Below are 59327 nucleotides of genomic sequence, written 5' to 3' on the forward strand. Positions count from 1 at the left end.
CTAAATAGTTTAAACAAATACTATTTTTTGTTTGTTTAAAAAACTCTTTTGAAAATATATATTTACTATTCCAATACAATAGTTAAACAAAAAAAAGTGTTTTCAAAAAGGAAATTCTTCTCTCTACGTAGATCCTACAGAACACATAAACATCTGAAATTTTGAGTAGTGAGTTTAGCTAGAAACTCCTACAATGTATTAAAAAATATACTCACAGAGAAAAAATATAAAGAAATATAATTTCACATTTCCAATGAAATATCTGTACAGAATGCTTTGTTAATTATATTCTTAACTCTCAGGTTTCTCTTGAAATAAACTAAATTTCAGGTTATCGTTTGTTAACTTACTTACATTGGTTCCCACTCTGAATTGCAGTTTTGTGTAAGATTTCAACATTGCTACCCATTTTGTTTAATTAATATGGACATTTAAAAGTAATAAAATGCACTCAAATGTTCTCTTCTCACATTATGATTTTTAAAAAAACACCACCCGGAATATAAGTAAAATAAATTAAGCAACTATAATGTTTGGGTTATGAAAATCTTTTTAAAGAATACGTTTTAAATATAAACTTTTTGTAGCATTACATTTGGTTTCTTGTTATTCTAAAGGGTTAATTTTTTTTTTTCACATATGACTAAATAAAACCCACTGTGGTAAAGTACCAAAACCAAGTATAGAAGAGAAGTTAAGAAATACATGCTTATTAAAAAATTAATGTTCTCTTACTTAAATGGCTTTAATTATATACCTGATGACTACAAAATAGTAAACTAGTTGACCAAAAACAAACAAACAAAAAAAATGAGTTAATTTTTCTAAAGGAAATAATAGAATTTTAAACAAAAGTGTGATTAATGAACAAAACTGCTTTATAATTTAAAATACTCACAGTTTTTGCTTTGTCTACGTAATATGTTTCAGTCAAACAGTGTAGCATCAATGTGAAATTTTTTACACAGCCAATAGCTGCTGCTGCAAGTAGCTCAAAACCAGAGTTTATGGTAATGGGTGACTTACAGACTAGAACAGCCTTCTCTGTTAGCAGTTCTTTGCTTGTCATATATTGCAGGTGAACTTTAGGTGCAGGGAAGATGAAAAAAATTAATTTCTCATATGTTAGAAAAAATAATCACATATTATTAGTAGAAAAGTTAGGTTATAAAAACTTCCTTTTCAAAGAAAATACCTTTAAGTTCATTTCACATAATTGAACATCTCAATGTATCTTGAAGCGATTTTGAGTTTTCTTACAAAAGAAAATCCTGGAGGGCAGCCAAGATGGCTGAAAAGGAACAGCTCCGGTCTACAGCTCCCAGCATGAGTCATGGAGAAGACGGGTGATTTCTGCATTTCCATCTGAGGTACCCAGTTCATCTCACTAGGGAGTGCCAGATAGTGGGCGCACGTCAGTGGGTACAGTGCACCATGAACGAGCTGAAGCAGGGCGAGGCATTGCCTCACTCAGGAATTGCAAGGGGTCAGGGAGTTCCCTTTCCTAGTCAAAGAAAGGGGTGACAGACGGCACCTGGAAAATCGGGTTACTGCCACCCTAATACTGCACTTTTCCAGTGGGCTTAAAAAATGGCACACCAGGAGATTATATCCCACACCTGGCTCAGAGGATCCTACGCCCACAGAGTCTCGCTGATTGCTAGCACAGCAGTCTGAGATCAAACTGCAAGGCTGCAGCAAGCCTGGTGGAGGGGCGCCCGCCATTGCTGAAGCTTGCTTAGGTAAACAAAGCAGCTGGGAAGCTCAAACTGGTTGGAGCCCACCACAGCTCAAGGAGGCCTGCCTGCCTCTGTACGCTCCACCTCTGGGGGCAGCGCACAGACAAACATAAAGACAGCAGTAATCTCTGCAGACTTAAATGTCCCTTTCTGAGAGCTTTGAAGAGAGCAATGGTTCTCCCAGCACGCAGCTGGAGATCTGAGAATGGGCAGACTGCCTCCTCAAGTGGGTCTCTGACCCCTGATCCCCAAGCAGCCTAACTGGGAGGCACCCCTCAGTAGGGGCAGACTGACACCTCACATGGCCAGGTACTCCTCTGAGAAAAAACTTCTAGAGGAACGATCAGACAGCAGCATTCGCGGTTCACGAAAATCTGCTGTTCTGCAGCCACCGCTGCTGATACCCAGGCAAACAGGGTCTGGAGTGAACCTCTAGCAAATTCCAACAGACCTGCAGCTGAGGGTCCTGTCTGTTAGAAGGAAAACTAACAAACAGAAAGGATATCCACATCAAAAACCCATCTGCACATCACCATCATCAAAGACCAAAGGTAGATAAAACCACAAACATGGGGAAAAAACAGAGCAGAAAAACTGGAAACTCTAAAAAGCAGAGCACCTCTCCTCCTCCAAAGGAATGCAGTTCCTCACCAGCAATGGAACAAAGCTGGATGGAGAATGACTTTGACGAGTTGAGAGAAGAAGGCTTCAGACAATCAAACTACTCCAAGCTACAGGAGGAAATTCAAACCAAAGGCAAAGAAGTTAAAAACTTTGAAAAAAATTTAGACGAATCTATAACTAGAATAACCAACATGGAGAAGTGCTTAAAGGAGCTGATGAAGCTGAAAGCCAAGGCTTGAGAACTACATGAAGAATGCAGAAGCCTCAGGAGCCAATGTGATCAACTGGAAGAAAGGGTATCAGTGATGGAAGATGAAATGAATGAAATGAAGGGAGAAGGGAAGTTTAGAGAAAAAATAATAAAAAGAAATGAACAAAGCCTCCAAGAAATATGGGACTACGTGAAAAGACCAAATCTACAACTGATTGGTGTACCTGAAAATGACAGGGAGAATGGAACCAAGTTGGAAAACACTATGCAGGATATTATCCAGGAGAACTTCCCCAATCTAGCAAGGCAGGCCAACATTCAGATTCAGGAAATACAGAGAACACCACAAAGATACTCCTCGAGAAGAGCAACTCCAAGACACATAATTGTCAGATTCATCAAAGTTGAAATGAAGGAAAAAATATTAAGGGCAGCCAGAGAGAAAGGTCAGATTACCCACAAAGGGAAGCTCATCAGACTAACAGCGGATCTCTCGGCAGAAACTCTACAAGCCAGAAGAGGGTGGGGGCCAATATTCAACATTCTTAAAGAAAAGAATTTTCAACCCAGAATTTCATAACCAGACAAACTAAGTTTCATAAGTGAAGGAGAAATAAAATACTTTACAGACAAGCAAATGCTGAGAGATTTTGTCACCACAAGGCCTGCCTTGTAGGGCTCCTGAAGGAAGCACTAAACATGGAAAGGAACAACCGGTACCAGCCACAGCAAAATCATGCCAAATTGTAAAGACCATTAGGCTAGGAAGAAACTGCATCAACTAATGAGCAACACAACCAGCTCACATCATAATGACAGGATCAAATTCACACATAACAATATTAACTTTAAACATAAGTGGACGAAATGATCCAATTAAAAGACACAGACTGGCAAATTGGATAAAGAGTCAAAACCCATCAGTGTGCTGTATTCAGGAAACCCATCTCACGTGCAGAGATACACATAGGCTCAAAATAAAAGGATGGAGGAAGATCTATCAAGCAAATGGAAAACAAAACAAGGCAGGGGTTGCAATCCTAGTCTCTGATAAAACAGACTTTAAACCAACAAAGATCAAAAGAGACAAAGAACACCATTACATAATGGTAAAGAGATCAATTCAACAAGAAGAGCTGCCTATCCTAAATATATATGCTCCCAATACAGGAGCACCAAGATTCATAAAGCAAGTCCTCAGTGACCTACAAAGAGACTGAGACCCCCACACAATAATAATGGGAGACTTTAACACCCCACTGTCAACATTAGACAGATCAATGAGACAGAAAGTTAACAAGGATATCCAGGAATTGAACTCAGCTCTGCACCAAGTGGACCTAATAGATATCGACAGAAGTCTCCACCCCAAGTCAACAGAATATACATTTTTTCAGCACCACACCACACCTATTCCAAAATTGAATAGTTGGAAGTAGACCTCTCCTCAGCAAATGTAAAAGAACAAAAATTATAACGAACTGTCTCTCAGACCACAGTGCAATCAAACTAGAACTCAGGATTAAGAAACTCACTGAAAACGGCTCAACTACATGGAAATAGAACAACCTGCTTCTGAATGACTACTGGGTACATAATGAAATGAAGGCAGAAATAAAGATGTTCTTTGAAACTAACGAGAACAAAGACACAAAATACCAGAATCTCTGGGACACATTCAAAGCAGAGTGTAGAGGGAAATTTATAGCACTAAATGCCCACAAGAGAAAGCAGGAAAGATCCAAAATTGACACCCTAACATCACAATTAAAAGAACTAGAAAAGCAAGAGCAAACACATTCAAAAGCTAGCAGAAGGCAAGAAATAACTAAGATCAGAGCAGAACTGAAGGAAATAGAGACACAAAAAACCCTTCAAAAAATTAATGAATCCAGGAGCTGGTTTTTTGAAAAGATCAACAAAATTGATAGACCATTAGCAAGACTAATAAAGAAGAAAAGACAGAAGAATCAAATAGACACAATAAAAAATGATAAAGGCTATATCACCACTGATCCCATAGAAATACAAACTACCATCAGAGAATACTACAAACACCTCTATGCAAATAAACTAGAAAATCTAGAAGAAATGGATAAATTCCTTGACACATACACCCTCACAAGACTAAACCAGGAAGAAGTTGAATCTCTGAATAGACCAACAACAGGCTCTGAAATTGTGGCAATAATCAATAGCTTACCAACCATAAAGAGTCCAGGACTAGATGGATTCACAGTCGAATTCTACTAGAGGTACAAGGAGGAACTGGTATCATTCCTTCTGAAAATATTCCAACCAATAGAAAAAGAGGGAATCCTCCCTAACTCATTTTATGAGGCCAGCATCATCCTGGTACCAAAGCCAGGCAGAGACACAACCAAAAAAGAGAATTTTAGACCAATATCCTTGATGAACATTGATGCAAAAATCCTCAATAAAATACTGGCAAAGTGAATCCAGCAGCACGTCAAAAAGCTTATCCATCATGATCAAGTGGGCTTCATCCCTGGGATGCAAGACTGGTTCAATATACACAAATCAATAAATGTAATCCAGATATAATCAGAACCAAAGACAAAAACCACATGATTATCTCAATAGTTGCAGAAAAGGCCTTTGAAAAAATTCAACAATGTTTCATGCTAAAAACTCTCAATAAATTAGGTATTGATGTGACATATTTCAAAATAATAAGAGCTATCTATGACAAACCCACAGCCAGTATCATACTGAATGGGCAAAAACTGGAAGCATTCCCTTTGAAAACTGGCACAAGACAGGAATGCCCTCTCTCACCACTCCTATTCAACATAGCGTTGGAAGTTCTGGCCAGGGCAATTAGGCAGGAGAAGGAAGTAAAGGGTATTCAATTAGGAAAAGAGGTAGTCAAATTGTCCCTGTTTGCACATGACATGATTGTATATCTAGAAAACCCCATTGTCTCAGCCCAAAATTTCCTTAATCAGATAAACAACTTCAGCAAAGTCCCAGGATACAAAATCAATGTACAAAAATCACAAGCATTCTTATACACCAATAACAGACAAACAGAGAGCCAAATCATGAATGAACTCCCATTCACAATTGCTTCAAAGAGATTAAAATACCTAGGAATCCAACTTACAAGGGATGTGAAGGACCTCTTCAAGGAGAACTACAAACCATTGCTCAATGAAATAATAGAATACAAAGAAATGGAAAAACATTCCATAGTCACGGGTAGGAAGAATCAATATCGTGAAAATGGCCATACTGCCCAAGGTAATTTATTGATTCAATGCCATTCCCATTGAACTACCAATGACTTTCTTCACAGAGTTGGAAAAAACTACTTTAAAGTTCATTTGGAAGCAAAGAAGAGCCTGCATCGCCAAGTCAATCATAAGCCAAAAGAACAAAGCTGGAGGCATCACGCTACCTGACTTCGAACTATACGACAAAGCTACAGTAACCAAAAGAGCACGGTACTGGTACCAAAACAGAGATATAGATCAATGGAACAGAACAAAGCCCTCAGATATAATGCCGCATATCTACAACTATCTGATCTTTGACAAACCTGAGAAAAACAAGCAATGGGGAGAGGATTCCCTAGTAATAAATGGTGCTGGGAAAACTGGCTATCATATGTAGAAAACTGAAATTGGATCCCTTCCTTACACCTTATACAAAAATTAATTCAAAATGGAATAAAGACTTAAACATTACACCTAAAACCATAAAAACCCTAGAAGAAAACCTAGGCATTACCATTCAGGACATAGGCATGAGCAAGGACTTCATGTCTAAAACACCAAAAGCAATGGCAACAAAAGCCAAAACTGACAAATGGGATCTAATTAAACTAAATAGCTTCTGCACAGCAAAAGAAACTACCATCAGAGTGAACAGGCAACCTACAAAATGAGAGAAAATTTTCACAACCTATTCATCTGACAAATGGCTAATATCCAGAATCTACAATGAACTCAAACAAATTTACAAGAAAAAAACAAACAACCCCATCAAAAAGTGGGCGAAGGACATGAACAGACACTTCTCAAAACAAGACATTTATGCAGCCAAAAATCACATGAGAAAATGCTCACCATCACTGGCCATCAGAGAAATGCACATCAAAACCACCATGAGATACCATCTCATACCAGTTAGAATGGCAATCATTAAAAAGTCAGGAAACAACAGGTGCTGGAGAGGATGTGGAGAAATATGAAAACTTTTACACTGTTGGTGGGACTGTAAACTAGTTCAACCATTGTGGAAGTCAGTGTGGCGATTCCTCATGGATCTAGATCTAGAAATACCATTTGACCCAGCCATCCCATTACTGGGTATATACCCAAAGGAATATAAATCATGCTGCTATAAAGACACATGCACATGTATGTTTATTGTGGCACTATTCACAATAGCAAAGACTTGGAACCAACCCAAATGTCCAACAACGATAGACTGGATTAAGAAAATGTGGCACATATACACCATGGAATACTATGCAGTCATAAAAAATAATGAGTTCATGTCCTTTGTAGGGACATGAATGAAATGGGAAATCAGCATTCTCAGTAAACTATCGCAAGGACAAAAAAGCAAACACTGCATGTTCTCACTCATAGGTTGGAATTGAACAATGAGAACACATGGACACAGGAAGGAGAACATCACACTCTGGGGAATGTTGTGGGGTGGGGGCAGTGGGGAGGGATAGCATTAGGAGATATATCTAATGTTAAATGACGAGTTAATAGGTGCAGCATACCAGCATGGCACATGTATATATATGTAACTAACCTGCACAATGTGCACATGTACCCTAAAGCTTAAATTATAATAATAATAAAAGAAAAGAAAAGAAAATCCTGAGGAAAATAACACAAGTACAATCAACTAATGTAATTAATTATCCAAATTAGTTTTTTAAAGAAATTTCTAATCATGTTTACACACAGCAAATTAACATTCTAAATATACCTACTATTTTAATTACAGATTAATAAAAATAAATTCATTTTCAAGTATAAGAAAATACATTAAAATGATACCATTTGCTTTAATTATGAGACATATAAAGAAACTCATCAAAAATATAATATAGAAAATAAGGTTTTGCAAGAGGGATTTTTTTGAATTAGAATTTCAATCAGGGGCCAAGCATGGTGATTCACACATGTAATTCCAGTACTTTTGGAGGCCAAGGCAGGCAGAGTACTTGAGGTCTGGAGCTTGAGACAAGTGTGGCCAATATGCTAAAAATCCATCAGGTGTGGTGGTGTGCATCTGTATTCTCAGCTATTCAAGAAGCTGAGGAAGAATAAATACTTGAACCTGGGAGGCAGGGGGTTGCAGTGTCCTACGATTGCACCACTGCACTCCAGCCAAAGAGATAGTGTGAGATTTCATTCTAAAAATAAAAGAAAAGAAATTCAATCAGCTAAAAATTGAGATATACTATTTATTTGCTTTTCAATGCAGTTTGTGACGGTGCTGATTTGTAATTACAAAATGTTTTAAATAATGTGTGGCACACGTTTTAAAGCTACTATAACCTCACATCTGGAAAAAAAAAAGCTTTTTATTTATATTTAATTAATTTAATATTGTTTTATATTAAGTTCCACGGTACCTGCAGGACACCCTGGTATATTTCACAAATGACAGAATGTTAGGATAGCAGCAAGTTAGAGAAAATATCAGGATTTTAGAATAGTCAAAAATTAGAGAAAAATGACATCTCATATAAAATTTATGCAAAATTTTTTTAAGACGGAGGTTTGCTCTTGTCATACAGGCTGGAGTGCAATGGTGTGATCTCAGCTCACTGCAACTTCCACCTCCCAGATTTAAGTGATTTTCCTGCCTCAGTCTCCTGAGTAGTTGGGATTACAGCTGTCCACCACCACACCCAGCTGATTTTTCTTTGTGTGTGTGTGTGTGTGTGTGTAATTTTAGTGAAGACGAGGTTTTACCCTATTGACCAGGTTGGTCTAAAACTCCTAAACTCAGGTGATCCTCCTACCTCAGTCTCCAAAGTTTCTGGGATTACAGGTGTGAACCACCTCTCCTGGCCTCTGCAAAATTTTAAAAAGTGGCTTTTAATTTCTTCTTCAGAACTCTCTAGAATAGTAAATGCCAACAATTTAGATTCCATGAGACACAAATATGTTAGGGTATTTCAACCACAGAAAATGGTTTTTAGTATTGCATGTAGCAGAAAATGCCAGAAATGCTGCTCATCATATTACAATCCCGAGCAAAAGTGAGTCTCAAACAGAAATTATATTAAGTACACAACATCAAAGCCCAGGAATTAGAAATACTCTTTCATAAGTAAGCTTCATAATCTACTAGGAGAATGCTGATCTGAACTCCAATGCCATGCTGCACATCATGGTGGGTTCCTGTAATTCCAGCTCTGTGGGAAGCAGAGGCAGGAGGTACAATGAGCTGAGAAAATGCCATTGCACTCCAGCTTGGATGACAAAAGTGAAACTCCATCCTAAAATAATGCAGTGTACATAAGACCAATCACGTTGTTCAATACAAATAATAATTTTTCAAATTTGATTCTGTAAAAATTTTGAAAGATAATCATTTGCAAATGAGGTTAAAAAATACCAAAATATAGGACGCTGAATAATCATTATTTCATGAACCGAAAAAAGTAAGCCATTTAAACATAACCAGCTATGCTTCTATTGCTATGGGATTTTACGGGAGTCACTTTGCCAGATGAAAACCTCTGTGACCAGTGGTGCCTTTCCCTGAGCTTTAATCAGGCCTGCAAAGTTGTTCTACCCACACTACCTGACATGCTGCACTCAGCTGGTGTTAACAGCCAGGAGTTATCACCTGCCAAGGGCAAACATGGATGAGTGGTGAGTGGTGTATGAGCAAGTGTGGACTCCAGCTGCTAAACATGATCAGTCATGCCAGCTGTATCAGACCAGGAAGTTTTAGGTGCCAAGATAACTGCTAGATCATTGAAAAACTGCAGCTGGACCAGGCCTACTGCAAGCAGCTTCCACAGCTGATACTGGGGAATGTAGTGATACCCAGAATCTTGCAGATGCCGGAAAAAGTAAAGCCCCAAAGGGTGTGATGGCTCTCCCTGGCTTTGAGAGCTCCTAGGTCTGTGAACACTGAAAGGCCACAGCTCTTGTTTTATTTTTGTCTTACCACAATGTGATAAGCAAGGGGAAACTTTTATCCCTGTTTGTGTTCCAGGTCATTCAGCTCTGCCATTCAGATAATCTCAAATTATGTTTCTGCTTCCAGGAAGAATGTGGTTCATGCTGCCATCAGCCCTTTCACTTGTTTCTGTAGAGATAATCCCTGTGCTGGTTATGGCAACAGTCATGACCTCTCCTAGAAGATGCTTGAGTTTTCATTCTACTCATCACGTAGAATTCTCTGACCCTGGCTATAATCCTTGAAATCTTGGTTTCCATTTGGCTTGGTTATTGTAAAATCTTAGCAAAGTTTATGTCATAAGACATTTAATATTTGTCTTATGACAATCATTATGCCTAGTGTGTATGCATAATGAATTGCACTAATGCACGTATATGTATCTGTATTCTGTATGACTTCCAGTTGTATTCAAGATTAGTTCTGTCCCAAAAGCCTTTGAGTGTTCTCCATGATATCCCAAAAACAGAGTGTGCCTAGGGTTTTATTTGGCTATATTAGTGTTTTACAGAAATATTTAAAATTAATGGGAAAGAAAGGTGGAGAAAAAAGGAAATAGATAGTTTACTTTCTTTTTTTTTTTTTTTTTTTTTTTTTTTGGAGATGGAGTCTCACTCTCTCACCCAGGCTGGAGCGCTGTGGCACCACCTCCTGGATTCATGCCATTCTCCTGCCTCAGCCTCCTGAGTAGCTGGGATTACAGGCACCCGCCACCATGCCCAGCTAATTTTTTTTTTTTGTATTTTTAGTAGAGATGGGGTTTCACCGTGTTAGCCAGGATGGTCTTGATGTCCTGACCTTGTGATCGGTCCACCTTGGCTTCCTAAAGTGCTGGGATTATAGCCACCGCACCTGACCTACAGTTTACTTTCTAATTCTTGATTAACTGAACTGACTTCACTTTACTAACAGTTACCCTAACTTGAATCAAATGAACTTTACAAGAGCTTCTTAAAATCCTTCTGATTTACAGAAACCAAAGATTGAGTTAAGTAACCTTGAAAATATAAAATCAATGTTTTCTAAAAAGTGTGCTTCTTTTTACAATTTTCTGGAGAGATAGTTCAATACTGTTAATTGCTGAAAGGTGCCTGAGACTAGATTTTAAGATATTCAACAGCATTTCTAGCCTCTTGGCACTAGAGGCTAGTAATAATCTTACCAATTCCACTTCCAGTCATGAACTTGGCTTAGAGTAAAACTAATGTAAAATCTACTGACCTATGGAAATCCTAGACAATCACATCGACTGTGTGTTTCCCCTATAATCTCATTGTCTACAGTCATTTTCCTTCCATAGTCTGTTCCATCCACAGTGACCTGGTTGTTTTTCAAACAATTTATGCAGGCTTCTGCCAGAGATCATCACACTTGTAAATCTTGCTGCATGCCTACATAATTATTCCCTTATTGTTTTATTTAGATAGGTACTTGAAAGTCACTTTGTAAACAAATAATTGTATACATGTTTTACATAAAACCAAGTTGTAATTCATAATACTGAATATTGTCCTTGCCTTTTATATGAAATTGATAACATCAATTAATAAAAAGCAAACAACAAACTTCATACTGTAACCACTAAAACAAAAACCTAACAATTAGAAACACCAATTAGAAGTGTAAAATTCAATTTAAGCATTTTAAACAATATTTTCATGGGACAAATAATAGATCTCCTAAATAAAAATAAACTCTGACATTACAAAACAATCAGTGCTTCCCACATAAAAATGAGGGCAAAACTGCAGGGCTGGCAGCAGATTCAAACCATTCAAAGAAACATCAAACCAATCAAAAACTGTCTGAACCCTGTAAATCAGTGGTTTGTATCAATCAAGAAACCATCAAAAGAGACAATTTTAAAGTAGTAAATATTTTTTTGGATTGCCATACTACCTCCCAGGCACAGATGAAGGCTTCGAAATTGAAATCTGCATTTTCCATTTCAGGCCCTGGTTCCTAATTCTGGGAGGAGTGAAGAAGCACTTGTGTGCTAATTTATTGCGTTTGTTGTAGTCTTTCTAGAAGAAAAATAAAGAATTGATGAAACGTATTTATTTCTGTTTTGTCAAACTCAGAAGTCACTCTTGGTTGAAAATACCAGGAATTGGTCACAAACAAAATGTTAAGTTGTTGAAAGCAATAATACAGTTATTTCATACAATAGACAATACAACAGATTTGTTAATACAGATCAAGTTTTTAAAAAAATAATAGTTTTTATATTGCTGTTATTCGTAATGCTAATGGAATGCATTCTAAGCTATCAATAACTAAAAAAAAACACCTTAGAGAAATCAAGAAAATCTATATCTTGTAAAAATAATACTCAAGCAAAAAATGTCTAGATATAGAAAATCTAAAAGAATGTGTGATTAACCATTCCCTAAAAAAAAATGCTATTACTATTGCAATCCTGGCAAAGTTAGCTATTACTATTACAGATCTCATAAGCAGCTATTACATAAAAATTTACAAATTTACATTAATGGACACTCAGGGTGTACAGATATAATCTGACTCAATTTATATTGAGAAAGATAGAAAAGTACAGGAGCAGCATATATTTATAGTGTTGAAATTAAAATTTTGATTATTCAAACAAGTTAATATTATTCAAAGAAGATTATATTATGTTTAGAATATAATTAAAATCCCAAATATAACTAATAATGACATGAAAATAATAAAAAAGGTTTAAAAAGTTAACTTTTTTTAATGGACAAAGGATTAATTGAGGATCAAATAAGAAAAATAACATAAAAAAAGTAAATAAATGTCACAGTAAGTAATTTTTTTGCTTGTAATAACTGTAAATGTGAGCTCTTACATAAAAACACACAGACCGGCACAAATGCACCTTTAAAAGAAAAATTCACAAACGTGATGTCTATGCACGTCTTACTTTAGGTTCAAAGAAACAGAGATTGAAACTAAAATAATACAGGTTCTTGGGAAAGCATGACAAATTATTTTCAAACTTAGAAAAAAAATTCTGAGCCAGGTTCAGTGTCTCTCAGGAAAAAAAAAAATTTGGAGATGAAAATAAAACAACTGACATTAAAATTCATGGCCGGGCATGGTGCCTCACTCCTGTAATCCCAGCACTTTGGAGGCTGAGTTGGGTGAATCAAGAGGTCAGGAGATTGAAACCATCCTGGCTAACATGGTGAAACCCCAACTCTACTAAACACACACACACACACACACAAATTCACTAGAGGCCTGCAATCCCAGCACTTCGGGAGGCCTAGGTGGCAGATCATAAGGTCAAGAAGTCATGACTATGCTGAGGAACATGATGAAACCCCATCTGTACTAAAAATACACAAATTAGCTGGGCGTGGTGACACATATCTGTAGTCCCAGCTACTCAAGAGGCTGAGGCAGGAGAATCATTTGAACCCAGGATGCAGAGGTTGGAGTGAGCCAAGTTTGTGCCACTGCACTCCAGCCTGATGACAGAGCAAGACTCCATCCCAAATAAATAAATAAATAAATAATTACTACAGACATTTAAAAGGAGACTTGAGCATATAGAACAAAATGTCAGCAAATTGAATAAAAGAGGCAATTGAAATTATTAAGTCAAGAGGAGAAAAAAATAAAGAAATATGAAAACATCTAGAAACCAGTGTGACACCATCAAGCAGACCTACTTATGCCTCTTAGAAATTCAAGGAGAAGAGACAAAGAAATAGGGAGACTAAAAAAAAGTGGTCAAAAATGTTACAAATTTAAGGTAATAAATATCTAAGAAACTCCACAAACTCCAAGTAAAATAAACTCAAAGAAACACACTCAAACATACATGATAGTTAAACGGTCTAAAACAAAGACAAAGAGAATCTTGAAAGCAGCGAGAGAAATCTTGACTAGTATTGTACAAAAAACCCTCATAAATAATAGGGGAATGTCTAAAAATTCAGAGTAGCCTCATATATTCCAAGTGCAGTAAGAAAAAACTTTCAAAGAGAAATGTTATGTTTAAACAAAGTGTCCATCAAAAGTGAGTGAGAAGTTATGAAATTCCCAAATAAAAGCCACATTCTTTTGCCAGTAGACAACCATTTAAGAAATGCCTTATGGATTATTCCGGGGTAAAATGAAAGGACACTGAACAGAAATATTAATAAACAAAGAATAAAGTACAGATAAATATATGAACAACTACAAAAGATAAAAAAAAATGTGTACCTTCACAATATGTTCTCCACATAATTTAATACACTATTTTATTTTAAAAAACTCACTAGCTTGTGTTTTTGAGATAGAATGCATATTGTTATCATTTTGAGAACTCAGTAATTGAAATAAAGCAGGCCATGCTATAAAGGAGTAAGAGTTTTTTATGTTAACTGAGAATAAACTAATGTGATTTCAGTGTTTTACTTTTAGAATGTTCAATATAATCACTGGAGCAACTACAAAGCAAAGAGTTATAGCCAGGTAGAAAGCTCTCTGCACTACACCAGAAAGTAGGAGTACCTGAGGCTACCTTGTCAGACACCTTGGCATGATAAACAGAACCCTGAGCTGTCCCAACATGGAATAAGTGAGGAGATACTAAGGCAAATAGCATAGCTGCTTCTTCACACAACTTTTACTACACCAGTGGCCACAAAGCGGAACAGGCTCATCCATACCCAGGGCTGGTGCAGAAATGGAGGCAGAAAGCAGTGACTATGTGGAGACTCAACAGAAAGAAAAATGACACAATAATGGCTCCAATTCTATCTCTTCCTTCATGGCATCCCAGGAGTTTGAGATTGAAACTGTTGTTGACGAAAGACAAGACAAAAATGGGAAGGCAGAGTATTTCATTCAGTGGAAAGGCTGTGACAAACAGGATAACACTTGGGGAGTGGAGCAGCACTTCATAAACTGTGAAAAATGTATTTATGACTTTAACAGATGACAGATTAAAAAACAGAAAAAGAAGGACACGGACTGGAAACAAGCAGAACATTGTCAAGCAAGGCCATAAAAGGAACTTCCAGATCTACCAACTCCAACTTTTTTAAGAACCTTCCTAAAACGCTAGTGACTTGCAAACACACATCCAAAAACTGCCAGTTGTTTGCTACCAACCACAACGCTAGGAGAAACACAGCTTCACCTCTCTTCGACCCAAGGAATATGGAGCTAAGAAATTAAACTATCAAGACACTTGCACTTTTAACAGCAAGAACACAGTGGATTTCAATAACTCGGGAAACTGGATCCTATTTTGCTGGATCAGCAGGACACCATGGTGCTCAAGGTGGCAGCTGAGAACCCCTTCAGGGCTGTATTATGTCCTGGTGCAGAACAGACTGGAGGAGAAAACAGGTGCAAGATACACCCACTAATGTCTCAGGGGTCTGGCTTGGTTACTGCTTCCATGGTTACAGGCCTAGCCAGCAAAGAAGGTACATTGGTATAAGCAATTCCACGAACAGCCAACAGAACAAAAAACTTGCATATATTTGTTCCAAGTGTGAGAGGGGGGCAAAGAAAGATTATTGATGATGAAAAAGACCAGCCTTTTGTCAAAAGCATGTATTTTACCATAAGGCTAACAGAAAATGCCAGTAGACTCGGAGACATTTCGGTGAGGGAAAATGATGGCTTTACCCAGAAACTATCAACAAGATTGACAGAGAATAACTCACTAAATATAGAAGTAATGAAAAAAATCAAGAATGTTCTGCATAGGGCTGCTGCAGATGACAGGAAGTTTATGCTGCCCACTCCAGCTGGTTGTGTCCTTTGCTGAGGTCTTGATTTTGTGTGTATTTAAGAAATGACAGAAACAGAGCAAGCATTGAAATAGTGGATACCATAAAGAACACTGTGAATAATTTCATTCAGTTTGAGAAGCCAATTGTATCAGCCAATAGCCCAGCCATTTGACTAGCTGCATCCATACTGCCTCTTTGTGATTTGGTTAAAAGGCTTGGTTTTAAACCCCTTCTGTGACTTTTGGACCGACCCCAGGTGGCTTGTTTACCATTAAATTTCACAAGATGATGGATGAAGCATCGGCCAAGGTAATGTTGATTGGTGGGAGAAAGCTGAAAGCATGGGAGGCATGTGCCACAGACCTGGTCTCTCAGGTGTCTTGAACTGTAACTTTTCCCCCAAGTGGTTATGATACAAATTAAGGGATTTGCTTCATATAATTCAGTTGTGCTAGAGAAAAATAATGCCCTTATTTACTGTAACATTAAGATGAAGTTGAAAGAGGCCAATGAGAGAGAGTGATGTGCCAAAAAAATCTGAATCTGAGCACAAGGAATAGAATCTATGTTCAAGTATATGCAAAGGAAAATTGATAAGTTTTAATAGTCAGTCTGTCTGCTCAGGACACAAAAACTGAGCTGAGCAAAATACATCATTAGCTGCAAGATTGATTAATTTATTTTAATAGCCCTAAACAATATCACGCATTCCTGCTATGGGTGAGCCAGGCACAGAGTAGAGAGAGATCTTTGAATGAGCAACTGTTGAGTCCAGCCACTTGCCACCTCCAAGCATGTCAGCTGTGATAAGGTGAGAAGTTCCAGGTACCAGATCAGGAGCCAGGTCCCTACTTATTTTTGGCTGGATCAGGCATACCATAACCTGTTTCCTCCAGAGGCACTCAGGAATGCCATGGCATCCAGAAGCTTAGAAATTCCAGAAACTGCAAAGACCCAAAGATTGTGTTACAGACCTGGCTTAGAAAAGGTTTCAGCCTGGGTTCTTTAAGGGCTGAACCTCTTCTATCTTTTTTTTTCCTGTAATCAACAATATTGTAAGTGTGGGTTTCTGTGTTTCAGCCTTGTGCACCATTAAGTGGGTCGTGAGTTCTTGATGCATATCCAGGGAGAATGAGGTATTTGGACAACAGGAGAATAATCAAGGTAAATAGATGCTTTATTGGATGAAGGTACAGCTCTCAAGAGAGAAAATGGGTAACTGCATTTCAAAAACAGGACATATCTACATCTGTGCAAGACTCAGTGAAGACAGGAGCGAGAGTGAACAGTTTCAGTGGAAAAGCAGGTTTTTAAAACATCTCTGAAGGCCTCAGTGGAGAGAAGCTTCAGAGTGGGTAGCTTCTATCTGCAGGAAGTTTGTTGAGATGTATCTGCAGCTTTAAGTTTGGAGGAGACTTATCTATTTGCAGCCATGCAATCCCAAGAAGTGTACAACCCACAGCAGAGAAGTGGCATATAGTTGGTAGCTCCACTTTAAGTCAAGTTATTTCAAAATCTGATGCTGGGCATGGTGGCTCACTTGTGTGTTCCCAGCACTTCGGGAGGCCAAGGCCGATGAATCACTTGAGGTTCAAATTCAAGGCCAGCCTGACAAACATAGAGAAACCCCATCTCTAATAAAAATACAAAATTAGTTAAGTGTGATGGTGTATGCCTTTAATCCCAGCTACTCAGGAGCTGAGGCAAGACAATCACTTGAAAGTGGGAAGTGGAGGTTGTGGTAAGGCGAGTTCACACCATAGTACTCCAGTCATGGCAACAAGAGCGAAACGCTGTCTCCAAAAACAAATAAATAAATAAATAAATACATAAAATGAATAAACAAATAAATAAATAAATAATCTAAATTCGTATGGAGTACATATGAGCTTCAGAAGGCAGAAAGAGTGTGCTGATTCTTCCATGGGTTGAGATGGGTGAAAAAGACATCTAACCCTAAATATATCCCCTAATACTAATGCTGAAACACTAACAATAACCCTGAAGCCCTAACCCTAATCCTCATATAAACCCAACCTGAACCATTAACAAAACATATCGCTAGCCATAAATGTAACCCTACCCCAACCCATAACGCTGTACATATCCCTACACCAACCCCTAACCCTAAACCTACCCCTAACCCTAAATCTACCCTAAACCCTAACACTCACCAAAACCCTAACCTAAATACTAAACCAAACCTAACTCTAACACTAATTTTAGACAATGAACCCTAACCCCTAACTCTAACTCTAATCCCTAAAGCTAACTTCGTACCTCATCCTAAATGCAACCTTGACTGTAACCATAATACTAAAATGTGAACCTTAAAAATGTAAGCTAACACCTAACCAATATCCCTAATCAAATCTACCCTAACCCTAATTCTAACCATACATTGACCATACCCCTAATCTTAAAACCCTGACACTAACACTACTCCTAACTCTAACCCACAACCTCAAATGCAACTGCAACCATAGCTCTAACACTGAAACCTAAACTCTAACTATAATCCTATACAATAAGCCCAATCCCAAATTTAACCCTAAACCTAACCCCACTGTAACACTAAATCTAAACCCTGACACCAGGCCAAACCCTAACCCCTTCTCCTAACCCTAAGCTGACCCTAAGCCTAATTGCTAAACAATAACCCTAAAAATAAAACTGAACCTTAAACACTAACTGTAAGGCTAAACTGAAACCCTAACCAGGACATGAACCCTAAATGCTAAACCAAATCTTTATTCTTATCCTAACACTAACCCTAAACCCAAACCCTAACACTAATGCACTAACCCTCTTACCTTAACCCTCACTGTCACCTCAACTTTCACCTTTGGCACTAATCCTAATCCTCACCATGATGTTAACCCAGAACCTAACCCTACACTAACCCCAATCTCTAACTGTAAGCCTATTTCTTACTCTAAACCTAAACATAACCTGATCTTAAAATTAACAGCTAATTCTGATTCTAACCCTAGCCTTAAACATAACACCAACTACCCCTGTCCCTAATCCTAATCCTAACCATAACCCTAATCCTACCACAACACTAACCTCTAATCCAACCCCAGACCTAACCCTCAATCTAAACTTATTTCTGCAATTGTAAACCCCTATCCCTAATCCCAAACTTCTATCCCATTCTTAATGTCATCCTATCACCCTTCAAAAGAATTTTAAATATATTGTCTGTGACTCTCATCTCTAACCCCTAATGCCCATAAGAGTATACTAAACCTTAACTATTATTAACTCCAATTGAAAATTGAATTAAGCAGATGATACAACTGGGACAAAACTCTAAATGTTAATAAATATGATAATTAGATACATTATAATGTTTAACAAAATAATAGTACATGAAATTTGCTACATGGGGAAGACATTATGCACCTCAATAATTATGTTCATTTTTTAGAAAATTTAGGGTTTGTTTGTTTGTCTTTAACATTCTGAAGCCATCGTTTTTCAATGTACCATGTAAACTAAATGATGGGAAAACAGTACATGTTTATCTCAACTGTTACAGAAAATACTTAAAGTTAGTCAACATATTTAATGTTAACAACATCCAATAAACTGTGTTTCAAATTTCTTTCATATGATAAAACATCTTTATGCAAAACCTGTAACAATCAGCATCTGAATTGTTGGGAACAAAAACTTTAAGATGAGGAGCACAGCACTGATGCACACTTTCATCATTGTATTTGATACAGTACTAGAAGTTCCATCCAAAATAATTGGAAGAGAAAAATATATACGAAGCTATTGATATGTGGAAAAATAAAAGTAAAACTATCTACTCATGGATCTCATGATCTCATATACAGAAAATAAGAAAACAACAAGAAATAATAAAATCTAGTAAACAAATTAAACAAACATACAGTATAAAATATCGATACACTAAAATCTATTTCTACACACTAGCAATAAACCATATGAAAATGAAATTAACACAATAATTTTGTTTGTAAAAACAACAAGCTGTGTGTCATCCAACTTCCCTGGAATGCACAGCATCATGCAGCTAGGGGTGAAGGGTGGCCTTGGGGTGGAGTCTGCATTGCTATATTGGGACCTGTGCTGCACTCTCCGTGGGGCTAACCAGAAACTACTCATGTTCTGGGGGAGTCGAAGTAGAAACATGTAAGTACCTAATGGATGGCGAGTAGAAAATCTAGTCATTTTGAAAGCCCTAATGCCACCATGTCAAATGGATATCTTCAGAGTCATAAATTTATGGTAAAAAGAGAACATGCATGAACATCAGCAACAAAGAAAGTCATACTGAGTGGCCCAGGTCATTTTGCTGAGAAGAAAAGCATTGAGGTTAATTTGGAGGCATCCCTTCACAAGTGCTGCCAAAAGCACGGACATATTTTAACAAAATGTTTCACTACGCCTACAGCTCCATAGAAATTTCTAAATTCCCATTTCACCTGAAACTGCAGTAGAACTGTTGATGACTGTAAACTTTCAAGATTGTATATAAATACAATTAATTGATAGGATAAAATAAATTATAATAAACTGTTAATTTTTTTCAGTGTTTAAGATCTGTAGTTCAGTTTTTTTTTTTTTTTATAAATAGCACATTCCCTGTGTGAAGGGGCCTATAAAATTAATTGCAAAGAAGATTCTCTTCTGTTTTTTGCATAACAGAATTGAAATTTTTTTGCATCGTGAAAAAACTAAGGACATTTTCCCAAACAGAGAAATAAACAAATATGCCAATTCACAGGTGATTTTGCCTTATCCCTTGAATGTGACTTTAAAATGAGTAATGTCAACACAGAAAATGATGAAAATTAGGCACAAATAAAAAATTGCATTATATACATGTTCATAACTTAGCCTAAAGATTGATTTTTATCTAACCCTAACATAAATGTTTTATTGATGCCTATAATCTCAGCACTTCTTGAGGCCAAGGCAGGCAGACCACTTGAGTTCAGACATTTGAGACATGTCCAGGCAACATGGCAAACCTTTGTCTCTACCAAAAAATACAAAAAGTTAGCCAGAGATGATAGCTGAGTCTAAGGTGGAGGATCAGTTCAGCTTGGCAGTTAGAGGCTGCAGCGAGCCAGGATGGCAATTCCGCACTTCAGGCTGGGAAAAAGAATGAGACCCTGTCTCCAGAAAAAAAAAAAAAAAAAAAAAAAAAAGAAGAAGAAGAAGAAAAGGAATAAGAGTTGAAATTTTTTATGTCCTGTGATAAACCTCAGTATTGTGTAACATTGTCTTTTCATTTTGTTTACTGCTACAATTTAAGAACTTTACTTAAAAACAATTTGGGAAGGTTACTAGGTACAATATTTGAAGAAGCAACAGAACTATACCCCGATGGTCAATGAGTCAACTATATGACTTACAAGCAAAGCATCCCTGACAACTTTAAAAAGAGAAAGAATAAAAGATCTGGCAAAGTGTGGTGGCTTAGGATTTTTAGTGTTCGATTTTTTTTTTAATTTAAGAAATCCCTTTTTACTCTTAGATTAATTATAATTTATAACAATTTAATAGGTTATAGTTTTTTAAATAGAAGTGAAACACTTGTAAAAAAAAATAACTCTCACGTCCCCCCACCCACCACAGTCATCTGAATGGACCCCTCCTTTTGACCAAAGGCATTCCAAAAGTGGTTCAGTTCCCGACAAGAAAGAGGGACACACATGATTCATTACACGCTCCTCCCTTTTGAACTTTAGAAAAAGTTGACCATCATTAACAGCAATGCATACCTTAAGTCTGATAAGGAATATTTACCTTCTATTCTCTCAAGCCTGCTACATGGAGGCTTCATCATCATGATAAAACTTTGGTCTCTACAGTCCTTACTATTTATTGTAACCCAGTCATCCCTATCTGTTGATTTTATGTTTTTAGATAATAACTTAACTCTTTCAGCCAACTGCCAATGAAAACATATTTAAATCTACCTGTAACTTGAAAGTGCAGCCCCATCGCTATTTTCAAGTTGTCCATCCTTTCTTGACCAAACTAATGTACATCTTACATGTGTTTGACTGATGTCTCATGTCTCCTGAAAATGCATAAATATAGACTGTGCACACACCACCTGGGGCACATGTTCTCAAGATCTCCTGAGTATGGCTGTGTCATGGACCATTTGTCACTGATATTTGGCTCAGAATTCTTCAATTAATTTTATGTTTTAATATCAAAGGTTGATACTGTTAGTATATCTCAGCTAATGTAGGATGTCAACCTTTATAAAGTAGACATTTTCATCACCATTACAAATCCACTCTCAATTAAACTGTGATTGTCTCAGGAAAAGAAAAAATGTTGTTAACCGGGCATATACCATATATTTAAACTTAAATAATAATTCAGCTTCTAATATGCCTACTTAAAATTTTTTCTATATTGTTTCAACTACTTTAGTTCTCTAAGAAAAATGAGTCATTAAAGCATGAAAAAAGTGTTGTTGGAGGTTGTGATGTCTCCCCTGACCTCAGCCTGTCATAGTAGTTCCACTCAGCACCTCTCCTTTCTCTGTAACAGAATCTCCGCCAGAAACAAGCTCAGATCATCTGCAAACCACACTTTGGTAGCTGTGACAATGCGTGGTCACTGCCTCGCTCAAGGGACACTTTCGTAAAGTCAGAATTGGAGGCCAGGGCTGGGAAGTAAGGCTCAGAGCAGTGACCCTCCTCAGTTCTGGGTGCTGCAGACAGGGGGTCTTTTCCTCACCTGTCCACCAGATGTCTGAATGCCATGTCCTCTCCTGGGAGGGTCCTGAGGAGACGTCTTTATTCTCACCTGGTCGTAGCACCAGATGTCTTGTAGCAACGGCCACTCCTGGACATGTCCAGAAGAGAAAGAGACTTCATCTTCATGGTGGACGCGACCCCAGGTGGGCCAAAGCTGCGGCCACTCTTGGGCGGGTCCTGAGATGAAGGAGGCTTAGTCTTCACTACGAACGTGCCTCAGGTGTCCCCAGGTACCCTGAAACCACGGCCTCTCTCCGGTGTGTCTTGAGGAGAAGGAAGTGCTATCCGAGGCACTGTGAGGACACCCTGCTCCTCAGAGAGTTTGTTTGCGGGCTCTGCATGCTCAGTGCGTAGGCTCCGTGCACCCTCTGGTGGTAGCCTGGGAAAATTTCTGAAATTCGGGGTGGGTTAATCCAGGCGACAGTCTCAGGAAGTGGAAGTGAAATAGAGCCAACCTTCCCAAACCTTGAATGGGGATTAAAAAGAAGCAAAGGAGACGATCAATAGATAAAACTCAACTGATTTTTTGTCTATCAGCAATCATGAATAGAAATCATTGGAATTTGAAATATTAAAACACCACTTACAATACTACCCAAAAAATTGAGTCCTTTAAGTATAAATGTAACAAAATATGCAGAATTCATTCAGTAAACAATAAGTCACCTTTGAGAGAAATCAACAGAAATATTAGTAAATGCAGAGAGTCCTGGCATGTTGGCAGACGCCTGTAATCCCAGCACTTTGGGAGGCTGCCACAGGCAGATCACTTGAGCCAATGAGTCGGAGACCAGCCTGGGGAACAGGGTGAAACTCCAACGCTACCAAAAATACAAAAAAAAATAAGCTGAGCTTGGTGGGCACGCCTGTGTTCCCAGCTACTTGGGTCATTGAAGTGGGAGAATCTCAGTGAGTTGAGATGGTGCTACTGCACTCCAACATGGGTGACACAACTCTTTTTCAATAAATAAATAAATAAATAAATAAATAAAGAGACGTTTCTTGTTCTGGAGAAGTACATTTATGGTTATTTCAGACATATCCCAATCAAATTCCAGGTAAATATATCAACAAACTCTTCCTAAACCTAGAATAGATGAAATAAGACTAAAGAAGAACAAAGCTAAAGGAATTACACATCTGGATATGAATATTTACACTAAAGCTAATGTAATAAAGAAGAGTGTGGCATTCATAATTTAACAGACCAGCAGATAAGTGGAAGAGAATAGCCCCCAAACTGTCCCAAGTCAACTGATTTTGTCAAAAATGCGAAGAATATTCTTTGGAAAAGATAAAGCTGTTTCACAAGTGTCAAGAAAACTGCTGGAAACTATATGGAAACAAATGAACATAGACAAAAATTTTATAGTTAAAAAATTAGTCAAAAATACCCATACTTTAAATCTTTTCACTGCAAAGTTGTAATTGGAAAGTATCTTCATGGGCCTGGTTTTGGTAATTATTTATTAGCAAGTCCATGAAAGAAAAAAATGGATAATATGAACTTTATTAAAAGATGAAATGTCTTATCTGTAAAACACCCTGTTACTTTTGAAGGTCAAAGCGGACAGATCACCTGAGGACAGGAGTTGCAGGTCAGCATCGTATACATGGTGAAGTCACGTCTGTACTAAAAATAAAAAAATTTAACTGGGATTTCTGGTGTATGCCGGTAATCCTAGATGCTTAGGAGTCTGAGCAAGGAGAATCCTTTGAACTTGGGAGGTGGGGATTGCGGTGAGGCTGGTTCGGGTCATTGCACTCCAGGCTGGGTGACAAAATGAGACATCACCTCAAAAAAAAATAAGTGAAATCCGGTAAAGAGAACCAAAAAGCCAGCCACAGATAGAAAAATTTAGCAAACTAATCTGAAAAGCGACTTGTATGTACAATATACGAGGATACCCTAAAACTCAAAAAGATAAGCAACCCAATTTCAAGGTAAAACCTGAGTAGATACATCACTAAGGAAGATACAGAGATGGAAAACAGGCAGGCACACCAAACACTGTTTGCGGAAAGCCTGCTGATTCTGCTGAAGGCTGAGACTCCAAGCCATCCATGGGGAGCAGCAGTGGCTGCCAGAGGGGCAGTGGCTCCAAATACCGCCCCCACCTACCCCACTTCCGCCCTTCTTCCAGGGTCCAAGGGTCCCCAAGGCCTTGGGCATGCTCTCCTAGAAAGAGCCTGAAGCTGGATACTTTGTTTCTCGGCTTTTCTTAAAGTTCTGGAGGCTGCCAGATATCCTTAGGTTGGAAGTTTTATTTTGATCCTGAGCACCTTGCGGTACTGACAAGCATTAGGAGAGTTGGTTTTTAATCTACACTTGTCTTCATCAACAGATAAAAAAATTGGCTCCAATTGCTTTCTAGTAAATTCTTTTAAAATGTTTGGTACAACATATTTTTATTTTGCTTTCCTAGAGACACAAAGCACAAAGTATTAAGTAAAAGCCATATATGGAATAATCATAAATTCATGGATACTATTTAGTTGGTCATTTAACTTGACTATTTTTTATTATAATTTAACTTCTAGGATACATGTGCAGAACAGGCAGATTTGTTACATTGGTGTACATGTGCCACCGTGGTTTGCTGCACCCATCAACCCATCATCTAAGTTTTAAGCCCTGCATGCATTAGGTATTTGTCCTGATGATCTCCTTCCGCTTACCCCCTACTCCCTGACAGGCCCCATTGTGTCCTCATTGTTCCATTCCCACTTATGCATGAGAATAGGTAGTGTTTGCTTTTCTGTTCCTGTGTTAGCTTGCTGAGAATAATTGTTTCCAGCTCCATTCATGTCCCTGAAAAGGACATGAACTTATTCTTTTTCATGGCTGCATAGTATCCCATGGTATATATGTTCCACATTTTCTTTATCCAATCCATAATTGATGGGTATTTGGGTTTGTTCCATGTCTTTTTTGTGTCTGAATAGTGCTGCAGTAAATGTAAATGTGCATGTTTCCTTATGTAGAATGATTTATAATCCTCTGGAGGCACACCACATAATGGGATTGCTGGGTCAAATGGTATTTCTGGTTACAGATCTTTGAAGAATCACCATACTGTCTTCCACAATGATTTAACTAATTTGTACTAACACCAGCAGTATAGAGCATTCCTCTTTCTCCACATCTTCACCAGAACCTGTTGTTTCCTGACTTTTTAATGGTCACCATTCTGACCGGTGTGAGATTGTATCTCATTGTGGTTTTGATGTGCATTTCTCTAATGACCAGTGATGCTAAGCTTTTTTTTATATATGTTTGTTTGCTGATTAAATATCTTCCTTTGGGAAATGTCTGTTCATATCCTTTGCCCACTTTTTGATGGGATTTGTTTTTTATTTTGTTGTAAGTTTTTTTAAATTTCTTGTAGGTTTTTGATATTAGACTTTTTTCAGATAGATAGGTTGAAAAAATGTTCTCACATTTTGTATGTTGCCTGTTCACTCTGATGATATTTTCTTTTGCTGTGGGGAGCTCTTTAGATTAATTAGGTCCCATTTGTCAATTTTGGACGGTGTTGCAATTGTTTTTTGGTCTTTTTGCCATGAAGTTTTTGTCCATGCCTATATCCTGAATGGTATTGTGTAGATTTTCTTCTAGGGTGTTTAGGGTTTTAGGTTTTACGTTTAAGTCTTTTAGTCATCTTGAGTTAATTATGTGGTGTGAGAAAGGGATCTAGTTTCAGGTTTCTCCATATGGCTAGCCAGTTTTCCCATACCAGGGAATTCTTCCCCAGTTGCTTGTTTATTCAGGCTTGTCAAAGATCAGATCATTGTAGATGTGTGAATTACTTTAAGCAGCATGGTCACTTTCATGATATTGATTCTTCTTATTCATGAACATGATATTTTTGTGTCCTCTCTTTGAGCACTGGTTTGTAGTTCTCCATAAAGAAGTCCTTCATATTTCTTGTAATTTTTATTCTTAGTTATTTTTTTCTTTGGAGAAATTGTGAATTTGAGGTCAGTCATGATTTGATTCTCTGTTTTTCTATTATTGGTGTATAGAAATACTTGTGATTTTTGCACATTGATTTTGTAGCCTGAGATTGCTGGAGTTGCTTATAAGCTTAAGCAAACTCATACAAAAGACAAGTTTCTTGTCTACTGCTAAGTAGTTTTAGAGGTGAGATACTGGGGTATTCTAAATATACAACTATGTCCTCTAAAAACAGGGAAAATTTGATTTCCTTTATTTTTATTTGAATACCCTTTATTTGCTTCTCTTGTCTGATTGCCCTGGGTGGAACTTTCCACTCTATGTTGAATACGAGTGGTGAGAGAAGCCATCCTTGTCTTGTGCCTTGTGTTCTGTGTTTTCAAAGAAAATGTTTCCAGCTTTTGCCCATTCAGTATAATATTGCCTATGGGTTTGTCACAAATAATTCTCGTTAGTTTCTGATACATTCCATCGATACCTGGTATATTGAGTGTTTTTAGTGGGAAGGGATGTTGAATTTTATCTAAGGCCTTTTCTGCAACGAGAGAGAAAATTATGTGGTTTTTGTCTTTGGTTCTCTTTATGTGATGAATTACGTTTGTTGATTTGTATATGTTAAAACCAGCCTTGCTCGTTGGAGCTGATCTGATCGTGATGGATAAGCTTTTTGATGTGTTGCTGGATTCAGTTTGCCAGTATTTTATTGTGAATATTCACATTGATGGTCATCGGGAATACTGGCCTATTTTTTTTTTTTTTTTTTTTTTTGGTTTCTGACAGGTTTTGGTATTAAGATGATGCTGGCCTCATAAAATAAGTTCAGGAGGAGTCCCTCTCTTTCTATTGTTTGGAATAGTTTCAGAAGTAAATGACACCAGCTTTTCTTTGTACCTCTGGTAGAAGTAGTCTGTGAATCTGTCTGGTCTGGGCATTTTTTGGTTGGTAGGCTATTACTGCCTCAACTTTAGAATCTGTTGGTCTCTTCAGGGATTCTACTTTTTCCTGGTTTAGTCTTGCAGAAGTGTATGTGTCCAGGAATTTACTTATTTCTTATAGATTTTTTGCTTTATTTACATAGAGGTGTTTACAGTATTCTCTGATGGTAGTTTGTATTTATGTGGGATCAGTTTTTACATCCCCATTATCCTTTTTTAATATGTCTAATTGATTCTTTTCTTTTTTTTCTTTATTAGTCTGGCTAGCAGTGTATCTATTTTGTTAATCTTTACAAAAAACAAACAAACAAACAAAAATGCTCCTGGATTCATGAGGGATTTTCCTGACTCTATCACCTTCAGTTACGTTCTTATCTCAGTTATTTCTTTTTTTGTCTCAGTTTTTGGATATGTTTGTTCTTGCTTCTCCAGCTCTTTTGCTTTCTTTCTTCCTTTTTTTAATTTTTTTTTTTTTTTTTGAGAAGGTGTCTTGCTCTGTCATGCACACTGGAGTGGAGTGGTGCTACCTCAGCTCACTGTGGTTTTTATCTTTTCTGTTCAAGAGATTATCTCAACTCAGCTTCCTACGTATCCTGGATTACAGGTGTGAGCCCCCATGCCAGGCTTTCTTTTTCTTTGTATTTTCTGTGGAGATGGAGTTTCATCATGTTTGTTGGCTAGGCTAGTCTTGAACTCTTGAACTCAGGTGACCTGCCTGGCACAACTTCCCAAAGTGCTGAAATATCAGGCATGAGCCACTATGTCTGTCCCTCTAGTTTTTTTCATTGTGATTTTATGGTGTTGATTTTAGATCTTTCCCACTTTTGATGTGGGCATTTAGTGCTATAAATTTCTCTCTTAACACTGCGTTAGCTGTGTCCTAGAGATTGTGGTAGGTTGTGTCTTTGTTCTCATTGATTTTAAACGGCTTCTTTCTTTGTTTCTTAATTTTGTTATTTATCCAGTGGTCAATCAGGAGCAGGTTTTACAGTTCCCATGTAATTTTGCAGTTTTGAATAAGTTTCTTAATCCTGAGTTCTAATTTTATTCCACTCTGGTGCGAGAGACTGTTTGTTTTGATTTCCATTCTTTTGCATTTGCTGAGGAGTGTTTTGCCTCCAGTTATGTGGTCAATTTTACAATAAGTGCTACGTGGTGATGAGAAGAATGTATATTCTGTTGATTTGGGGTGGAGACGTCTGTAGATGTCTATTAGCTCTGCTTGGTCAAGGGCTGAGTTCACGTCCTGAGTATTCTTGTTAAAGTTCTGTCTCATTTATCAGCGTAATATTGATAGTAGGGTGTTAAAGTCTCCTGTTATAATTGTGTGTGAATCTAAGTCTGTGTAAGTCTCTAAGAACTTGCTTTTTAATCTGAGTGCTCCTGTATTAGGTTCATATACATTTAGGATTGTTAGCTGTGCTGGTTGCACTGATTCCTTACCATTACGCAACTCCCTACTTTGTCTTTTATGATCTATGTTGGCTTAAAGTTTGCCTTAGGATAGACTACGATTTCAAGCCCTGCTTTTTTTTTTTTTTTTTTTTTTTTTTTTGGTAACTTTCCATTTGCTTGGTAAATATTCCTCCATCCTTTTATTTTGAGCCTATGTGTGTCTTCACCCATGAGATGGTTCTCCTCAATATAGCATACCGAAGGGTCTTGACTCTTTATCCAATTTGCCAATCTGTGTACTTTAATTGGCAAATTTATTTCATTTACATTTAGGGTTAATATTCTTATGTGTCAATTTGATCCTGGCATGGGAATGTTAGCTGGTTGTTTTGGATATTAGTTGATCCACTTTCTTCATAGAGTTGTTGGTCTTTATATTTTGCTATTTTTTTCAGTGGTGAGTACCGATTTTCTTTTGTTTTGTTTTTTGTTTTTTGAGACAGAGTTTCACTCTGTTGGCCAGGCTGGAGTGCAGTAGCGTGACCTTGGCTCACTGCAAGCTCCGCCTCCTGGGTTTCTGCCATTCTGCCTCAGCCTCCCGTGAGTCTGAGTAGCTGGGACTACAGGCACCCACCAACACAGCCGGCTATTTTTTTTGTATTTTTAGTAGTGACAGGGTTTCACTGTGCTAGCCAGGATGGTCTCCATCTTCTGACCTCATGATCTGCCCACCTACGCCTCCCGAAATGCTGAGATTACATGCGTGAGCCACTGCACCAGGTGAGTACCGGTATTTTCTTTCCATATTTAGTGCTTTCTTTAGGAGCTCTTCTAAGGCAGGCATGGTGGTGACAAAACCATCTACATTTTGTTATCTGTAACAATTTTATTTTTATTTTGCTCATAAAGCTTAGTTTGGATTAATATAAAATTCTAGGTTGAAATTGTTTTCTTTAGGGTTGTTTTATATTGACTCCACTCTCTTCTGGCTTGTAGGGTTTCTGCAGAGAGATCCTCTGTTAGTCTGATGGGCTTCCCTTTGTAGATAACCTGACCTGTCTGTCTGGCTGTCCTTAACATTTTTTCTTTTTGTTCAACCTTGGAGAATCTGACAGTCATATGTCTGTTGCTCTTCTCAGCGAGTATCTTAGTGGTGTTATCTGTACTTCCTGAATTTGAATGTTGGCCTGTCTTGTTCCATTGGGAAGTTCTCCTGGATGATGTCTTGAAGTGTGTTTTCAAACTTGGTTCCATTTTTCCCATCACTTTCAGGTACACCAATCAATTATAGGTTTGGTCTTTTGACATACTCCCATATTTCTTGGAGGCTTTGTTTGTTGCTTTTCATTCATTTTTCTCTAATCTTGTCTTCATGCTTTATCTCATTAAGTCGATCTTCCATCTTTGATAATCTTTCTTCCTCTTCATTGATTCATCTATTAATACTTGTTTTTGCTTCACAATGTTTCTTGCACTGTGTTTTTCAGCTCTATGCGGTCATATACGTTCTTCTGTAAACTGGTTATTTTAGTTAGCAGCTCCTGTAACGTTTTATCAAGGCTTTTACCTTACTTGCATTGGTTTAGAACATACTCCTTTAGCTTAGAGAATTTTGTTATTACTGACCTTCTGAAGCCTACTTCTGCCAACTCATCAACCTCATTCTCCATCCACCTTTGTGCCCTTGCTGGAGAGGAGTTGCGATCATTTGGAGTTGAAGAGGCATTCTAATTTTTTGAATTTTCAGCTGTTTTGTGCTGGCTATTCCTCATTTTTCGTGGATTTATCTACCTGGGATCTTTGATACTGAATGTCTTTGGACTGGGATTTTGTGTGAGAGTCCTTTTTGTTGATGTTGATGTTGATGTCACTGTTTCCTGTTTGTTAGTTTTTCTTCTAACAGTCAGGCATCTCTTCTGCAGGTCTGCTACAGTTTGCTGGTCTACTTCAGTTGCTGTTTGCCTGGGTATCACCATATGAAGTTGCACAACAGCAATGATTGGAAGTTTTGACTCAGAGTGATACCTGGCTGGTGCCAGCTAGAGCTTTTCTCTATGAAGTGTCTGTTGACCCCTGCGGGAAAGGGTCTCCTAGTCAGGAGGCACAGGTGTCAGGGGCAAACTTGAAAAGCCAGTCTGCCCTGAGCAGAGCTTGAGCACTGTCCTGGGAGATACACTGCTCTCTTCAGTGCAAGCAGGCAGGAGTCTTTAAGTCTGCTGAAGTTGCACTCACAGCCATCCCTTTTCTCAGGTGTTCTGTCCCAGGGAGTTGGGAGTTTTACATATAAGTCTCTGACTCAGGCTGCTGCCTTTCTTTCAGAGATGCCCTACCCAGTGAGGAGGAATCTAGAGAGCCAATGTGGCCACACCTGCTTTGCATGCTTCTGTGAGTTCCATGCAGCCCAAATTTCCTGGCAGTTTTCTTAACACTCTGAGGGGAAAACCTTACGCTCAAGTCTCAGTAATTGTGGTCGAACCTCTCCCCACCGAGCTTTATCATTCTAGGTTGACTTCAGGCTTCTATGTAGGTAGTGAGAACTTGAAGCCAGTGGATCTCAGCTTGCTGTGCTCCATGGAAGTGGGGCCTGCTCAGTGGGACCACTTGGCTCCCTGGCTTCAGCCCCTTTCCAGGGGGGTGACTGGTTTTGTCTCACTGGTGTTCCAGGTGCCACTAGGGTATGAAAATTATTTTGCAGCTAGCTCAGCCTCTGTGAAAGCAGCCACCCAGTTTTGTGCTTGAAACCCAGTTCTGTGGTTGTACAGGCACACTAGGGAATCTCCTGGTCTGTGCGTCGTAAGAACCATGGGGAAACTGCAGGTTATGGGCTTGATAGCACAGCCCCTGATTGCTTTCCATGGTTAAAGAAGGAAGTTTTCAGCCCCTTACACTTCCTGAGTGAGGCAACACTCACCCTACTTCTGCTTGCCTTTTGTGGGCTGCACTCAATGTCTAACCACGTCCAGTGAGATGAACTGGGTAATTCAGGTGGAAATGCAGAAATCAACTGTCCTTTGTGTTTGTCTCACTGGGAGCTGCAGATCAGAGCTGTTACTTTTCTACCATATTGCCAGATGCCGACCAGTTTTTATTCTTATTTACAGTGTGCACTGTTGAAATTACCAGAAGTTTCACTTGTAATGTCTAAAAGCAAAAAGGAAAAGAACAGTGAGAAATGTTTTAATAAATTAATCTCTGTATTCAAATGTCAATCAAAAGCAGTGCCATGTCGCAAAAGGTGAAGGAAAATGAGCAGACCAAAAACAAGTGAATTGACATTTTGGTTCACTTTTGAAAAAGCAGGTTTAAGAAGGTAAACCTCCAGATTTCTAATCTGTATCAAGTATTAAGCATTGCAAAGTATGTACTGAAATTTTTTCAATTTTCACAGAAACTAATTTGTACTCTAGAAATTCCTGTTATTGCTTTGATATCTGTTGGGGTTCAGTCAAGATGGTGGGGAAAATTAGCAGATACAAACCTTCTTGCAAGGCCTAGGGAGTTGACATAAGCTCCAGTAATAAACTTGGCTGAAAATGGCCTTTTCCCTTTAGTTAAGTAAGTTAGAGTAGAAACACACTAAAGTGGGGTGTTTATCTAACTAGCTTGCTTACTCATACGGTCCTAAGATTAATGGTTGACTTAGTACAGTGCTAAATTGCTTTCTAATTGGGAATTCCACACTGTCAATTACCCTTTAGTGGTGTTGACTTGAGCCTTGGTCAATTATTCTTTACCAAATAAATGTGAGTCTCACTAGCTGGTTGGGGCCACAGTCAAAGCTCTGCAGTGAGCAGAGACCACACCACTGCACTCCAGCCTGTGCCACAGAGCAAGACTCCATTTCAAGAAAATAAAAGGCTCCTACTCACTCTGGGACAGAAGGATCTTGTTTTGTTCCACGTGGAACTATTTCAGGATCAGTTCTCAGGAAGCCTTTATTGTATGTGGTAAAAGTAATATAACATAAAATTTACCAATCTAAACATTTGTGCATGTATCTAAATATTTGTAAGTATGTTTATGTTATTGTGCAACCCTCACCACCGCTTCACATTCTCACCAGCAATGCACAAGTGTTCCATTTGCTGCAGAAACTCTCCAACTTTCCATTTTTCAAAAACAAAAAACAAAAAAGACATTCTAGTGGGTATAAAGTGGTAATCCCTCTCCTGCCCCACTCATGCCTGTTTAGATAACTGTAAGACACCGTCTGGCCATTTCCAGCTCCAGGTCACTTTTTCTATGCTGCCTATCCAGACACCCAGTGATCAGTGATGTCTCCTCAGGGTTTACAAGGTCTTCTGCATCTTGCTCTATTGTAATCCAGACCTCAGCATATAATATCCATGTGTCATTCCACTTAAGTAAAGGGAAATTAACATTTTCTGAGCACCGCCACGTGCAGGTGACTTGCTCAGGTGAACTCACAGTGACTCTGCCAGGTATGGGTAATCCCACATGTAGAGAAAAGGGCCAAGATCAGGTGATTGAGTGACTCACTTTCAATCACACCACTTCCAAGTAACTTCAGGTTCCAGCCCCCAGCCAGGTCTCCAGTTGTCATTTAGAAAAAGTTTGTGAGTCACTTGAATGTATGTCCAGGCCACACCCAGTCTTCTTTCTATCAATCGAGATGAGCTCCAGGGACAATGGGTGACAAGACACAACCAGTCATCTTTCTTCCATTCAGAGCCATTGTAGGTACTTGATACTCATCAGGAACAGTCTCTTATCCCAAAACCTTCTCATACATAGGATGTTTTGAGGGCAATGTGTTACACATGGGTCACAGAAGGCAACTTTAGTGAGGGAATCAAAGCCAGCATATAGAGAAGGAGCTGGTGATTCCAAGTGTAAAGGAAGGGTGGTATGCTAAGAAGTTATTGCCCTTGAGGATGAAGGAGACAAGAGGTTAGTATGACTAAATCAGACGGAGCAAGACAGAAAGCAGGGAATGGACAAAACACTTAGCACAAGGCACAGTGGTTCCTTAGCAAGGTCGATGCAGACCTACCATGACATGATGTGGCCACTGCCCTCCTAGGAATGAATGATGAGAAATGAAGGCGAGTTTACAGGCTATATACATAAATAAATATTCATGACATCCTTATACACAATGTTCCCAAACCAGGAACCCCAAATGCCCATACACAAAAGAAGGGTGAACAAGCTGTGGCACATCCACACCATGGTGTGTGGCTCGGCATAAAAAGGAATGGACTGTTGATGCAATCAGAACAGAGTGACTCTGAAAGTAGTTCTGCCGAATAAAAGAACCCAGATCAGAACGATGCACAAAGATCCAAGTACATACTGTATTTACATGTAATTCTATAAAATACCACTAAATTTTAGTGAAAGAAGCAGATCTGTGGTACTAGATTGGCCAGGGAGAGATCATTATTGCCAGGAGGAAGGTACGTTTTCATGACCTTCATAGCACTTCTGGCCTTGTGGTGAATGAAATACTCACATGGAGAAAACCATCAGTTCTCCTTTCTGCACATGTGCAGTTTACCATATGCTGATCACACGTCAATGAAGCTGTTTTTAAATAAGGAATCACGATCCGCAGCTCAGAATATGAATGGGCAGGAGGCCTGAGAAGGCAGATTCTTTTCTTTTCCTAATCTATGAGGCTGTATAATGAGAATTAAGTTGGCCCTGAGCTCAGACACAGAACAGGCCTGAGGGAAAGGCTCACACAGTCCTTCCTTCTGCACAGAAGAGTGACCACCTAACACAGTACCCAGTTGCCCCTGAGGACCTTTATAGTTCAAAGTGATCTTCCTGTCCTTGTGTCTATTTTCTGGTATTTCCTCTTTCATGCGGAAGCTTATGTGCCCTATGCTGTAGAGGACATCATCTTCCAGTTCTAATATGAACATTCTGGTTCCATCACAGTAGAGAAATGGGTTGCATTGTCTCTCTTCAAGACAAAGAGAAGGGAAAAGCCATGAGCACAATGTCCAAAGTTGTGTGTTCAGGTGGCAAGTGGAGGAAGAGCATCACCATGCCAAGGCAGCAGAAGGACAACTGAAGGTGAAAGTTTCTGCAGAGGAAACAAGGAAGCTTAGGGATTCCCAGTGGAAATCTTTCTTCCCATGTGTAGAACCCTGATTTGAAGGCCAGTTCCTCTTGTCCCAATGTGAAATGAACCTGTGACCATCCTCATTTCAGCCTTATTACTAATTGCACAGGCAAACATGAGTGTTCGACGGTTTTAAAAAATGCAAAAAAAAAAAAAAAAAAAAAAAAAAAAGTCAAGTAAGGTAAAACAGACAACTCACCTCCAGAGAAATGAGTCTTTAAGTTCCTTTTTCCTTCTGGCCCCATGACCTCTGCTCAAGCAGAGTTCAGAATGCATGCTCCCTATAGTCTCGGAGAAGTAGAAAATATTGCATCCATAGAAAGTAACAAAATTTAGGAAGATAATAAGAAAATTTAGAGATTAGGAAAAACAGTTTGAAATTCTCTTAAAATGTGTAAGTCTGAAAAAAAATGGAAGACAGAATCTAAAAATTATTTCAAAACCATACACAATTAAAAAAATAAACCACAAGAAAAGTGGTTAGCTCTCTGGGAGATTAGTCCCAGATTTGCAGTAGTGAAATAGCATTTGACATGTAAAAACCCAGGGAGGCAGTTATGAAAGCCCTTGGAATGACAGCTCAATCCCAGGCCTAGAGAGATATTGGTTGGGTGGGAACAGGAAAAAGGAAGGCATCCAGCAGTGACTTTTCAGATGGGAGGTTAGAAATGAGGGAAGATATTAAGGATGTGATAAAAGGAGACAATTTAATTTTAAATAGAAAGAAGAAAAGGCAATAGAAACTCCAAGAAAATAGAAAGCTAAAGAAAAAATATGTGTATACCCATAGAATACCAAGACATGTATGGGAATTCACAGTACTAATATACTTCCTACAAGAGGAAAGTCACAAGATTCTATTGTATTGGATCAACAAGATGTATATCTAAATATTTATACTCTACAGTTACTTACAACGTCAATGATAACTAAGAAAGAAACTAAAATCATCATATTCCTACCATTGGCTGAGGGTGGAGGAAAGGTGGGAGTCTAAGAAACTCAGTCTTCCTCTGTTGTACCTGGTTGTTAACAGGTAGTTCAGGGGACTAGGGTGAGGTGCACATGGTGGCAGCTCCTTCTGTGTAACTCTTGCCTCACCTCTGTATTTTTCAGTCATGTGCATATATTTTTTATTTTCAAAATAAAATATATGAGAAATAATATATGGTATCAGAGACTCTAGGAATAGTCTCTGTTCCAGCTGTCCTGGTTCCAAGTCTAATGAAGCACCACAGATTCCAGCAGAAAATCCTGGCTCTACCCACACTTCCACTCCCTCAAATGAGACCCAAGTAATCACCAGATACAGCTGAAAAACTCAAGATCTGTCCAAAGCAGATCCACATGTAGACATCACCAAGGGTATCAATAGACACAACCACAGAGGTGTCTGCAGTGTGCATCATGAAGTCCAGCCCCTAACTTTAGACCAACTTCCCAGTCTGGAAGGAAATTTCCTTAGAGGATGCCAGTGCTAGTGGCATCAGCCACGACTCAGGTGCAGCCATGGAGTGGTCCAGCATGTTACTGTAAGCAGCCAGAGGGCAGAGGAAAGGAGCAAGAAAGATGAGAGGGAGGGTGGCAACATCATGGGTGGGCCCCTACTGGTATATCTCACTACCCTACAGTGGCCTGGGGGACACAAAGAACACGATATTTTGATGGGCAGAGGCTCTCTCAGGCCAGAGCAGTAGGACTTGGAAAGAAACTGAAGCCAAGCTGAGGAATGAGGTTTCCTGTTTCAATTTGACCACTCGTGGCTGTGGATCCCAGGATATCACAAATTGCAATGCCTTTCCCATTTTCTCTGTGGCTGCAAACACTTGGGTCAGGCTCTCATTGACCTGGCGCCCTTGAGGCACTTAATAAAGCCTATTACTTGAAACTGATAATACATTAGCACTTTATTTACTATGACTTTCAATGAAGTATTGTTCTCCAGTATTGAAAATAGGAAAACGATTAACAAGAGCTTGATAGTTACGTGAATAAACAATGGTTGATCCTAAAGAACAATTAGGCAGCACTTGATAATAAACAGTTGGTATTTCATGTATGCTCACTGTGTCTCAATGGTACTCTTAGGCTTTTGATAACCACCCCCACTTAATCTTTGCAACAATCCCCATGGCAGGTCCTGGCACCATCCCTATTTTAGAGGTGAGAAGTCACGTGAACCCACCAAGGGTCACACACTTGGGCAGTGCAGGATCTAAATATAAGCAGGCAAAAGAGGTGCCAAGAAAGATGATAATATCCTAATGGTAGGTGGAAAGGAGGAGAAAAAGTACACACGATGTGAAGGCCAGACAAGACATAGGCCAGCCCCAAATGTAGACCAGATCCACAGCTGGCCAGCCTTCACTTTTCTTATCTTAAAGGATCCTCCTCATCAAAGGAAGATCACAGAGTGCAGGGAGTGTGCTCAAAAAAGTACTGATATGAAGCAGAAACATGAGAAAAGAGAAACCAAAAAAAAAGCTAAAAATAAACACACCAGAATTACAGCTGGGTTTGTCTTTAGGTGACAGGCCCACAAGTGTCTTTTTCTAAGTCTGTTTTCTCCATTCTCCAAAATAGACATAAATTCAGGTGATGAGTCAGGCTGCAGGAGTAAGCATACGATCAGAGAAAACTGCTCCCCAAACCTGGCCCCTGGCCTGGGCTCCTGGCTGGTGGCTTCCCCTTCCCTGGGGTCTGTCCTTATCCCAGAGACAGAGCCCTGTCATCTCGACACCCATTCCATGCCCTAGTCACCCATAAAGAGTAGAGGGGAACTGAACAGGCGAAATGGTCTCGTGGCCCATGGGATGACAGTACCTGGCAGTCAGTGCCATTCAAATTGTCTTGTCTCCAGGAAAGTCCAAGCCCAAGTCCTTGAGTGTTGTCTTGGGACTGTGGAGGCCCATTTTATTCATGTCCCTCTAAAAGAGATCAGATGGAAGAAGAAGTTTTGTGGGACTCTGAGGCCCAGCCTTCTTCCCAGCAGGTAAAGCAGGCCTGCTGTCTGGAAAATGCTGTCACCACAGGGCCACCCCAATATTCTTTGTTTATCTCTTATCCTGTCTTTGGTCCAAACCAAATACCCATAATTACTAACTGGAAAAGAGAGTTTCTGGGGTGCCAGTTGAGTTGGTCACCCCTGTGTGAGAAACCCATGGGGAGCCATGGGCAGCCTCTGAGTAGAAAAGTCTCCTTATTGCCTTCACGTATTTATGCCCCGAGTGCATAACTGCTCAGCAGTATTCCACAGGTTGCTCAGGGAGATAACACTCCCTTGAAGCAATGGAGTATAATCAAACATCTTGGCTCCTCCTGAAACCAGCTCCCACCCGTTTCAGTCCCGATAAGTTACAGATCTTAAGTAGGTTAGACACACACTTTTGCTCAAGGAAATTCACAGAAACCGCCAGTGCCAAACATCTTACTGAATGGCTCAGGAGTTCTCCTTCTCTGATTAATCCTTTTCCTCATCCATTTCTCCCCCTCCCAGCTGCCCTGAGAACAAAGAGCTTGTAAACCAATAAATTGGGTGAAGCCCAAGAGCAATGGGCCATGAGCAAGCCTTCAATGCTCTGGTCCTCTAGATGCACCTTTTAAATGTTTATTCTCTCTCTTTCTAATTCCTTTGTCTCCTCCAGACTCAGGGTACCCACTGGGTGGTGTGGGACTGGTTTCCCCAACACTAACCTCGGACATTCCAAATATTGATGCTTGTATTGTCTCTCGAATCAACTCAACAAGCCCTCCTCTGGTAACACAATAGCCTTTTCTCTAGCAAAGAACTGAACCTACCATACAGTGACCCTGAAATGCAGACAGGCAGACACAACCCTGCTTGGGCCTGTCCTGAGCCTCAGATCTCTGGTTTCAATGATCTCACAGCCAGCTGATTGAAAGGGACGGGGAAGTGTGTGGAGGAAGCACTCTCCACACGACTGCACTCCAGCCTGGGTGACAGAATGAGTCTCCGTCTCAAAAAAAAAAAAAAATACCTTTAAAAATGCATCCTATTTTTTCCTGGGGGTGTTCCAAAATGGCCAAATAGGAACAGCTCTGTTCTGCAGCTCCCAGCATGATCAAGGCAGATCAGTGATTTTGGCATTTCCCACAGAGGTACCTGGTTCGTCTCTTTGGGACTGGTTGGACAGTGGGTGCAGCCCACAGAGGGTGAGCTGAAGTAGAGCTGGGCATCACCTCTACTGGGAATTGCAAGGGGTTGGTTGATTTCCCTTTCCTAGCCAAGGGAAGCCATGACAGACTACCTGGAAAAAATGGGGGTACTCCTGTGCAAATACTGCACTTTTCCCAAGGTCACAGCATCTGGCAGAACAAGTCATTCTCTCCCATGCCTGGTTTGGTGGGTCCCATGCCCCCAGAGCCTTGCTCATTGCTAATGCAGCAGTTTGAATTCAACCCCAAAGGTGGCAGCCTGGCTGGTAGAGGGGTGTCCCCCGTTGCTAAGTCTTGAGTAGGTAAACAAAGCACCCAGGAAGCTCAAACTGGGCAAAGCCCACCACAGCTCAACAAGGCCTACTGCCTCTAGACTCCACCACTGTGGGCAGGGCATAGCTGAACAAAAGGCAGCAGACAACTTTGGCAGACTTAAACATCCCTGTCTGACAGCTCTGAAGAGAGTAGTGGTTATACTAGCATGCCATTTGAGCTCTGAGAATGGAGAGACTCCCTCCTCACATGGGTCCCTGACCCTTGTGTAGCCTATCTGGGAGATACCTCCCGATAGGGGCTGACCTCATATAGGCAACTGCCCCTCTGGGACGAAGCTTCCAGAGGAAGGATGAGGCAGCAATATTTGCTGTTCTGCAATATTTACTCTTCGGCATCTGCATCCTCTGCTCATGACAACCAGGCAGAGAGAATCTGGAGTGGAACTCCACCAAATTACAAAAGACCTGCAGCTGAGGGACCTCACTGTTAGAAGGAAAACTAACAAACAGAAAGGAATAGCTTCAACATCAAAAAAAAGTTCATTTACACCAAAACCCTATGTGTAGGTCAACCACATCAAAGACCCAAGGTAGATAAAAGCACAAAGGTGGGGAGAAACCAGAGTAGAAAAGCTGAATATTCTAAAAATTGAGCACATCTTCTCCTTCAAATGATCACAGCTCCTCACAATCAATGGAACAAAACTGGATGGAGAATGACTTTGATGAGTTGACAGAGGTAGGCTTCAGAAGGTCGGCGATAACGAATCTCTTTGAGCTAAAGTCACATGTTCGAACCCATCACATGGAAGCTAAAAACCTCAAAAAGTGATTAAATGAATGGCTAACTAGAATAAACAGTGTAGAGAAGACCTTAAATGACCTGATGGAGGTGAAAAGCACGGCATGAGAACTTTGTGACACATGCACAAGCTTCAATAGCCGATATGATCAAATGGAAGTAAGGGTGTCAGTGATTGAAGGTCGTATTAATAAAATAAAGTGAGAAGACAGGGTTAGAGAAAAAAAGAGTAAAAAGAAACAAACAAGGCCTCTGAGAAATATGGGACTAAGTGAAAAGACCAAATCTACATTTGACTGGAGTACCTGAAAGTGATGGAAAGAATGGAACCAAGTTGGAAAACATTCTTTGGGATATTATCCAGGATAACTTCCCCAACTTAGCAAGGCAGACCAACATTCAAATTCAGGAAATATAGATAACATTGCAAAGATACTCTTTGAGAAGAGCAACCCCAAGACACATAACTGTCAGGTTCACCAAGGTTGAAATGAAGAAAAAAGTGTTAAGGGCAGCCAGAAAGGTTGAATTACCCACAAAGGGAAGCCTATCAGACCAACAGTGGATCTCTTAGCATAAACCATACAAGCCAGAAGAGAGTGGGGCCAATATTCAACATTCTTTAAGAAAAGAATTTCAACCTAGAATTTCATAACCAGCCAAACTAATCTTTATAAGTGAAGGAGAAATAAAATCCTTTAGAGTCAAACAAATGCTGAGAGATTTTGTCACCACCAGGCCTGCCTTTAAAGAGCTCCTGAAGGAAGTACTATACATGGAAAGAAACAACCAGTACCAGCCACTGCAAAAACATGAAAAATTGTAAAGACCTTCAATGCTATGAAGAGACTGCATCAATTAACGGGCAAACTATCCAGCGAACATCACAATGACAGAATCATATTCACACATAACAATATTAACCTTAAATGTAAATGGGCTAAATGCCCCAATTAAAGGACACAGACTGGCAAATTGGATAAAGAGTTGAGACCTATCAGTGTTCTGTATTCAGGAGACCCATCTCTCATTCAAAGACTCACATAGGCTCAAAATAAAGGGATGGAAAAAGATCTATCAAACAAATGGAAAGAAAAAAAAAAAGCAGGGGTTGCTATCCTAGTCTGTGATAAAACAGACTTTAAACCAATAAAGATCAAAAGAGAAAAAGAAGGCCATTACGTATGGTAAAGGGATCAATTCACGAAGAAGAGCCAAGTATTCTAAATATATATGCACCCAATACAGGAGCACCCAGATTCATAAAGCAAGTCCTTATAGACCTACAAAGAGACTTACACTGCCACACAATAATAATGGGAGACATTAACACTGCACTGTCAATATTAGACAGATCAATGAGGCAGAAAGTTAACAGGGATATCCAGGATCTGAACTCAGCTCAGCAACAAACAGGTCTAATAGACATCTATGGAACTCTCTACCCCAAATCAACAGCATTATGCATTATGAATCAATATGCATTCTTCTCAGCACCACATCACACTTATTCTAAAATTGACCACATAATTGGAAATAAGGCACTACTCAGCCAATGTAAAAGAACAGAAATCACAACAAACTGTCTCGCAGACCACACTGCAATCAAATTACAACCCAGCAGTAAGAAACTCACTCAAAAGTAGACAACTACATGGAAACTGAACCACTTGCTCCTGAATGACTGCTGGATAAATAACGAAATCAAGGCAGAAAAACAGATGTTCTTTGAGGCCAAGGCGAACAAAGACACAATGTACCATAATCTCTGGACGCATTTAAAGCAGTGTGTAGAGGGATATTTATAGCACTAAAAGCCCACAAGAGAAAGCAGGAAAGATCTAAAATTGACACCCTAACATCACAATGAAAAGAAATGGAGAAGCAAGAGTAAACAAATTCAAAAGCTCGCAGAAGGCAAAAAATAACAAAGATCAGAACAGAACTGAAAGAGATAGAGACACAAAAAAACCTTTCAAAAAAAATCAATGAATCCAGGAACTGGGTTTTTTTTTTTTTTTTTTTTTTTTTTTAAGATCAACAAAATTGATAGATCTCTAGCAAGACTAATAAGGAAGAAAAGAGAGAAGAATCAAATAAATAGAAGCAATAAAAATGATAAAGGGGATATCACCACCAGCCCCACAGACATACAAACTACCATCAGAGAATACCATAAACACCTCTATGCAAATAAACTAGCAAATATAGAATAAATGGATAAATTCCTGGACACATACACCCTACAAAAGCTAAACCAGGAAGGATTTGGTTTTCTGAATAGAACAAACACTAGTTCTGAAATTGAGGCAATAATTAATAGCCTACCAGTCAAAAAAAGTCCAGGACCAGAAGGATTCACAGCGGAATTCTACTGGAGGTACAAAGAGGAGCTGGTATCATTCCTTCTGAAATTATTCCAATCAATAAAAAAAAGAAATAATCTTCCCTAACTCATTTTATAAGGCCACCATCATCCTGATACTAAGGCCTGGCAAAGACACAACAAAAAAAGATAATTTTAGACCAATAGCCCTGATGAACATCGAGGTGAAAATCCTGAGTACAATACTGGTAAACTGAATCAAGCAGCACATCAAAAAGCTTATCCACCACTATCACATCATCTTCATCCCTGAGATGCAAATGTGGTTCAACTTATGCAAGTCAATAAATTTAATCAATCACATAAACAGAAGCAATGACAAAAGCCACATGATTATCTCAATAGATACAAAATGTCCTCTGACAAAATTCAATAGTCCTTCATGCGAAAAACTCTCAATAAACTAGGCATTCATGGAATGTATCTCAAAATAATAAAAGCTACTTATGACAAACGCTCAGCCAGTATCATACTGAGTGGGCAAATACTGGAAGCATTCCCTTTGAAAACCAGCACAAAACAAGGATGCCCTCTCTCACCACTCTTATTCAACATAGTGTTGGAAGTTCTACCCAGGGCAATCAGGGAAGAGAAAGAAATAAAGAGTATTCAATTAGGAAATGAGGAAGTCAAATTGTCCCTGTTTTCTGATGACATGATTGTATATTGAGAAAACCCCATTGTCTCAGCCCAAAATCTACTTAACCTGATAAGAAACTTCAGCAAAATCTCAGCATAGAAAATCAGTGTGCAAAAAATCACAAGCATTCCTATACACAAATAACAGCCAAATAATGAGTGAATTCCCATTCAGAATTGCTTCAAAGAGAATAAAATACCTAGGAATCCAACTTACAGGGGATGTGAGGGACCTCTTCAGGGACAACTAAAAAACACTGCTCAACAAATAAAAAAGGACGCAAACAAATGGGAGAATATTCTATGATCATGGATAGGAAGAATCAATATCTTGAAAATGGCCATAGTGCCCAAAGTAATTTATACATGCAATGCTATTCCGATCAAGCTACCAATGACTTTCTTCAGAGAACTGGAAAAAAACTACTTTAAAGTTTATATGGAACCAAAAAAGAGGCTGCATTGCCGATACAATCCTAAGCAAAAACAACAAACCTGGAGGCATCATGCTACCTGACTTGAAACTATACTACAAGGCTATAGTAAACAAAACAGCATGGTACTGGTACCAAAACAGATATATTGACCAATGGAACAGAAGACAAGCCTCAGAAATAACACCATGCATCTGCAATCATCTCATTTTTGACAAAACTGACAAAAAGAAGAAATGGGGAAAGGATTCCCTATTTAGCAAATGGTGCTGGGAAAAGTGGCTAGCCATTTGTAGAAAGCTGAAACTGGATCCCTTTCTTACATGTGGCATAAAAATTAATTCAAAATGGATTAAACACTTAAATATTAAACTTAAAACCATAAAAACCCTACAAGAAAACCTAGGCAATGCCATTCAGAACACAGGCTTGGGCAAGCACTTTATGACTAAAACACCAAAAGCAACGGCAATAAAAGTGAAAATAGACAAACAGGATCTAATGAAACTGAAGAGCTTCTGCACAGTGAAAGAAACTACCATCAGAGTAAATGGGCAACCTACAGAATGGGAGAAAATTTTTGCAATCTACCCATCTGACAAAGAACTAATATCCAGAATCAACAAAGAACACAAACAAATTTACATGAAAAAAAAGTCATCAAAAGGTGGGCAAAGGATAAGAACAGACACTTCTCAAAAGAAGACATCTATGCTGCCAACAGATGCAGGGAAAAATGCTCATCATCATTGGTCATCACGGAAATGCAAATGAAAACCAAAATGAGATACCATCTCATGCCACTTAGAATGGCGATCATTAAAGAGTCAGATGCTATAGTGGATGTGGAGAAATAGGAATGCTTTTACACTGTTGGTGGGAGTGTAAATTAGTTCAACCACTGTAGGAGACAGTGTGGTAATTCCTCAAGGATCTAAAACTAGAATTACCATTTGACCCAGCAATCCCATTACTGGATATATACCCAAAGGATTATAAATCATGCTACTGTAAAGACACATGCATACGTTTGTTTATTATGGCACTATTTACAATAGCAAAGAGTTGGAAACAACCCAAATGTCCATCAATGAGAGACTGGATTAAGAAAATGTGGCAAATATACACCATGGAATACTATGCAGCCATAAAAAAGGATGAGTTTGTGTCCTTTGCAGGGACACGGATGAGCTAGAAGCCATCATTCTCAGCAAACTATCACAAGGACATAAAACCAAACACCACATGTTCTCACTCATAGGTGGGAATTGAACAATGAGATTACTTGGACACAGAGCAAAGAAAATCACACACCAGCGCCTGTTGGGGAGTAGGGGGTAGGGATTTGGGGGAGGGATAACATTAGGAGAAATACCTAATGTAAATGATGAGTTGATGGGTACAGCAAACCAACATGGCACATGAATACCTATGTATCAAAACTGTACACTGTACACATGTACCCTAGAACTTTAAATATAATAAACATTTTAAAATAAATAAATAAAAATGCATCCTATTATGTTCATTTCATGTGTACGACATATGCTATGGGATACATATTGATATTTCAAGGCTACTATACTGGAACAAATTAACATATTTCTAATCTCACATAGTTACTGCTATAGTTTGGATATTTGCCTTTACAAACTTTATGCTGAAATTTGATCCCCAGTGTTGGAGGTGAGGTTGAGTGGGAGATGCTCGGGTCATGGGGGTGGATACTTTGTGAAAAGCTTGGTGTCATTCTTGTGATAAGGAGGGAGATCTTTTTTTTATTAGCTTTTGAGAACTCATTAAAAAAAAAAGCCTGGCACCACCCTCCCTTCTGTTGCATATATGTGATTATAAATATTTTTCTTTCTGTGTCTGGTTTATTTCACTTAGCATAGTTTCCTCCAAGCTCCTCCATGGTTTGGCAAATGGCAAGATCTCATTCTTGTTTAGGGCTAAGTAATATTTCTTTGTACTGGACAATAAGGCTTTTTCCATATTTCAGCTATTATTAATAATGCTGCGATGAACATGAGAGTGCAAATATCTCCATGAGTTAGGGATTTCCTTTGGTTATATGTCTAAAGGAAGAGTTGTTGAGACATAAGGTAGTTTTATTTTTAATTTTCCAGAAACCTCCATACCAACTTTTATAACTGCTACCCATTACCAGCAACACTCTACATGAGTTTCATTTTCTGTACATCCTAGCCAACCTTTGTGATCTTTTGAGTTTTTAATAATAGCTTTCCTGATGTGAGTTATGTAACGCCTCAAAGTACCTTTGATTTAAATTTTTTCTGATGATTAATGATTTTGAATGTTTCAAATACCTGTTGCCCATTTTTATATGTTCCTTGGAGAAATGTCAATTCAGAGCTTTTGCTCAGCTTTTAATATGTTTATTTGTTTTGCTGCTGTTGAGTTGTACAATGTTGGGGAAAACAGTCGCACAACACCCGGCAGGTACTTTGAGTCTGGGGGAGACAAAGGAGTTAGAAAGAGAGAGAATAAGCACTTAAAAGGCGGGTCCAGGGGGCCCGAGCATCGGAGGGTTGCTCATGGCCCACAGTTGTCAGGCTCCACCTAATTAAATGGTTTACAAGCTCTTTGTTCTTAGGGTAGATGGGAGGGGGAGGAAGGAATGAGGAAAAGGATTAATCCGTGAAGGAGAACTGGTGAGTCATTGAATTCTTATAGCACTGGCGGTTTCTGTGAATTCCCTTGAGCAAAGGCGTGTGTCTAAACTACTTAAGATCTCTAATTTATTAGGACTGAAACGGGTGGGAGCAGGTTTCACGAAAAGCCAAGAGGTTTGATTATACTCCACTGCTTCAAGGGAGTTTTATCTCCCTGAGCAACCAGTGGAATGCACTGCGCCGTTGTGCTCTCAGCAATAAAGACATGAAGGCAATACGGAGATTTGCTCCTCAGAAGCCGCCCATGGCTCCCCATGGGTGTCTCACACGGGGCAGATAAAATCAACTGGCACCCCAGAAACTTTCTTTCCCACATACAAGTCCTTCATAAATTTTAGATCTTAACCCATCATCAGATACATAGCTTGAAAATATTTTCCCCAATATTTTGGCTATTGTATTCGGTCGATTGGTTCCTTTACTGTGCAAAAGTTTTTCATTTGATGTAGTCTTGCTCATTTGTTTTTCTTTATGTGGACTGAGTTTTTAATATGATATTCAAAATAATTATTACCGAGGCCATCACTCATGAGCTTTTTTCTATGTTCTCTTCTAGATGTTTTAGAGGTTGCAGTCTTACATTTAGGATTTTCCAACTCATCTTCAGTTGATTTTTGTGTATGATGTAAAATGTGAATCCAATTTTGTTCTTCTGCATGTGGAAATCTAGTTCTCCCAGCACTACTCATAGTAAAGATGATCTTCTTCTCATGTTATCATTTTGCTGCAGATTTCAAAAACTAATTGACTATATATGCTTGGATGTATTTCTCGATTCTCTGTTCTGCTCATTTGGCTATGTTTCTGTGTTCATGCCAATTTCAAATAAGGTGGTGTGGTTCTTCCTACTTCTTTTTTCTTTCTCAACAATGTTTTCACAATTTATGGCTCTCTATATAGCTATACAAGTTTTATATTTTGTTTTCTATTTCTGTGAAGAATGCTATTGAAATTTTGATTGAATAGCATTGAATCTGTGTATTGCTTTTGATGCTATAAATACTTTAACAATATTAATTCTCCCAATCCATAAGCATAGACAATCTTTCCAATTATTTTTGTCTTCTTAAATTGATTTTATCAATGTCTCATAGTTTTCAATGGAGAGATCTGTTACTTTCTGGTTACCTTTTTTTTAAGTATTTAATTTCTTTGATATGCTTATAAGTCAGACGAGTTTCTTGAATTCTTTTTCAGTTAGGTAATTATTTGTACAATGACATTACCAAATCTGTTCATTGGTTCTAACACTTTCTTAAATAGAATATTTGAGCTGTTTTTACATATAGGAGATTGTCATCTGCAAAGAGAGAATACTTTACTTATTGCTATAAAATTTGGCTGCCTTTTATTTTTTATTTTTTGTCATCAGATGTTTATGTTCCCTATTTGATTTGTTTCTGTTTTAATTGTTATTTTATTCATTGTGCTAACTTTGAATTTAATTGTTTTTCCTTCCAGTTTCTTAGATACAATGAGATGTTGCTTATTTGGTATCTTTATTTGTTTAATGTGTGGATTTATTGCTGTAATCTTGCATCATAATGCTGCTTCACTGCACACCATAGGTTTAGGTGTGTTGTGTTTCCACTATTATTTATCTGAAGATATTTATGAATTTTTCTTTTTATATTTCGTTTCATCAATTCATTACTTAAGAGCAGTGTTTTAAAAATGTTCATATAGGCTGAGGGGCGGTGGCTCACGCCTGTAATCTCAGCACTTTGGGAGGCCGAGGCGGGCGGATCATGAGGTCAGGAGATCGAGACCATCCTGACTAACACGGTGAAACCCTGTCTCTACTAAAAATATGAAAAATTAGCTAGGCGTGGTGATGGGCACCTCCAGTGCCAGCTACTTGGGAGGCTGGGGGAGGAGAATGTCATGAACCTGGGAGGCGGAGCTTGCGGTGAGCCGAGATTGTGCCACTGTGCTGCATTCTGGGCAACAGAGCGAGACTCTGTCTCAAAAAAAAAAAAAAAAGTTCAGTATTTGTGACTTTTTTTCAAGATTTCTCCTCTTACTGATCTTTGGTTTGCTACCATGATGGTCTGAAAAAATATTAAATATGCTTTTAGCAATCTTACTTTGTTAAGACTTGTTTATGGCCTAGTATGTGGTCTATTTTAGAGAATCTTCCATGTGTGTTACAGCAAAATATATATTCGGCTGTACACTATGAAAAGTTCTGTATATGTCTGTTGGGTTCATTTAGTTAAAACTAGAATTCCAGTCTGGCATTTTCTTATTAAGTTTCTGTCGAGTTTATCTATTCCTTGTTGTAATTGAGGTACTGAAATTTCCTACAATTATTTTATTGCCATTTTTTTCTTCATTTCTATTTATATTTGCTTTAAATATTTAGGTGCTCCATTGTTGAGTGCAGATGTATATATATAATTGTTATATCCTGTTGATAAATTGATTGCTTTATTATTAAATGATGACCTTCTTGGTCTTATGACAGGTTTTGAATTGAAATCTCTTTTATAGATAGGAGTATAGCCACTCCTAATTTTTTATTACCATTTGCATAGAGGTATCTTCTTCTATTCCTTCACTTTCAGCCTGTTTGTCCTTAAAGATTAGGTGGGTCTCATAGGTAACATGTAGTTGAATCCCATTTTTAAAATCCATTTGGTCACTCCACGTCTTTTAATTGCATAATTTAATTCATTTACATTCTAGATAATTATTGATAAGTTCTTACTACTGTTATCTTGTTAGTTGTTTCTGATTGAGTCATACATCATTTTTTCCTTTCTTCCTCCCATGAATGCTTTTAAATGTTTAGCATTTAAATATTTTCAGTAGTGATAAGCTTTGATTCATTTGTTTTTATCATTAGTGTTGCTGCTGTAGTTTTTGATGGTCATCAAAGGCTCAGAGAAAACATCTTATAGTTAATAATCAACTAGTTTAAGCTGACAACATTTGTCACATAAAAACTCTAGACATTTACCCTCTGTTCCAATTATGTTTTTGACGTCACAATTTATGTCTTCTAATACTGTGTCTTCCTTAAAAACCTATTGTTGACAAGTCTTTTGCCGAATGATTTCAAGCTCCTCCATTTTTTGTTTATTTTCCCTTAGTGCTTTTAGAATTTTCTTTATTTCTCAACCTTTGAGAGTTTGCTTCTTTTTTTTTTTTTTTTTTTTTTTTTTTTTTTGGCAGCACTTTTATTTTTCCTTACACAATGATATGTTGCTGAGGCCTAATGTTCTCACATAACAGTAGAAAACAAAAATTTGTTGTCATTTCTTTAAAGAATCAAGAATTTCATACAAAAAACCTTACATAAATTAAAAGGATGAATACATTTACAGGTGTAAATGCAAACTGCTTCCAACTCAAGGCAAGTGACAGCCTACGGTGTTCTGGCAAAAAACATCAGCTAAGAAAGGAAACTGTGTCCTGTGGTTTGGACTTTCCAGCCCTAACAGACAGGCAGGGCAGACGCAACTGGTTCAGGAGCACTTGCCAGCCTCTAGAGAAATCCCAGCGCAGTCAGCCCTGACACATTAATACCCTGCACAGATCAGAGACTGCTGGCCATGCACACTCACCAAGCCACAGACTTGTCTTCCACAAGCACGTTCTTACCTCAGTCACGAAGTGACCAAGCCACGTGCACTAAAGATTGAACTCAAAGATATGTACACAGTATTAAACGAATACCGAGGGGAACAGTTAACTTGAATACAAGGTCAAAAAATCCAGTGCTGACGTCAGATACAAGCTTCAAGGACAATTTCTTTTCAAAGGCTTATTCCAGTTTCATGAGGTTAGCATGAGGTGTATGCATTTGCCAAGGGCAAATTTATGCTTCTGAATTAACCCATGCAGCAAATGCTACACATCTGCTCGTTCCATTTAGAAGCATTTGTGGTGGACGATGTAGGGGCCTGACTCATCATACTCCTGCTTGCTAATCCATGTCTGCTGGAAGGTGACCAGTGAGTTCAGGATGGAGCAACCGATCCACACTGAGAACTTGCGCTCTGGGGGTGCAATGATCTTAATCTTCATGGTGCTGGGCGCCAAGGCAGTGATCTCCTTCTGCATCCTGTCAGCAATGCCTGGATACATGGTGGTGCCACCGGATAGTACCGTATTGGTGTATAGGTCTTTGCGGATGTCCACGTCACACTTCTTGATGGAGTTGATGGTGGTCTGGTGGATGCGGCAAGATTCCATGCACGGGAAGGAAGGCTGGAACAGCACCTCCGGACACCAGAACCACTCATTGCCAATGGTGATGACCTGGCCATCGGGCAGTTCATAGCTCTTCTCCAGAGAAGAGGAGGATGCAGGGGTGGCCATCTCCTGCTTGAAGTCCAGGGAGACCTAGCACAGCTTCTCCTTGATATCGCGCATGATTTCCCGCTGGGCTGTGTTGGTGAAGCTGTAGCCTCTCTCCTTGAGGATCTTCTTGAGGTACTCAGTCAAGTCCCAGCCAGTCAGGTCCAGATGCAGGATGGCATGGGGAAGGGAGTAGCCCTCGTAGATGGGCACCGTGTGGGTGACCCTGTGTCCACAGTCCATGACAATGCCAGTGGTGCGCCCAAAGGCATAGAGGGACAGCACATCCCGGATGGCCACGTACATGGCCGGGGTATTGAAGGTCTCAAACATAATCTGAGTCATTTTCTCTCTGTTGTCCTTGGGGTTCAGTGGGTCCTCGGTCAGCAGCACTGGCTGCTACTCCGGGGCCCCATGCAGCTCATTGTAGAAGTGGTGCCAGATCTTCTCCATGTTGTCCCAGTTGGTGATGATGCCATGCTTGATGGGGTACTTCAGCGTCAGAATGCTGCGCTTGCTCTGGGCTTCATTGCCCACGTAGGAGTCCTTCTGGCCCATGTCCACCATCACGCCCTGGTGTCCGGGGAACCCAACGGTGGAGGGAAACATGGCTTGGGGAGCATCGTCCCCTGCAAAGCCAGCTTTGCACATGCAAGAGCCATTGTCAATGACGAGCGCAGCGATCTCTTCTTCTACTGCGATGGACAGAGGAGTGGGACAGAGGAGCGGCAGAAGAACAAGGTAGGCGAGCTGGCAGTGGCGACTGAGAGCCAGAGTTTGATTCTTGTTTGTTGTGGGGTAGTTTTATGGGGTATTAATCTTTTTTGTAGTTGCCGATTTTTCTGAACCTGTATATTTATCTCTCTCTCAAATTTTTGAAAGTTGTTATTATTCATTTGAATATGCTGTATATACCTTCCTTTTGCGGAACTCTTTCATGAATATTGCTAAATCTTAGATTTGCTTATTTAAGGTAATTTTGTATATCTGGTAAATGTTCTTTATTCTTTTTGATTGTTTTTCTGTTTTGTTCTTTGTGCATTTCTGAATAACCTATGTTAATTTTCTTTTCTTTTCTTTTTTTCTTTTACTTTTTTGTTTTGTTTTGTTTTGTTTAGACAAAGTCTCTCTGTGTTGCCCAGGCTGGACTTCAATGGCACGACACTGACTCACTGCAACCTCTGCCTCCCAGGTTTGGGTGATTCTCCTCTCTTAGCCTCCTGAATAGCTGGGATTACAGGTGTGCACCACTATGCCCAGGTAATTTTTTGTATTCTTAGTAGAGACAGGGTTTCACCATGATGCCCAGACTGGTCTTAAACTGCCAAACTCAAGTGATCAACCCATCGCAGCCTCCCAAAGTGCTGTGATTACAGGCCTGAGCCTGCACACCTGTTCCTGATAACTCATTTTAGAGCTCACTGATTGTTTATTCTGTTTGATATATTCTTCTATTGAAAGCCTTCTTAATTTTCCACTTTAACCAGTATATTTCTCAGTTCCAGGACTTTTTTTATTGTTAAATAATTTCAGTACATTTTTTAAAGTTTCTTTCAGAAGCGTTATCAGTTCCTTTTCTGTGTTGTTTTAGAGATCTGAATTTCCTGAAAGCTGATATTTTGAATTTTTGATCCAATAATCACTGATAGCCATCTCATTAATTAGCATTGGTCAATGGTTTATGCTTTGTCCATTAAGGGAGGTTATAATTTCCTGTTTGGTATTATTGCTCGTGGTTATACATCTGTATCTTTTTATTGAAGGACTAGTTATTTAGTTTATTGTTTTCTCTGTCTTATTTTACATTTTGTTGTATATAATTGCTTTGAGTTTTCTTTAAGACATAAGTATTGTGGGGTATTGTTTGCTTGATTTTGGCTAGGTCAGTGCCTCTGTTTTGGCAGTAGATGGTGCCTTAAGCCCAGGTTTATTTCAGCTCTAACAAACAAACTTTGAAACACTGCCAGTCTCCTATCTGAGACATTTTGAAGGGGATATCCTGTGTGGGAAGGCTCTCTATAGGTTTGTGATCAAGGAAATTATGCAATATACCTCCTACCTTATGGTAATGCTGTGCAGGCACTCAGGTTTGGCATCTCCTGTGACTGAGCTATCCAGGCTGGAGATGGTAGTCCTTCTTTCTACTTCATCCCTGGTTTTCCTCAGGTTTTTTTTTCTCTTTTCAGGCACTCACAAGACTTCCTTGGGTAAAGACAGGAATAATTCTCCTGCCAGGGAATCCAAAATGATGGGGAAGCTGGCCATCCACTTTAAACTTTATTTTAGTAAGTGTAGTAACCAAGAGTCAGAGGAGTTTTTTTGTTTGTTTGTTTTGTTCACACTTGGTTGTCAGCAGACTAGGGGACAAGTGTCATGAATATAAAAGGCCAACTTTTTTACCCTCTGCCTGGTTTCTTCACTTCTCTGTCACCCTAGGAGCAGGCTCATTCTCACTTTTGAGCTCTGTGTTATTGATGGTGATAATCTCAGCACTGTATACTCAGTTTTGGTTTTTCTGTGGGTGTTCTTGGGGGGTTAGGGTTGGGGGCAATTGATGGGCAGCTTCCTTTACTTTGCCATATTTTTTACAAAAGTACTCTCCTCTAATTTACACTTTTTCTGCTTCCTTGTGTGTACATTTATGTTACAAATTTTACATTTCTTCTTTTTTATCTCTATCTTTACACATATATATTTCTCAACATTGATTTAGCGCATTTCAGAAGCTTTAGTATGTTTTAGTTTTTCTTTTGTTTGTGAAAATTAATTCCTTGCAGATTCTTCAGTTAACCATAGGTTGTTGAAGAGTGTATTTATTATTTTCCAAACAATATACATTTTTCAGTCTTTAGAAAATGAATCTCAGTCAGGCGTGGTGGTCATGCGTATAATCCGAGCACTTTGAGAGACCGGAGTGGGTGTATCACCTGAGGTCAGTAGTTTGAGACTAGCCTCATCAATACAGTGAAACTGTCTCCACTGAAACTACAAAAATTAGCCTAGCACGGTGGTGTGTGCCTGTAGTCCCAGCTACTCAGGAGTATGAGGCAGGAGAATTGCTTGACCATGAAAGGTTGTGGTGAGTTGAGATCACACCACTGAATTCCAGTCTGGGTGACAGAGTGAGACTCCAACTTATTTATCTATTTTTCTTTAAATAAATAAAGAAAAAAGAAATAAAGAAAAAAAAAGAAAACGGGCCTCTAGTTTTATTCCATTGTGGTTGAAGAAAGCATTATATGTGATTTCAATAATGTTAGATATAATTAGAACTTGCTTTGTGGCCTACCACAGAGTCTATTCTGAAGATAGCACAGAGAATAACACATATACACTTTAGAAGAATGTGTAGTCAGCTTGTGGAGTGTTTTGTATATGTCTGAGAGATTTATTTGGTTTATACTGCTTTTGAAGACCTTTGTTTTCTTATTGAACTTGGATTTGGTCATTTTACACATTGTTGAAAGTGGGGTGTTGAAATCTCCAACTATTATTATTATTGCAGAACTGTGTAGCTCCTCAAATCTATTCATTTTTTGCTTCATATATCCTGAGGATCTTTTATTAGGTATATATGAAAGTGTTACATCTTCTTGATCAATTAAACAATTTTGATATTTGTCTAATAATTCTAACTCTATTTTGGTTACCGTTTGCATTATTTTTTCCCCACTTTTAAAACGTTTAAAAAGTTATTCTGCTAGTCTTTGACATTTAACTGGAGTTTATTTGGACTGAAATTAATTGCTGACAAGAATTTATTTTCCTATTTTTGTTCTTTTGTTCTACAAGTTTTGTTATTGTTGTTGTTATATATCATTCCTCCAAAACTGCTCATCTTTGCATTTGTTTTTCTAGGGTACAATTTAGACTCCTTCATTTCTCTTCAGTATATTTGAACAGTTATTTTCTTATTGGCTATTAATGGTATTATAATTAATATCTTAAATTCATAATAATATAGTGTGAATTACAATAACTTAGTATTGACATTATACAAAAATCATTTTCCCATATTGCTCTCCCTACCTTTCTATGTTTTTTTGTCAAAAATTGTTTTTTATACAATATGTACTAACAACCCAGATATGTAATTATTGTTTTATTCTTTGTCATTTCTTTATTTTATTATTGAATTTTATTTTACTTCATTTGAGACAGGGTTTCAGTCACATAGGCTAAATATGGTTCACTACAGCCTCGAGCTCCTGGGCTCAAGGGATCCGTCCACCTCAGCCCCTCATGTACCTAGGACAGAAGTGTATGCCACCACAGCTGGATAATTTTGTTCATTTTCTGTAGAGACAGATTCACACTTTGTTGCCTTGACTGGTCTCATACTCCTCAGCTCAAGGAAATCCCGATCCTTGGTTGGGATTACAGTTGTGAGATACTGTATCTTTCCTCTTGTCATTTAAATCTAGTAGAAAAATAAAGTCACAGAAACCCCATATACAATAATATTGGCTTTCCTATTTCTTGGTGTAATTACTTCATTGATGTTCTTTATTTCTTTATTTGCACATGAGGTGCTATTTTACTTTCATTCCTTACATGTTTTCATCATGTTTTGTAAGGCTGATCTAGTAGTAACGTACTCTCTTTAATTCTGTTTGCTTGGAAATGACTTACTTGCTCATAAATTTAAATTTTGGTTTGGACAGATATTGAGTTTATGATTGACTTAATTTTTTTTTATTTCAGCACTTTGAAGATCTCAACACAGTGACTTATTTCCTCCATAATTTTTAATGAGAAATTGGCTGTTAATGTCATGGATGATAACTTGCATGTGATCAGTTACTTCTGTCTTGCTTCTTTTAAAGTTCTCTATTTATTTGTCTTCTGTCAGTTTCAGTGCATGTGTTTCAGTGTGGATATCTTTGATTTTATTCTTCCTGAAGTATTTTTTTTTTCCTTTGGAGATATTTGGATCAGTAGATTTCCATCTATCAACACATTTGTGAAGTTTCAGCCACTGTTCATTCAAATATTCTTTTTTTCCCCTGTATTTCTCTTTTTTCAGTGAAACTCCCATTATGAATATGTTGATATTCTTGATAGAATCCCATGGCAACCTTAGTTTTGTTCATTATTCTTGTTCCTGTTTTTGTTTCATACACTGAATAATATCAAACAATCCATCTTCAAGTTGCCTCATTACGCTTTTTGCATGCTCACACAAGCTATTCAATCTTTCTAGTTACAGATTATTGATTTCATTTTTTAAATAATGTGTATGTCTTTATTGGTATTTTCAATTTTGAATCACTGTTCTACTGGGTTCCCTTAGGTCTTTGAGAACAGACCTTTGAAGGTCTCAATTCTCTTCTTTTTGAAGAGAATTGAAATATTTCCCTAGTTAGTACCATGCCTGGGCTTTCTGAAATAGCTTCTTTTAATTATGTTTTCTCTGAATGTGCTTTTTTTGCATTTATCTTTGAATGCCTTTTATTTTATTGTTGAATGCTGAACACTTTGCATATTATTCAGCATACTCAGATAACAAATTCTTGACCTCCACAATTGCTTAGCTTGTGGGTTGTGTACTTGTTTAACAACTCCTTACAGCTAGTTTTGTAGTCTGTATTCTTTGTCATGTGTGGCCACTTAACCTGTGTTCTGTCATCCTTTTGGTCATCTACTATCTTTGACACATTAAAAAAAATCATAGGAAAGAAAAGAAAAAAAGGAAAAGAAAGAAAAGAAAAACTATTCAGAATTTGCATATAGACTTTTCAGGAACTCTAGTGTTTAGTCAAAAGTCAGGGAAAAGTGAAAAGTTTTGGGGTCTTCGCCATGCATGCATCCAAAAGTGGACATATTTATATCCTTCTAAATATACCAGTAGGAGTCTGGGTGTGGTGGTTCATATCTGTAATCCCACCAATTTGGAAGGCTTGGAGAACAAATCACTTGAGCCCAGAAGTACGAGACCAGCCTTGACAACATGGAAAGACTCTTCTGTATAAAAAAATACAAAAATAAGCTAGTTTTGGAGGCCCATGCCTGTACTGTGAAATGCTGAGCGGGGAGGATTGGTGGAGTCCAGAGAGGTGAGATGCTCAGGAGGCTGAGGTGGCAAGATCATTTGAACCCAAGGAGGTTGCCGCTGCAGTAGGCCATGATCCTGCCACAGGACTCCACTGTGGGCCACAGGGCAAGTTCTGTCTCTATTTAAAACCCAATCCAATATAAACAGCAACGAACTGTGAGAATTTTTCAAAGCTGATTTTCCACATCACTTTTCTTCACCAGCCACTTCTTTCCAGGCATTTTGTTTGTGTACTACTTGACCTGACTCTTATTCCTTGCTATAGGTGGCTCTGACTAGTATATTTCCTTTCCGCAAATGCCTCCTGGGAGTCAACTTCTGCACCCAAGAAAGCTCTGAGGTGGGCTAAAGAAAAGACTCTGAACTGAAAATCTCCAAGGGAACCTCAGACATTTTAAATCACACAACCGCAATTATTTGAAATAAGTTCTGTATTTCCACACATGCATCAAAATCTGCATCTAGAATTTAATCTTATTCACGGTTTCCATGAAGCCATGGAGTGGGTGATGATGGGAAGTTAAAATGCCACATACTGTCTTGCCCAAACTTAGAGGTCAGGTCTTTCTTCATTAAACGCACCCTTGAGTGACGTTATTAGATTCCAGAGCTCCAAAAATCAAGTCTGAGGTTGTTGTCTCTTCCTTATATCTCTTCACTTTTAACCCAATTAACTTTAATTACAGCGTAAAATAGAAAGTTGATTAAATCTACCTTGCTTTTTAATGTTCGGAGAGGTATTTTTTGAGATGGAGTCTCACTCTCTCACCCAGGCCAGAGTGCAGTGGTGCGATCTTGGCTCCCTGCAGCCTCTGCCTTCCAGGTTCAAGGGATTCTCTTGTCTCAGCTTCCTGAGTAGCTGGGATTACAGGCATGCACCCCCATGCCTAGCTAATGTTCTTATTTTTAGTAGAGAGGGCGTTTCACCATGATGGCCAGGCTTGTCTCAAACTCTTGACCTCAAGTCATCCACCTGCCTCAGCCTCCCAAAGTGCTGGGATTACAGTCATGAGCCATCGTGTCCAGACTGTTTTGTAAGATTTTATTTGACACTGCTTCCATCATTATCATGAAAGCCATTCTGTCTTTCATGTAATAAGTAATAGTTAAGAAATACATGTTTTTGTTAGCAACTTATAAGTGATATGACTTTATTGTTTTCCAAATTATTAAGAGTTCAGTTTTCATTTCACCATAGCATGGTAGTTGTTACAAAAAATTAAGTTCCATCTTGGGTCAGTTTAATCTCACAGTCTCTAACTAAAGTATTTGAGCGTAAAAATTAACTCTCTAAATAGACTACGTAATGTGCAGCTCATGTATTATTATTACATTAGTGGTGTTTTATATAATTAAATGTAAGGATGGTATTTTAGGACATTATCATACTCATCTTGTAGAGTCATACCCTCCTAAGAAGACAGAGTTACACTAGGTAGTTGTAGGCATATCACCATAGAGTTCAAAAGACACTCCTCAGATTTCACTAGGAAATGAGAAGTGAAATGTTACGACTGTTCTGGAAATATGGCCCTAACCAGTAAGGAGAAAGCTTGTGACCTCTACAATAAAAGGAATGATAAATAATAAATTACTTGAGATTTTTCCATGTTTGTTTCCTGTATTGAGTTTTGAATAATAAAAAATGTAAATAATAACTGTAATAATACATTTAAGTAATAAAAACGTTTAAGTAAATTTTAACTATTAAACATTTATATTTATTTATATGAATTAAATGGTCAATGTACATTTCTTTATTCATATAACTTCAACAGGCTCTCAAGTATAGAGAAGAATATGTCAAGTTCACACCTCTAAATGTCTTACAGCTAGGATGGATACAAATGGAAGGAGTGAGTGAAAAAATAACATAAGCTTATCTGCAAATCAACTAAAATATTGTTTCATAAATACTATGTAGACTAAGTATTCAAAAACAATACTGAAATTACAAAGTTGTATTATTTATTATAATATTAAACACTTAGAGAGAGGTTATTATATCTCAGAATTTTAGCTTAAAATGGTGGATATAATAGTAAATAACACTGAAATGGCTCCTCACTTCATAAAGTAACAGTTAATAGTAAAGCAGAAAGGATCAAGAATAGAAAGGAAAAGACAAGAGATGTGTTTTATTCATTGAAAAGTAGAATAATTCTAGACCCTCAATGAAAAATGAATTGAACAAGGTAACACAGAAGAAGGAAGTAAATTAAGATGTTGATACTATCATTTAGGGAACAATAAATGATGACCTCACCTTTAATGCATAAACAGCAACAAGAAAAAAAAAACATTTGTAGGTGGTAGATAATAAAAAAGTTGTTATAGATAAAATATGAAAGAGACGAGGGAAAATAATTGGACGTGGAATATCCCCAGTTTTTATGTTATACAGGTGATGTAGTTTTGGACAAAAAATGATGGAAGAGAGAGGCATGTAGAAAGTGTAAAGAAGTTCAGGGGAAGTTTTAAATTTAGCTCTCTTAATCTTGGGTCACTCATCAGAAAAAGGAAAGCACAATGTTAGAAATTCAGAGATCATATCACTGGTTGAATTCCGATCATATCACTGGTTGAATTCCTTAGTACTACAGGTTTAAAACTTAAGAGGCTTTTGTCTCAAAACAACATCAACAAAAAGCCAGGTGTGGTAGTGTGCATCTGTAGTCTCAGCTACTGAGGAGACCAATGCAGGAAAATTGCTTAAGCCCAGCAATTTGAGGCTGTAGTCAGTCAAGGTCTCACTACTGCACTGCAGACTGCGTTACAGAACACTTTCTTAAAAAAAAGAAAGGAAAGAAAAGAAAAAGGGAAGGGAAAAGGGAAAGGAGAAAGGGAAGGAGAAAGAGGTATTCTGTGTAGTTATATTAGTGGTCTAACAAACAGACATCTACGAGATAAAATGAAACAAAACAC

At 38.5% G+C, this 59327-nt stretch overlaps 4 pseudogenes; 2 read left to right on the forward strand and 2 right to left on the reverse strand.

The window, feature by feature from the left end:
- On the forward strand, positions 14115–16113 carry CDY5P (chromodomain Y-linked 5 pseudogene; annotated as a pseudogene).
- On the forward strand, positions 19570–20098 carry ELOCP36 (elongin C pseudogene 36; annotated as a pseudogene).
- PRYP1 (PTPN13 like Y-linked pseudogene 1) lies at positions 22717–37458 on the reverse strand (annotated as a pseudogene).
- Positions 49115–51216, reverse strand: ACTG1P2 (actin gamma 1 pseudogene 2; annotated as a pseudogene).

The sequence above is a fragment of the Homo sapiens genome, chromosome Y (genome assembly GCF_000001405.40).
Source record: "Homo sapiens chromosome Y, GRCh38.p14 Primary Assembly".
NCBI lineage: Eukaryota > Metazoa > Chordata > Mammalia > Primates > Hominidae > Homo > Homo sapiens.